General features: G+C 36.4%; 8 protein-coding genes and 1 pseudogene across 13 annotated transcripts; 3 read left to right on the top strand and 6 right to left on the bottom strand.

Annotated features, from left to right (window-relative positions):
• Window positions 1-6,644: 6,644 nt before the first annotated feature.
• Window positions 6,645-9,247, bottom strand: LOC125185140 (rop guanine nucleotide exchange factor 5-like). The gene is made up of 7 exons (XM_048081632.1): window positions 8,787-9,247; window positions 8,590-8,706; window positions 8,313-8,467; window positions 8,156-8,230; window positions 7,771-8,064; window positions 7,338-7,697; window positions 6,645-7,270 (listed from the first exon to the last, which is right to left on the bottom strand). Exons 1-7 carry the CDS (start codon window positions 9,022-9,024, stop codon window positions 6,788-6,790), a joined length of 1,722 nt encoding a protein of 573 aa, XP_047937589.1. The 5' UTR covers window positions 9,025-9,247; the 3' UTR covers window positions 6,645-6,787.
• A 12,682-nt stretch (window positions 9,248-21,929) lies between these two features.
• LOC125219030 (UDP-glycosyltransferase 76B1) lies at window positions 21,930-23,656 on the top strand. The gene is made up of 2 exons (XM_048120871.1): window positions 21,930-22,417; window positions 22,703-23,656. The coding sequence occupies exons 1-2, from the start codon at window positions 21,943-21,945 to the stop codon at window positions 23,575-23,577; spliced, it is 1,350 nt and encodes a 449-aa protein (XP_047976828.1). The 5' UTR covers window positions 21,930-21,942; the 3' UTR covers window positions 23,578-23,656.
• Window positions 23,657-23,714: 58 nt separating this feature from the next.
• LOC125219029 (7-deoxyloganetic acid glucosyl transferase-like) lies at window positions 23,715-25,700 on the bottom strand. Its single transcript, XM_048120870.1, has 2 exons — window positions 25,151-25,700; window positions 23,715-24,701 (listed from the first exon to the last, which is right to left on the bottom strand). The coding sequence occupies exons 1-2, from the start codon at window positions 25,617-25,619 to the stop codon at window positions 23,743-23,745; spliced, it is 1,428 nt and encodes a 475-aa protein (XP_047976827.1). The 5' UTR covers window positions 25,620-25,700; the 3' UTR covers window positions 23,715-23,742.
• Window positions 25,701-27,939: 2,239 nt separating this feature from the next.
• On the bottom strand, window positions 27,940-29,769 carry LOC125219919 (annotated as a pseudogene).
• Window positions 29,770-32,312: 2,543 nt separating this feature from the next.
• Window positions 32,313-34,569, bottom strand: LOC125219451 (7-deoxyloganetic acid glucosyltransferase-like). 2 transcript variants are annotated; one of them, XM_048121427.1, is made up of 2 exons: window positions 34,105-34,569; window positions 32,313-33,310 (listed from the first exon to the last, which is right to left on the bottom strand). In XM_048121427.1, the coding sequence occupies exons 1-2, from the start codon at window positions 34,502-34,504 to the stop codon at window positions 32,391-32,393; spliced, it is 1,320 nt and encodes a 439-aa protein (XP_047977384.1). In that variant the 5' UTR covers window positions 34,505-34,569; the 3' UTR covers window positions 32,313-32,390. The 2 variants fall into 2 exon arrangements, with proteins under 2 accessions (XP_047977384.1, XP_047977382.1); XM_048121425.1 differs by having other exon boundaries at window positions 33,997-34,568.
• Window positions 34,570-37,314: 2,745 nt separating this feature from the next.
• Window positions 37,315-39,283, bottom strand: LOC125220028. The gene is made up of 3 exons (XM_048122140.1): window positions 38,966-39,283; window positions 38,440-38,751; window positions 37,315-38,066 (listed from the first exon to the last, which is right to left on the bottom strand). Exons 1-3 carry the CDS (start codon window positions 39,233-39,235, stop codon window positions 37,473-37,475), a joined length of 1,176 nt encoding a protein of 391 aa, XP_047978097.1. The 5' UTR covers window positions 39,236-39,283; the 3' UTR covers window positions 37,315-37,472.
• A 3,387-nt stretch (window positions 39,284-42,670) lies between these two features.
• On the bottom strand, window positions 42,671-45,327 carry LOC125224372. The gene is made up of 2 exons (XM_048127764.1): window positions 44,577-45,327; window positions 42,671-43,151 (listed from the first exon to the last, which is right to left on the bottom strand). The coding sequence occupies exons 1-2, from the start codon at window positions 44,933-44,935 to the stop codon at window positions 42,932-42,934; spliced, it is 579 nt and encodes a 192-aa protein (XP_047983721.1). The 5' UTR covers window positions 44,936-45,327; the 3' UTR covers window positions 42,671-42,931.
• Window positions 45,328-50,860: 5,533 nt separating this feature from the next.
• On the top strand, window positions 50,861-51,585 carry LOC125221194 (protein FAR1-RELATED SEQUENCE 5-like). Its single transcript, XM_048123319.1, has 2 exons — window positions 50,861-51,464; window positions 51,560-51,585. Exons 1-2 carry the CDS (start codon window positions 50,861-50,863, stop codon window positions 51,583-51,585), a joined length of 630 nt encoding a protein of 209 aa, XP_047979276.1.
• A 2,010-nt stretch (window positions 51,586-53,595) lies between these two features.
• LOC125218713 (probable disease resistance RPP8-like protein 2) lies at window positions 53,596-56,728 on the top strand. 5 transcript variants are annotated; one of them, XM_048120457.1, is made up of 3 exons: window positions 53,596-53,947; window positions 54,137-54,505; window positions 54,584-56,728. In XM_048120457.1, the coding sequence occupies exons 1-3, from the start codon at window positions 53,746-53,748 to the stop codon at window positions 54,625-54,627; spliced, it is 615 nt and encodes a 204-aa protein (XP_047976414.1). In that variant the 5' UTR covers window positions 53,596-53,745; the 3' UTR covers window positions 54,628-56,728. The 5 variants fall into 5 exon arrangements, 4 of the variants coding, with proteins under 4 accessions (XP_047976414.1, XP_047976413.1, XP_047976412.1 ...); XR_007176007.1 differs by having other exon boundaries at window positions 53,598-53,947; window positions 54,137-54,678; window positions 56,054-56,728; XM_048120456.1 differs by having other exon boundaries at window positions 53,598-53,947; window positions 56,054-56,728.
• The last annotated feature ends 5,022 nt before the right edge of the window (window positions 56,729-61,750 follow it).

Raw genomic sequence — 61,750 nt, 5'->3', positions numbered from 1 at the left:
CCCAAATACCCGACTCGGGTATCCAGTCCCGATAAATCGAGTATCCAATCCCGATTTTGTATTTTATTATTTTATTATTTTTTAAGAAAATTAAAAATTCATAAGTTATAACATCCATTATTCATCCATAATAAACATCACAATTCAAATATTAATCCTAAATTTGACTTAAAAGTGAAGGATTTTGAGAGTATATTTAATTATTTAATTTTTTAAAATAAAAGAATGAATATTTAATTTATTAAATTAATTAAAAATTAAAAAAATCGGGTAATTTGGGTATACCCGATCGGATATCGCGTAACCCGATACCCGATAATCCAAAAATTCTTATACCCGAACCCGATCCCGAAACCCAAAAAATCGGATATCGGATATCCAATTACCCGATATTTCGGGTTTGGATATCGGGTATCCAATATCCGATATCCATTTTGACACCCCTAAGTGAAATATCAAAATAACATAAACGCAATACCAAAATATACTTAATTTTAGTCAGAAGTTACAAAGGTGAAAAAACACATAGGGAATTAAGAAACAAAGTAGATCAATTGAATCCCAATTGTCTTATGACATACTTGGATTTTACATGGTTTTAGAGGGTGGTAATGTATGAATTTAATCATATTTCGTCCATTACTGGGCATGTTTATATCTACTTCTCTATTATGTTGGTATGTTGACCATTTTGTTAAGAATGTGTAGAAAAAGGTACAAAATATGTGGATGTACAACAGCCCTAATACATATCAATCTCTTCATCTTTGAAAGAGCTTCGCGTGAGTATTTTACACATCTCAATTGGAGTCCCGTAGAAGAAGTTATGGCCGTTTTACGAACACTGCGCTGTCCAGAAAATTTCACGCGGCCGGATGAATTAAGCACCCGGCCGGGTACGGTGTTTCTGCGCTGAAACAGTCAGGAACTGGTCGAAAATGACCACCCGGCCGGGTGAATTTTACTCTTTATAATTCCACCAAAGAATAGCGTATTCTTTTGCCAAAAACGCGATTTTTTATGGGAGATTAAAGGGTAAAACGCCTAGGGTTCACTTTATTCTACACTTACCGCTTCCAACACTCACACACACCTCCAAGAACACCTTTGGAAGAGGGAATTGAAGATTGAAGTTGTCATTCCATAGAGTCATTCTCACAGGAGTATCTCTACATTTTCTCCATGTATTTCATAGAATCTTTTGTTTCAAGCATAGTTTTTATGAAGAACATGAGTAGATAAACCCTTTTTGTAGAATTCTTGGTGATGATGCACTAATTTCGTAGTTTTTATCCAATTAATTTTGTTCTTATCTTGTTCTTGTAGTTATTTGATTATTCTTGGGTTTATTCCTTTCAATTGCTTGATCACCACTTGATTGTGTAGAATTAATTAGATTAATCAGAAGATAAAATAATTAATCTGGAAAGAAGAATAATTCACACCTTAATACAATAAAACTCGGGACTAGAGTTGAGGATTTGAGTGAGTTCTTTGACCTAATCGAGCTTTTGAGAGTTAGGGGTTTAGGATTAGAAGGGGACTTCAATCCTAGCTCCTAATCTACAAGTTTCTCACCTCGGAAGGAGGTTTAATCTATAATTGTGGTCGACTTAGTAACTCTAGAGACACCAAAAGGTAAGACAATTTGATTGGATAAGAGCTTGGAATTGTGCATCGGATCTTTGAGTTCTACAATTTTCTCCATATTATCTTCTCACTCTGTGTTTACTTGCTTTTACTTATTTATTCATTTATTATATGTTTTTAGTAGTGTTAGAAAAAAACCAAACCTTTCCCGATTCTCTAGATAGTAGTCAACGTTTGTTCATGGTAGTTAAGTTGATACAAATTTGTCTCTGTGGGATACGATACTATTGCTTGCTAATTGCTACACTAGCCCCCGTACACTTGCGGGTATCACTTGTGTTAAAATAAGTCGAGTCAAGTTTTTGGCGTCGTTGTCGGGGACAATTTTGTGTCGTTATAGCTTAATATCGTGATAATAATTGAGATTACTACTCTAGATTTTATTCGCTTTATTTTTAATTTAATTTTTGTGTTCTCTTATCTTTGAGTTCTAATTGGTGCTATGTCCATGTTTGCGAGGTACACACCTAGAGGCCGACCCCGGAGAAGATAGATCTATTGAAGGAGCAGTTGGTTCGAACTCTGGAAATCATGAGCCAACACAGTGGGATACAAGTTACTGAACCTGAAGATGTTTATGAATATATGAATTATGTGCATCCAAAGGACCAAGGCTAGAGCTACAATGATTACCACCCTAGTCAAGGGGGTTACAATTACTATACCGAAGGCCACTTGATAAGGCTAATTTCATGCATCGGTTATGTGGTGAAAAAACTTTATTTTACTGGGTCTAACGCAGTTTTTAAGCCAGATGTGTGAAGGAATCGCTAGATCCAGGAAGAGCCGGAGGCAATGGACTAGCGAAGGAAAGTGAGCAGAGTTGAAGAGAAAAATGGTTAGACGAAGGGAGTCAAAAGCTGAGGGCAACAAAGACTATTCATACCTCGCTGGACCCACTTCCACGCCTATATATAGAGGAGCATGCAGCACACGCCAGATACATGATTTTGCTCTCAGCTCACACACTTACACACACTTGGGAAAAATGGGAATTTTGGGGTAATTAAGGGTTTCTAGAGGTTTCATCTTCGGAGAGAGTTAGTGGTAACACCGTCCTCACGGAGGGCGAAGATACAATCAGTTTACATTCAGTTTTTTGCACTTTATTTCGTCGAACTTCAACGTTTTGGAAGTCAATTTGGTTGCTGGCTACTTACCGATTATCTATGCATTTAGTTTATGTCATGATGGTGTTTATGTTGTGTTGATTTATGTTGATTCTGAGTTTTTGTTTGAGGTTTTATTTCGGCAGTTGAATGTTATTCTCTATTTTGGATGTTTTTGTGCTTGATTTGGGAAATAGGTTGTGGATCTGTATTGTTGTTGTTGATCGGTGGTTGTTTGGCGAATCTGAAGCTATGGATATACTTTTGGTCGGAGTTTGTCTCGGATGCTTGGATCCGGAGTGGATTTAGCATCCGAAGTTGGATCTGAACAGGGGAATCAAGTTGTGCATGGATTTCGAACTTTCTGCTTTCTTTTAATTTTACTTCGTCTAGTGGCCGTAGATCCGCCGTAGTTTTAATTGTTCTTCGTTTAATTGCTTTAAATTCAGTCTGCTTCATTTCGATCTACGTTCCATCTCTGTTTCTACTGAAATTTTATGCAAATTGTTGGAGAAGATGATGTCGCTGTTAGTTAGTACTTTAGTTAGTTGTTTTCCAGCTTTTCATCCGTACTTTACCTTTTCAGCAAATGGTTCCCACCGTCAGTTTATTTCCCAGGTCTAGGTAATTTAGAGAATAGTTTTCTTAGATCTAGTAATTGTCCCGCTTGTTCCAGTTAAATGCATGATTTCTGTTTCTGCCTAGATCTAGTTGTTAGCGTAGCAGATTTCAACTCCAAGTTTAGTTTAATTTCCTCAACCCAAATTGCGTGGCAGCAGCCAACCCAAAAATAGTCTCGAATCCTTGAACATGTTTAATTGCGCATTCATCTCTGTGGGATCGATCCCTACTTCCCTGTATTAATTTTAGTATACGTGGTTGAGGGTTTTTGAAGAGGTATTCTGTGTGTCCGACGACCGAGATCTTCCAACGATCCGTGAGTTCCTAGACCCTGTGATCTAGTGGATTCGCTGGACCTAGGAAGCTTGTTATTCCTTTCTGTGCACACAGTCTAAACACAAAAGTTCGAGCTTCTCTACTCCCCTTCCATCTTCTTGGACGAGCCGTTAGATGGAAATAAGAAGCCAACCCTAGAAGAGGCTCTCGCCACCTTTATGGAGCAAACTGAAGCATGTATGCGAAAACCTGAAGCATATAAGGATCCATCGCCCCAACTATTCAGAAGTGAACCAATAATGGAACCACAAGGGAAGGTTGAGTATGTTAATTATATTCAGCAAATGGACCAAGACAGAGCTATTGACGGATACTACCTCAATCAAACGGGTAGTGATGATTATAGTCTAACCAAGTCCACTCATAACTCATCTTTGGATATTCAGACCATGCTCAGCAACCCTCACATGATTTCATTGATGAGCCTAAGAAGAATTCTTCGGAGGAGTTGTTGATTGCCTTCATGGAAAAAACTGAAGCTCACATAGAGAGCGAGAGCTCATCCCAAAGATTAGACAAGCTAGAGAAAATCATGGAGGAGTTGAGCTCACATATGAAAAATATGACGACTCATATAAGTCAAATTGCTCATGTTGTTACCATTCAACAACAACTAATTCAATTTTCGGAGGAGGTGATTGTGCACCCGAAAGAGTGCAATGCCATTGGTCTGAAGAGTGGTATCAGTCAAGAAATTCTATCTATACCCGAGAAGCAATCCAAAGTAAATCATGGCGAGGATGACAAAGGCATGGTTGATGAAGAAAAGAAAGAAACTGACTCATGCTAAACTTGCAATCAAAATGTCACCCACAAGTGTATGGGGGTATGTAGCACGTGGCAAGTTAAATTATCGATCCTCAAAGACTAAGTGCCGGTTTGAGTACTACGAAGCAATTTAGAACACTATCTAGAAAATCCGGAGAGTTGGTTTTGATTTTGAGAAACAAATAAACATAAACAAGCTAAGAGCGCGCAACCAAGAAAAGTTCCAAATAAGAGAACACGGTAGAGCCTTGGATCCAACTACAACGAACACGATGCGAACAAATCAACAACTTCGATTACCCAATTAAAGTCTCTAGGATTACTAGGAAAGCCGCTAGTCTAGACTAAGCCCTCTCTCGAGTGCACTTAATCAGTTGATTAATCATTAATATTGAAGTCTCCTTCTAATACTCAACAATTAACTCCTTAAAACAAAAGGCTAAAGCCCTCACTCTAGAATTCCTTCTCTCGAATGCAAATTATCTAGGTGTTGTTCATTCTTTTATCAATCCTAATTAGGTTCGAGCGAACGACGATAACCAAAGACACTATAGAGGAAGTAACCCCTAGTAGGTAACTTCTAGATTGTTTCCGTTTGAGTTTCTCTATCATATAAATATCACTTCTCCACCAACTTTTCAAACTTATTTTATGCATAGCCTTGAATAAGTTTGGGGGGATGATATGGTGGATAGTGAGCCTTATGAGGTACTTTACTTGTTTTTGTTTCAAATTGATTTGTTGTCTTTTGTTGCTTTTATTTATGTTTTAGGGTATATTTGTTTTGCTTTAGACCTCCGTGAGTTGTTTTGGTTTTGGTTGTTGTGGAATTGAATTTGAACTTGTTTGAATTTTGATTTCTTAGGATAAAGACTAGTTGTTAATGATAAAAACATCATCCATCATTTTAGCTATCATGGTCTTTGACTCCATGTCCGAGATCGTACTCATCGGTATTGAAGTTCGGATCAGTGGTGGAACCATGCACTCCTGGGGTACCCAGATCTTGGCTGGTATCCATGACCGGCCAACACACTTCTCACCATAGATGGAATTAATTCCCATAACTTGACAAAAGTCGTAGTAGGCGGCTTGGATAGATGAAGTCTTGGGTCCTCTCAGTTGGGGAATGGCAGGGAACATTAGGGGACCGTCGGGAATTATTGAGAAACCGTCGGCGTACATCAATGTTTCGTCGGGATTTATTGGGGGACCACCGAGATTCATTTTTTTGTTTTCTTGAGAGTGATAAATGAGATGAGAAGAGAATGGAGCGCAGGGGTGATGAAATGGGGTATGAATAGGAGATTTATAGAATAAAAAATAATGAAAAATGAAAAAAATTAATCATGGCTGCAGAATCCTCGGCGGACCACGCTGCATTAGTGTCGTCGGCAGCCTCCCCCTGCAATAGGGCCGGAGAACTCGTCAGGCACGGCGGGAGAGTTTCACGGCCCTATTGCGAATGACCTAAAACTATGTACTTTGGCTAAATTTTGGTATTTCTCACGAACATTAAAATTGGTCTAAAATATTTCCGACTATGTACTTTGGTCCAAATTTTGATTGTTATCTCCCACGGCATGTCAATCACTATATCCGATTAACTTATATACGTTTTTTGTTCTACTTGACACTACCAAATCAACGTGATTTTCTACATGAATTTTTATCCTACTTGTCAATGATATTTTATTTGTACTAGGTTGGAAATAACAAACAGTATGTAAAGTTTGTGATATTTTGACCAATTAAAAATTTATAGTAAATACCAGAATTTGATCAAAATTTATGATTTTAAGAATCAATATTCCTTATTTTTTAGTATTAGTTTCTTTTTATCTATAAACTCCCTCATTTGATACGACGAAAATTCGTTTGATAAGTTTGTGGTATTACGATGAACCAAATACTTACAATGATACGAGATTCATAATACCAAAACTCAAAGAAAAATTCTCTTGAATGAGATAGTATAATAATTTTTCTAAAGGTTAGCGAATTAAGAAAATATTCCAAAATTTCTCCTAAATTCCATATTCAATATGTTAATTTATTGTAGAATCAGATTAGAAGTGTATCCGTTGTTGCTATTCTTTTGTTCTTAACGACTTCAAGGCAGATTGATTGGATAACTTGTGGAATTATAGGCTCTTCAACTACAAAACAATCAAGAGTTATATAACACAACCATGGATTGACAAATAAATCAATGAACAAATATTAGAGAGTGGATACACATCCTATGCTTGCTCTAAAAGAAGCTACACACATCTTCTCTATTCCTGTCTAAGCCAAACATTTCACCGATCCATCGAAGACTCGGTTTCCTTCCCTTCAATGCTCAGACGGGACACCGATGAAGTTGTGCCTTCAGCGATTCTGTTGGATACAGAACCAAGGCCTTGTCGTACATTGCTGCAGTTCTTCACTTTAGACTCTCCCCCAAGATAGTTTGTTAGGACTCGTCTAACACCTAAGCCACGTCGTGGAGGCTTGTTGCAGTTGACCCCGATGAACGGTGTCCTCTCCCCTCTTGCAGGGCTGATCAGCGGAGCTGGGGAGAAGCTAGGCGTGCTATATGCTGACCGGTAGGGAGTGCCTGAGACGGGCACACTGAATGGCATCGACAGCTTCTTCTGAGAAACCACACTCATTGTTGAAAGTTTCTCAGACTGCTTGTTTATGTTGTCAACGTAGAGTAGATCCTCTATCCGCGCTACAATGTTGAATGCGAGGCTCTCCAACACGCGCGAGTAGCTCTCCAAGATGGCCTTCCCGACATCCTACAACAATTCATAAACACATTAATACATCAATCCACATCACAAAAGAGGGTGTGTTTAGTTTTACCTTGTTGCATTGTATCTTGGTGCTATCCAGTGTGGTTTGTGTTAAACCCGGGAATCGCTGCTTCAAGCATTGCAAGAGGGTTTCAGCTCGTTCAGCGAGGAGCTGCTCCCTCTTGTCCCCATCCATCATGAGATCCTTAACGATCTCCCAAGATGACTTGTTGGTCGAACGGTTTGGATGAGTTTGTGGCCTTGGATGCTGCCTTCTCCGCCACACGTAGATTGCTGCCTCCACCCGGTTTGCTATCTCCAGAGCAACAAGCTCCGTTGACAAGTCAAGGCAATCAAGCAAGCACTCGGAGGAGAAGTGACATGATGTTATGTAGCGGTAGATGACATCCCCAAGGCATGCTCTCCCGTTCTACAATTCAAAAAAACACAGAATCAGAAACTTCCGCTTTTTAATTCTAGTATTGAAAATCCTAATAATAAACCTTTGGGAGTGTTTCCAAGTATGACTCAGGAACATCCATCTCAGCCAAAGCAATGCTGTTGATTGCCATAGCAGCCTTGAGTATCTGGCTTGCAAAATCGCGTTTATTGATCAGCTGCTTCTTCGAGGCCTCAGGTAGACCGCCAGGAGGGACACGGGGCACAGGCAGCCACCATTTGCCCTCTTGTCGTTGAGTAGCTTCCCGGAAGGAGGCTGATCCATCATCACTCTCCGGAGCTACCACGCCTTGATCAACGTACCAGAACTCAGTCTCCGTGAACCCTTCTAGTATCTCCTGCCACATTACAAGGACAATCACAGAGATCAATCAATACTCAAAGATGAGATAAAAACAATGTCGAAAGAGAAATCCGTGCAAGTCGCACCAGCAACATGTTGTCGAGTTTCTGAAGAGCCGGGAGATTGATAACAAGATCCAATCTTGGCCGAGACGACATAACCTGCACACAACAAAAACCAATCACAATTCAAGTTCTTCAACTAGTTTCCAACAGGAGATTAGTCCATCACTAGATGCTTCACCTCAAGCCTGGTTCCATCAGGAAAAGTTTGCCAAGAAGGTTTCAACTCCACAATGTAATCACTAACACAGAGAAGCCATTCCATTTCTCTCCTCCACATTGTTTTCTTCTCCAACTGCAATGGCTCCAATCTCCACAGCTGCCCAAACACAGTAGCTATGGACAAACAATTTGTCACATATCATCACCACAACATACAAATAAATATAGAATCTGATTTTCGATGCTAATTCAGGAACAAATACAGACACAATTGAGTTTAAAAACTGAATCTTTACCACACAAATTTGTAATTGCATTCGAAATCGCCAACGCTGGGCACACTCCCTTTCCACCTCCTGACATGTCCTCACCCAGCAATAACTTCCCAAACCGCTCTTTCATCATCTCCATTTCTTTATTAAAAAAAAAGAAAAAAAAAAGAATGAATATCAAATCCTTTCAAGATTATAATCAAGAGAGAGTCTTGACTAACCTGAAAGACTTGAGGTCTCCTTCGTCAGCACATTCTCACTGTCACAACACTCAGCATTCAATTGGGGGTTTTTGATTGACTGATTAGGGGCTTTCTTGATCGGCCAACCCAATTGAGCTGAGCAAGAATTGTCAGAACTCGATCTACTCTCAGAGCTGCTGCTCCCAGTCGGGCCACTCACTGAGTCATCACTCGCCAACTCGGACGGCTCTTTCTGCTTCCCAGTTGCGCTAGCCATTTTAACGGCAAATGGGAATTACCACAAAAGGGATTTGCTTCTATTCAAGAAAAGGGGTTAGCCGTTGCCTCAGGAAAGCCATAAAGATTCAATCTTGGCAACGGACAAAGGTCGAAATCTCGAAAATGAAAAAGGGAAAAAAGCGATCTTTAAACGGTTAGGCGTGGATTATCTGGATTTTATTACTACTACTGCGTGAAAGTGGTGGTTTTCACTGTGTGTGTTGAGTGGAGATTTGATTTCAAAATAGGTTGAAGGTAACTGCCAAGTCACAAGAGGGCCAACGTCTACTTCTTTGGAAGTCCCATTCAAAATAATGATTTACTACTCGATCTACGCAATTTACTATTTTGCCCTTTCTCTATAATAATAGTGATAGAGATGCGAAGCCGTAGGCGTGGGGCTGCTCGATCTACGCAATTTACTATTTTGCCCTTTCTTTACTTAATTATATGGTCATTATAAATTAATCAAGTGCTATACTTATAAACATCATCACCAGTTTTTGTTGATTGCCAACCTGGTTTACTAATTGATTTCTAGTTCTAGATTAACAAGGAATTTTCAACTGCTTTTTTTTTTTTCTTTTTTATCATATACTTATATGTGAAATGCTTAACATTATTTGGGAATCGAAACCAGAGTGATATTACAAGATGTGGAGTAGATCTCATGGCCTAACATGACTAGTCATTAGTCAAGCTTGGATGTTTTTGTATAGTATATACTATATATGATGGCTATATTCTAATGGGCTAATTTTGAAATTGTGACATTAACTAGTAATGAAATAAATGAATATTTGTAATGTTGGTTATCAGTAATGTGATAATTGCATTATCTGAATGAATAAGCAATTTATGCACTTCAGCATTCTCTCAAGTAGTATTATTTTTTATATTTCCCTAGATGCTTTATAATAAAAGATTGATTTAAATCACATACATGTATATAACTTGAATTTGATGAACTTATGTTTTCTAGTAGCTAGTCATGGAATAATTTACATATTGATTTATCTATTTAGCTTATGTTAGAACTAGAGAAGAGACTTAATTTTAGTGAGGTTGAATTCGCATTAAATTAGAGCTGCAATTATAGCATGGGGAGCGTCAAGTTCATTAGTTTTCACCTCTCCAATCGTGATGAAAATGACATAACCATACATTTATAATTCCAGTGCTCTCTGTGTGTTTCTTTTCATTTTCATTCCTCTCTTTTTTTTTCTACTGGTATTTATTATTTTTTTTTTTGGGTTATTCACTTAATCAATTATTAATTGAAAATTTAAATTTCTATTTCTGTTTATAGTAAATTCTGTTGTTTATATTTCCATTCTCCTTAACTTGCGAAACAATATGAAATCTTACAACCAAAAGAATCCAAATTATGGATTTACCTTTTGTTGGAAATGTTCCATATTCATTAATTAAAACAAAAAACGACAATGATGTTCAGCCATAATAGGGCGGCTACTTTATTATTATTACATCGACCTTGATTAATTTATATAAATTGGTTGACAATGAATTAATTGTATTCATCGAGTTTGTAATCGTCCTACTTTTTGTTGCCTGAAAATAAGGTTTACGTGCATTTTTCAAATGCTTATGCATGGTAGTGTTTTCAATATTATTATGCCCTCGTTAATTGATCCACTCTCATTAATTAAATCTTATCATTGGTGGTAATTGTGAATTAGTGCCGCTTTAATAAATATTGACCAAAGTAAGCTACAAATACCGCATGATTACGAGAGTATTATGCATCGAGAAAGGAGAAGCTTTTGAAATTATGAGAGGGAAAACATTCTATTTAAATTTTCAAGAGAAAGAATGATATGTAAATACTACTATAATTATACACATTCTATATGCTTGTAATTATATACGGGATAGAAGTACTATTTTATTTCCATAAATTCAAGAGAGATTCTCTTTTTAATAGTCAAACGCATAAATTGTCAAAGTCATTCCGAAAATCAGTTTGAAAATTATATGTTGTCATCTGTCTCAAAATATCCAGAAAATATAGTCTAATTTTTAAAAATGAAACTTTTTTCCTTTTTATATTTTATCCATTTTTTCTCCTCCCTCATATTTTATCTATTTTTTTCATTTTGTTTCACTTTTTTTATCAATTTTGTGATAAAATTCGTGCCGTTCATAAATCAGACTATTTTTTATTGACACAAAGAGTACAAATAAATACTCTCTGCATTTCATAGAAATAGATCATTTAGGGGGATAAATAATAAAGTAAAAGAAAAGAAGAAAAAATTTGTCATAAATAAATATAGATTATTTCTATAGGATGAGTGGAAAAAAAATATGGCATACTTCTGTGAGATGTGAGAATACTATAAAACTCTAATAAAATATAATTGGAAAATCAGCGTATATACGACGAAAGTACTCCACTGAAATAATGTTTCAAATACTTAGTTTATTCATGACAAATTTTTTTTCCTGTCAATCATTTAATATTAGAGATTTTAAATAGAATTGTGTTGGTATTTTAATCTATCTTACTTTATTTTCTCTACTTAATTAATATCTTATTTTCTTAAATTTTATGTCGAAAAGAAATGTTTTAGACTACCCAATATATAGATTAATTATTAACTAGTATTAATATTAGATTAAAATATTAAACTCAGAAAAATAAATAAAAATCTCAAAATGACGTGACATTGTTTCATTAGCGATGTGAATCATGTCTATTCCAAACTCAGATTTTAGCTGATATCGAAAGTGAAAGGCAACAAAATATTAGAGGGTTTATGGCCATCACCCAATTAATGGCAATCAAAATAATATGACTCCCTTAGGTTTCTTTGATTGTAGTTTATGTAATTTTCCTTCAACATATTATGTGAGTGGTGTATCTCGACAAGCAACTCGACTATTTCATCATGGACTAGATAAGCCACTCTACCGAGTGCGCGGCAATTTAATCCAGAATACACCACTAGTGAGAGTTGTGTCATGACAATCCATTCGGTAGAATGGCTTGTAGAAGTTACGCAAAATAAAATAAAATAGAGCCAAACAGTCTACTTAATGCAATACACAAAAATTCTGATATAGAGAATTTAGTAGAGTTGGCAATGTTTTACGTGGTATTATAATTCGACATAAATCCACACAAAATTATTTAATCTGTTTGGGTAGGACCTTATTAGGTTTGGGTCCTTATCGGGTCGACCCAATAAGAACCCGATGATTTCAGGTTGGGTTCATATTTAATTATGATATAACATGTTTTAACTGTATGAGTATCATATTTTATAGTGTTTTATCAAGTTTTTACTGTATAATATCATATTGGGGTCTTTATCGTGTTGAGTCAAACTAATTTGTATAGTAACTTAGTAACATTCACAATCGTCCTGACAATTTTGGATATGAACGATAATCCGCACGAACATATATGAAGTTAATGGATTGAGACCTGATAAGAACCCGACATTTTTGGTTGGATGTGGTCATATTGGATTGGATCAACACCGGGTTTACTTTATAACGATACAATCCACAAGATTTGTCATCCCTATAAACATACTCTACCTTAAACGAGATTTCAAAATATAAGTCTCAATTCGTTAATCTTTCGAGATTTGAGATTAAATTTGTCGACCTTTCAGAATATGAGACCGAGTCGTAACATTTTTTCAGAATAAGCTTTTTATATGTTTTTTTAAAATCTTTTTTATCTTCTTTTTTCTAATAATTTCTCTTTTAACACTGATTAATTAACCAAATTATCCACTCAAATTCGAACCCAAATTCTGAAAATTCAATCCAATTTCTGCCGCTCCACTCCACTCCACTCCTGACACGCCTCTTTCCCACCTCCTTTCACAGTTTCAGCCACTTCTCGTAATTGTTGAAAGAAATTACAAAGCGGCAGAATATATAAAGTGAAAATTAGTTAACACAAAGCTACCGCTTTTATAATTCTGAAATTAGTTAACGCAAAACTGTGAACCTCTTGTCGTGTTCCTTAATTGTGTTTCTATAATTTTTTCCCCTTTCCATTACGATTACTTTGCAATTTCTGCTCTTTTAAACTCCTATAAAAACTTTTCGACAAAGGTTTATTTACTTTTGGTTGAATTCTATTTTTGTATGTAAAGTGATAAAGAAATTGGCGAAGCGACAGAAATTGTTGAAAGAACCATAATAAGGGGAAAAAAAGGGCCGGTGGGAAAGAGGTTGATCTGGAGTGGAGCAACAGAAATGTAATTGAATATTTTTCAGATTTTAGTTTCAAATTTAAATGGGTAGTTTTAGTAAATTGATAAATTTTGGGAAGGGAAATTATGTGGAAAAAGAAGAAGAATTTTTTTTTTTTTTTTTTTAATTCTGATAAGTTTGCGTGTCTCGCTTTCATATTCTTAAAGGTTAATAATCTGAAATTTTGAAATATCAGCAAATTGAGATCCATAATTGAAATCTTTGACTTTAAACATAGTTTCAAAATCTCAATTTTTATTAGATTAAATATTTTTCGCGTCCCATGGAATCGATTGAAAAGTACCATAAATAAAGTTGTACACTTGTCGTAATAAGTTTATGAACATTAATTAAAACTGTCGTGTAGCATCAATAATTCGGGTAATATTAGTATACGAGGTTATACTGCAAAATAATCAATCCTAACTTCCTAAGTGACTTGTAGTATTATATTGTGCAAAGAATTGTTGGATATGACAAAGTTCGAATTCGAACGTATCTACAGCAAATCCGTACATAGTGATCAAATATTCAAATTCCACTTCAAAAATAGTCAAACGGCTATTAAAGAATTTCATAATCCAATTACTATTATCGAAGTCATAATCCCAAAGCAAAAAGGTGAAACTTTTTTTGTATGCCGTTGTTAATAAAAGCAAAATTACTGTTGATTAAATTCTTAACCAATATTTTCACCTAAATTCAACCTAAAGAAGAATATATGTTAGTAAATTGAGAATGTATGCTGCAAAATAATTACGCTGCAATTTTGATTAACTACTTACAAATCGCGAATTCTTATAGTTTTATAAATCGTTTCATTAGCTACACTCCTATATACTGTATAGATTTTTGTGATAAACCACCCTTTCACAAAATTAAATGTTTCGTCACATTTATACTTGATCGAAGTCCTTTGACCGAGCACGATTCCAACAATATGTACCAAAATACATATGTTTTATGTTAAACAAATATATTGCCATTTAAAATCATCATCCTTATGAAAATCACAAACAAAAATTCTTCATTTTTAAGCTAGGGCTATAAGAAAAATGGAGGAGATCGTGTAAGCATAGGACATAATTTTCTAGCTATATGTTTTTGATGACTATGGCCATCTTTCTTTTGGGGAAGTTTTCTTCATTTTAAAAGGATGGTGACTTGAATCTCGAGTTATTTGTTGAAAATTAATCATGAATGGGGTTTCCTTGCAAGCTCATAAATTATATACATAAAAATGGGCCTTTCATTAATTTAGTGATAATATATTTTGCATTCCTTTAGTGTTTAGTTTGATCAATTGCCTTTTGATAGGGAGCTACCTAGTTTTTGGTTTATTTTGGGTTTGTAGGAAAAGCATTGATGAATGACGTATTTAACCATGACTTGCAATATCCATTCCAAATTTATGTGTAAGTAAAAATAACACTCCATCCAAGTGACGTGTGGAAAATACAATTTTTAAATGAAATTGATAAAATATAAAATAGAAAGAGATAAAATTAGGAGGAAAATAAAAGAAAATATGAATAAAATATGAGAGAATGATTAAAGTGAGTAATAAACTATAAGCCACTTTCCATTGCCACTCTGTTTATAAGCCACTTTCCATTGCCACTCACATAGTCACAATGGTGGCCAATCACGAGGGCCTAGCAATCAGTCACCCCATCGCCTCCAATCGGCTCCCATTGTGGAGAGGGAACCGATGATAAGCCTCAGCCGATCCGCCATTGGCTCTCAGTCGGCCCGAGATAGGCCCCCATTGCGGGGCGCCGGGGGCCGATATTCAATTTTAAAAAAAAAATAATTTGTCATATTTATTCTCCTATTATAAATACCTCACAATCTCATTCATTTCACGCACCCAATATATCTTTATCTTGGTTTTTTTATTTTAATGTATGATGTTTTATTATTTTTAATAAAAAATATTTGTTTTTATTATTTACGTTGTCTTTAATTTACACCAACAATGAAAAGTGAAATATATAAAAATAGTGCCGGTGTGGAAATGTGATGGGCTTTGAGACACACTCTGGGATGGGCTGTATTTGCAGGGTGATAGGCTCTGAGATGGGTTGCTAACGTGGCAGAAGAAAATGTAGATGGGCTCCGAATTTAAGGCTCCCATTGTGAATGCCCTTATGAGTATGTGATTGATTTTGGTGAACGGAAGAGAATTGAACCGTGAGATTATTTTTTATGGTCGGATGGAGCACATTTTTTGGTAATCCTAACATGAAAGCGATCTCTCAATTGTAGCCTTCTACTCATCCCATCACTACTGTAATTGAAATCACTGCAGAGAAGGTAGCAACATCTTTGTTGTGCTCCTCTTGAACTTTCCCCTTCTCGAGCTGCGAATAAACATACTTTACCATAAATTTTACCCAGGGAAAGAAATCATGTGAAGGAAACTCATAATCAACATTAGTCTATATTGGCTTTATATTTTGCCTACGTGAGCTACAGAGACAATACCAACAAATATGCACATGAGAAAATGCATAAGAATTACACTGGAGAATGCACGAGACAAAGACCAGTATTTGTTCAAAGTTGAAACAATGTCACGTTTCGCAAAAATAGTTATCATTATATAAAAATTAGACTCACATTTCATAAAAATCCTCAAGTTCAAAGACAAGAAACAATATATTACCAACACATCGCTGATCACTCAAATGAAAACAAAAACATTGATGCATTTCAAGAAACCATGGATGTATTTCAAAAAACTAGTGTTACCACTTGTACGATGCATGGGTCAAATAATTTTTTTAACATAAAAATAAGACTCACGCTTGTATTCCACCAATTTTTTCAACCCACTTTATTTTACAATTCTTAAAACTCGTCTTGAATCAAAGTTGGGGACAAAGAGAATACTGTAGGTGTTGAATATTATGGTCTACTTCTGTTTGGGCCTTTGTACTCCCTCCGTCCCACTTAAAATGAAATATTTGAAAATTGGCACGAGATTTTATGCAGTGTTATTTTGTGAGTTAATGAAGATAGAGTAAAGTAAGAGAGATGAAAAAGTAGAGATGGAGTTATTTCTATTTTAGGAAACGTTTCATTTTTTAATGGGACAACCAAAAAAGAAAAACGTTTCATTTTTAATGGGACAGAGGGAATATTTAATAAGTTTGGGCTAGCCCCAATTGATTAAATGCACCAGCCTAAATGTTGGTATATGGGAAGCCCATCTGGCTTGACCCGCTACTTATCTAGACCTTGCCGATTGCTGCCACATGGAGCCCTCACTCGGATTCTGAGTAGGGACCGTTGGATCCAGGGTTAGAGTGTTAAGTGAGAATCGCCTCACTTCACTCTATCATTCTAGACGTTTCTCTCTCTCTCTCTCTCGTTTCTAGAAATCTCTCTACCTTCTCTCTTCGTTCTCTCTCTTCTTCTCAGACAGTTTTTTGCCGGTGAACTCCTCAGATCTTTGGTTTCCACCGATTAATCCTTGTTTTAGTAGGATCTATCGTTTTTAGATCTTGAGTTTGGAGACTTTCTCGGTTTCCTTCAGAGTGTTTGATCTATTCTAACCTAGGGTTCGAATCAGACGAAGTTTGGTGTTGAAGAAGTGAGAACTAGCGAAGATCATTTGAGTTCTTGTGAGTTTCTGGTGGTTGTGAGTAGCATAGACGTTTGGTGGCAGTAGGTGTGACTAGGGTTTCTGACTTAGTGTTCGACGGTTTTCCATCTTGTGACTTGTGGGGAGGTCCAGTACTCCCTCCGTCCTACAAAAGATGTCACACTTATGGGAATGACACGAGATTTTAAGAGGTTTTGTTTTGTGTATTAAATGGAGAAAGAAAATATAATTTTTATATTTATGTGAGAGAGAACTTTTCCAAAAAGAGAAATGAGACATCTTTTGTGGAACAAACTAAAAAGGAAAGTGTGACATTTTATACTAGAGAGAAAATCAATAAAAATAGTAGTGTGAGAAAATCAGTAAATAGTATAAATGAATATGATAAAATCATTACTACCGTAAATAATTATCTACCTTTTTTTTAGAAAATCTCAAAAAACACACACTTAATCATTACTACCGTAAACAATTATCTACCTTTTTTTTAGAAAATCTCAAAAAACACACACATCAGTTAAGAGAATGAAAGCAGCAACAGGATTCGATCTTGGGACCACGCAAATGAGAGGCTGGAACCCACGCCAACTCGGCTAACTACTGATATTGCTTATGTCGCATACATATAATATATATAGTAAATGTTCAAACGGCTGGGGGGTCCAAGGGCCCCCCTGGCCCCACCGTGGCTCCGCCACTGTGTGCAGGGTTCTCAATCGGTGCAAGCTTAGATTCCAGATATGTATTTGATCTGTATAGAGCTTAGATTAGAACATCCATTTGTAATAGTTAGTTAGTATCTGAGATTACTTGTAATCGTGTGTTTCTCTTTGTATCTTGGCTTGTACTTCTGAGATTAGCCATCTCAGATCAATTGTAATATAAGAGGCCCCGGTAATTAGTGAATCCCGAATGATCTGATCCCTACAGTAAGGACCTAAACTTTTACTTTATTTTAGAATTTAGTTGATACTAGATATCTAATTTTATCATTTTCACATTTCTCTCATTTTTCTTCAAAAAAGTCACGATGTCTCTCTTTTTTCTTGCTTTCTTCGAATAATATTTTAGATTGATACTCCCTCCATCCTTCATTTTCAGTCCACTTTATACTAGGGATGAATTTTATGAAATATAAAGAAAGTGAGTTGAAAGAGCTAGTAGAACGTGAATCCTACTTTTATATATTATTTGTAGAATAAAATCCACGTAAAATAAGTTAGTGGAATGTGAGGTCTACCTATCATTCATAGTAAAAAGTGAAAATGGACAATAAATAGAGACGACGAAATGGCAAAAGTAGACAAAAAATGAGGGACCTATGGAGTATTAGTTCATACTCTTTCGTCTTCAAAAAATAGATAAACTTATAAATATCACGAGTTTTAATATGCAATTAGTAAAGTAAGAGAGAGATAAAACAGGTACTCCCTCCGTCCTACAAAAGATGCCACAGTTGTGGGACGTCATAGGATTTTAGGAGGTTTTGTTTTGTGTGTTAAATGGAGAGATAAAATATAATTTTTATATTAATGTGATAGTGAGCTTTTTCCAAAAATGAAAATATAACATCTTTTATGGGACAAACTAAAAAGGAAAGTGTGACATCTATTATGGACCAGAGGGAGTACTACTTCAGAAAGAGAGAGGGAAAAGTAGTGGAACTAGTGTTAATGGATTGTGGGTTCCACATTTTAAGTGATGTGTAATTGGTTAAAATATTTTCATATTTAGACTTGGTCTAATTTTGGGGGATGGCCCAAAATGGTAAAATGAGTATTTTTTTAGGACAAAGGGAGGGAGTAATTAATACCTATAAGAGTGCGACACTTTTTTTTGATAAAATAAAAAATCTCAAACCATTCAAAAGTGGCTAGTAGAGTACAACACCATCAAAAGTACACAGACTAATAAAACGGAAGCAAAAATATCAACAAAGCTATCAGCACAACAAGTGCAAAACCAATAGAGATATAAGAGTACGACACTTAAGAGCATCCCATCCATGCTCTTTCCAAGAGCACGGATGTGGGCCCTGACCCACCTTTATTCATTTTTAATTCTCTGCTCTTCTGCAAGAGCACAACACTCACATCTGGGGGTGGCAAATCGTGCGTGTGGTGTCGTTATCGTGTCGACACGATAACGACACGACACGACAACAACAAACACGAACACGACCCGTTAAGAAAACTCCAAACACGAACACGACCCGCTACCCTCAGACACGAACACGACACGAACCCATTAACGACATGAACCACTTCAGGTCAACACGACACGATAACAACACTTATATGACACGACACGATAACGACAGTATAAAAAATGAAAAATCAATTTTTCACGCTAATATTAAGTTGCTCAATTAGACTAAACATAATTAAAATTTTAAAATAAATAAAAAATAATAATATTATAATATATTAATATTATTTCTTAATGTGTAACACGAACACGACACGAACACGACACGATTAACGTGTAACATGAACCCGGCACGAAATTTTTGTGTCGTTATTGTGTCGACACGATAAGGATATGAACCCAATAAGCTTTGACACATATCTATTAATTTCGTGTGGGTTCGTGTCGTGTTATCGTGTCGTGCCAAAAATTGCTAGCCCTACTCACATCCATGTTCTTCCGCAAGAACATGCTCTTACACTATTAAGGGTCTCACATTCTATTATTCAATTTAAATACTTTAATTACTAAAAACATTTCCACAATATTAAAATGCATTCAAAATATCCAAAATAATATTATAAATTACTAAAAAATTAAAAATTACATAATTGATGAATCTTGTTGCTTCCTAATTGAAGACACAAGAACATGCTTATATATATAGGCTACAAAATTGAGAATTGCAACCATAAAGATAAACCTATCTATCTTAAGTAAAAATTGGCAATCGATGAGAAAGATTGACTGATATTACTACTATTTGACGTAAAAAAAAAATTTTAAAAACGGTCAAAAAACGCCTATTTTTTTTGGAATCCGATTTTTTTTAATTATTTTTTGGTTTTTATGAGTTTTTAAAAAATAAATTTAATAAAATAAAAACACGCCAATCGCGCATGGGGTGATTGGGCATCTCTGCCCATTGGAACGCTGCCACATTGCCCTGCTCTTCGGCACGGCGTTGCTCTTGGGCAAGAGGCAGTCCGTGCCGACGGCAAGAGTGCAGCGACGAGCATAGCCGTGCTCTTGCCCAGGGGCGTAGCCACCTTATGGGTACATGGGGCAATTGCCCCTCCTCGTCCACTCATTTTCCTATATATTTATATATAAATTAGACTAAAGGTCCTTTTTGGTCCTTAACATATGACGATTTTTTTATTTTGGTCCATAACATTATCTTTTGAATTATTTGGTCCTTAACAAATAAAAATTGGTTACATTTGGTCCGAATTGGACGGAAAGGGTTAAATTTAACGGTCAACGAATATTAATTGGATTTTGACCGGATTAAGTTAATTATTAACTTAATTAATAATTTCTTATAAGCATAGCTTATGTATGATTTCGAAACACCAATCTCCGCCGCGTCACTTCCGCCTCGGCCCGTTGGAGTAGAGGACAGCGGCACCACCTCCTGCAGCGGCGTCTGGAGTGGCGAACTCTGGCACATGGGGCACGACGCGTTGAGTTTCAGCCACGCATCCACGCACATCACGTGGAAGCAGTGGCGGCAATCCGGCAGCATCCGCAGCATCTCCGATTTCCTGTACTCCGACAAACAAATCGAGCATATGCCGTCGTCCGCAGCGGCGCCGCTCTTATTCGTGAAGACAAATTTCGGATAGGAGTTGATGACGGCCTGAGATGTGTTCAAGATCTTGTGGCGGAGGTGTCGTGAATTAATTATATAATTTCTGATGGAGCAATGAGCTTCGCGATTAGGGCTGGTGCCGAATTGAGGATTCTGGTGTTTCAGTTGTGGACGGCCTTTGCTTGTGGTTCCATGGGGTACCTCTCTTACTGGGAACTCCAGAATCAAGGAATCATCCCCTTCCAAGGTTGCTGCGGATGCTGCTAGATTGCCGCCACTGCTTCCACGTGATGTGCGTGGATGCGTAGCTGAAACTCAACGCGTCGTGCCCCATGTGCCGGAGTTCGCCGCTCCCGACGCCACTGCAGGAGGTGGTGCCGCTGTCCTCTACTCCGACGGGCGGAGGCGGTAGTGACGCGGCGGAGATTGGTGTTTGAAATCATACATAAGCATTTTGTAAGAAATTATTAATTAAGTTAATAATTAACTTAATCCGGTCAAAACCCAATTAATATTCGTTGACCGTTATATTTCGAAAATTTAATATTTAAATATTTAATATTTAATTTATTAATATTTTTAATAATTAAATAAATAATATTATATTAATATTTAAGTAGCACTAGCTTCGTTAATAAAATATAAACATGAATTAGCATGCAAATATATGCAAATTAGTAAAAGTTTAGATTTTATAAAGTATTTAACGGTATTATTTTGATGATAAGAAATAAATATGAATAGATTTTATAAAGTATTTAAATAAATATGAATAGATTTTATAAAGTATTTAAAGGTATTATTTTGATGATAAGAAAGAAATATGAATTGATAAACTAAAAGAGTAAAAAATGAAAAAAAATATGCTCTTGTTGAGGATTGATCCTTAGACCTCTTAGAAAAAAAATCAACACACAAACCATTAGACTACTCCATTTTATATGCCATTTATTGAAAACAAAGTATATTTCTACACTCCGCGGAGGGGGCGGATATACTATTTTCGGCTCGATTCAAGGGAAAGTTTAGGCTCTCCGAGCGACCGGGAAGGGGCGACCGCCCCCTCCTGCCCCCCCCTAAATCCGCCACTGGGTGGACTTGAAAACTCCACTCCATGTAGTTTCTCCATCACGCCTACAATTTTCTGGTAAATCATAAAAGAAATTGACTTGTGACTGCCTATGGTCGAGTCGGCCCCCCACACTCTTAAAATGACAGCTTTAATATATTCCATATATTAGAGAGCACATTAATAGAGCTCAACTTGTCCGAAAAGAAAGAAAAAAAGGATGGATTGTTCAAAGAAAAAGCAATGCAGATTAGTAGTATTCCCTCTTCCATTTCAAGGCCACATAAACCCTATGCTTCAGCTGGCAAGCATCCTCCACTCTCGTGGATTCCTCATCTCCGTCATCCACACCCGCTACAATTCCCCCAATCCATCCAATTACCCCCACTTCTCCTTCCACCCCATCTCCGACTCCTTGTCCGAATCCTCCTATTCCGCCCCCGACCCTGTCCGCATCATCAAACTCATCAACACCAGCTGTGTCCACCCTTTTCGCCATTGCCTCGAGGGCCTCGTCTCCGAGGGCGACGTCAAGTGCTTCATCTCCGATGCTAATTGGTATTTTACGCACTCTGTTGCCACCGCTCTCGGTCTTCCCAGGATTGTCATGAGGACTAGCAGCGTCGGCGCTTTCTTGGCCTTCGCCGCACTCTCTCGTCTTAGAGATGAGGGATATCTCCCCCTCTCCGACGGAGGTACAGTTGCATGCTCCTATTTACATTGATTGTATTTGTGAGAGTTCAGTGCAGACTCGAACTCCACATTAGTGTAATAATATATGCTTACATTGATTGTCTTAGACGTTGGATCCCCTGTTGTGCTTGTGCCTGCAAGCACAACATATATTTTAATACAAATAAATTATAATATTAAAATATTTATTTTTTTTATTTAAAATATGTGCTGTGTGGAATAGCAGTTTTTGCTGTACAGGGGATCGAAACCCGTTACCGGTCTAAGACTAGTATAATTTTTGGCAGATTCGAAAATGGAGGAAGAGGTGGAGGAGGTGCCGCCGCTGAAGGTGAAAGACATGCCGGTGATTGAAATGTACAACGCTGAAGATGCATATAACAACATTGCGAAAATGGTGGAAGAGACGAAGAAGGCTTCCGCCGTAATTTTCAACACGTTCCAAGAGCTCGAGCAACCCGAGATCGGGCGGCTCAACCAACAGCTTGAGTCCCCAACTTTCGCCATCCCGTTCCACAAATGCTTCTCGGCGGCATCGAGCAGCTTACTAGCCCAGGACATGAGCTCCATCTCCTGGCTGGATGAGCAGCCGCCGAAGTCCGTACTCTACGTGAGCTTCGGCAGCGTCGCGGCCATGGATGGCGCGAGGCTGCTCGAGGTGGCGTTGGGTTTAGCCAACAGCGGGAGCCGGTTCTTGTGGGCAGTCCGGCCCGGTCTGGTCCATGGCTCTGAGTGGCTCGAGATGCTGCCCAGTGGGTTCTCCGAGGCGACAAGTGGGAGAGGAATCATTATAAAGTGGGCCCCGCAGCAGGAGGTTCTGTCCCATCCCTCTGTCGGGGGATTCTGGACGCACTGTGGGTGGAACTCGACTCTGGAGAGCATATGCGAGGGTGTGCCAATGATATGCTCGCCTTTCTTTGGCGATCAGTTTGTGAATGCGAGGTATGTGAGTGATGTTTGGAGAGTTGGCATCAATTTACACAAGGGTTTGGAGAGGGGAGGGACTGAAAATGCTATTAGGAAATTAATGGTGGAGAGAGATGGGGAGGAGATGAGAAAGAGAGCTATGGTGTTGAAGGAGAAGATAGATGCTGGATTGAAGATGGGAGGTTCCACTAATAGGGCGCTTGATGAATTGATTAATGTCATTTCTTCATTCTAGTCACATTTAGTGATTTGTTATGTAGTGTCTGCAATTTGTGGTTAAGAAAATAAAATTGACAATCCACTGATTCCACTCAGAAAAAATTCATATTTTGCTATGGTGGAATATAATGAAGCTAGAATAGTAGAAAATGAATGACAATTTCCTTGCACATAGTTTTGGTCATAGAATTTCATTTCTAGATGAGTCATCTACCCTGCCACGCTTGCACTTAGTTTTAATGTCTTGAATCAGACGTTCCAAGTGAGTGTAAGACGATCCACCTTCACTCAGAGATCTCTTTGCTAGATTTGCCATGTGCTCAATGCTCTTCGATAACCCATCTTTTCTCGTCTCCATAACATTTCTAATCTTTTCCTCAATCACACTTCTATCACAAATATCTTTCATGTCGAAACCAAGCTTCCATTCCTCCTCGACCAACCTGCTATTGATCTGTTGGTCGACGAAATAAGGCCAGCAAATCATAGGCACCCCTTCATGTATGCTCTCGAGCGTGGAGTTCCACCCACCGTGCGTCAAGAACCCTCCAACAGCGGGATGAGCCAACACCTCTTCTTGAGGTGCCCAACCAACGATATATCCCCTCTCCTTAGTACCTTGTGATAGTTCCACCGGAATCTGACTCTCCCCAGCCTCAGAATCAGGCCTCATCACCCACAGGAATCTTTGACCACTATTCACCAAACCATGCCAAAACTCCATCAGTTGATCCTTGTTTACTATAGCCAGACTCCCGAAGCTCACATAGAGCACAGACTTGAGCGGTTGAGAGTCGAGCCATGTCAAGCAGGATCTATCTTCTTCCCATAAGTTATTGGAGAATGTAGGTAGGGGTGATGAAGCGGCAGCTAATTTGGCCTTGAGATGTGCGTGCAGTGGTCCAATAGTGTAAATATTGGGACAGATATTATGCATCACGGAAAGAATTGGGGCATCGAGTTCATCAAATGTGTTCAGTATGAGACCACAGGCTCGGGGATTTTGTATGGTTTCCGTCTGATAAAATCTAATGCTGGGATTATCCAAGTCACCGGAGCGACAAAAACTTGGAAGGTCTCGGCGCCTGAGATACCTTTCCATGCCGGGCACACCCTTCACCATTACATCCAAATCATCTCCTACCAAAAATGAAAAAGCAAAAAATTGTTGTGTTTATAAAGTAAGTCAGGGACAAAACTCAGTAACAAAGGTCCAATACTCCCTTCGTCCTATAAAAATGACACTTTCTTTTTTTGCCCGTCCCATAAAATTATTTCATTTCAAGTTTCTTCAGCTCATTATCCATATACATCAATTTATTTACAAGTTATACTACTAAGACTCTTCGTTAAACACTAATAGTAATGTGGGTCCACTATCTACTAACACTATTACTTTACCAATTATGCATTAATTCGGCGTCAAATGTCCTTATTTGGGAGTATGCTCTGGTAATAGGTAGAAAGCTCTGTCTTAAATCTAAAGAAATTGCACTAATGATTTAGAGTTATTTAGATGAGAATCAATTTACATATAAGAAAAACACAAAAAAAATCAACAATTGGGAAAAACAAATAGAAAAACATACCTTTGAAAGGAAGGTCTCGAGAATGAATAAGGTTAGGAAGGGAAAAGAAGATCCAAAGGCAAGCAGGGCTGAGAGTCCTGACATCAAAAATAGGGATTCCGATCTCATTAGCGACGTCGAAAGTGAATCCCAGCACCCCATCTGCAATAACGCACGAAATCGGAGTGCCGGTCTGCAGCAATTGCTTGAATAAAGGTGGAGTCTTGGTCCTCAAAGATTCGAACAGCTCCAAGTAATTGTCGGCGCCGCGGGGGTGGTTTTCCGGCAATCCGTCTGAGATGGTACGGATGCGGAAGGCGGGGTAGGATTGGATGTTGGAGTGGCGGAGGAGGCGGGCGTGGATGTGGTGGGTGAGAAGGAAGGTTATGTGGAGGCCACCGAGGCAGAGGAGGTGGGCGAGTTTGAGGGTGGCGTTTAGGGGGCCTTGCATTGGCAGTGGGAACATCAGTACGTGCGGCGGCTGGTCCATCGGAAAATGCTGGATTTTTACTTTTGAGTTGGTGATTGTTGTCTTCAGTCGTTGGAATGGTGGGTTTTTTTAGTTCTTTTTTTTTTTGCTAAAATTATTGGAGCATTAGAAAAAATAGTTCGAAATTGAATAGTAAATAATGAGATCTATATATAATAAAATAAAAAAGAAGAGAAAATATTGTTATAAATAAATATTTCATCGTTTTTATAGTAATAGAGTCATTTTGTTATTTTGGTACAATAGTAATATATTGATTTCCCTTTACAGTAAATAAACACATTTTCCACACTTACTTTGTTCTATCTTACTTTTCTCTCTCTTCATCTTTCTACCTTTTTCATTTTTCACTTTATTCTCTATTTATTTAACTCACCTAACACAATTTTTCTTAATCTCTGTGATAGGAGTAAAGACCGGATTCCAACTCAACCAATAGAACACAATGACTAAGGAAATAAGAACTCAATTTATTGATAAAAGGACAGAAAGAAAGAAGCACAATAGAAGAACAATCCTCACGTAGGAGGCCACGATAATCCTCCGCAGACCCTATTTCTGATCTCTCCAAAAGATGATATTAACTTATTTGTCGTCTACTTTGTATAGCAGATCTAATACAATAAAATAGGGAATACCTAACAACTCTAACAACCCATGAAAGTAGGAACTGACTTAACAAATATAACAACTAAAAGGAGACTGCCGAATTATTCTCTTTTAAACCAGCTAATCATCTGTATCAACTGCTCGAAACAGCCTTGCCCTCAAGGCTCAGTTAAAATTCGAAACACATCAATGTGTCCGGTGGAGGTTCAAACTCATGCTTTCGGGTAGTAGCCAGAGCATCGAACCATAGAAGATTGCCCACTATATATAGGAATCGCAGCATGACCAGATAGGAAAATGGAACGCCCGTTGATGAAAATAGGGAATCCGAATCTGCAGGAATCTGCAGAATATCGGGGCTGGCAGACAGCAGCGGTGCTGTCACCGTGGCTGGTGTAGGCAGTGTGGTAGAAAGGCATGCTGTACTGGAAGGGGCAGGGGCGCGCTATTGTCAGTAGTGGTGCCGAGATCGGGGGGGTTTGTAGACGTTTTAATAGCTGCTATCTCGTGACGGGCTGTTGTAGGTGGACTAGAGGACAACAATGGTGCTGTCACGGTGGGTAGGATAGCTGCAGTACTATTGTTGGATGTGGGTGGAATTTTTAGCTGGTTTTTGGCAACATGGACAGTAACAATATCGTCACTGTTGTACTTGGATGAATTGCTGGTAACGCGGCTTTCTGATGGCATGGTATCACCAAAACGTTTCAAGAGCTCTTGAACAAATCTGTCCCACGATAAAGAGAGGCAGCGATGAACGAGCAATTGCTTCCAAGGCTTGGCTGGTCCGTCTATGGCGGGCATGGCGAAGTCGGCTCGTCTATCCGAAGGTGTTTTGTTGAGGAGGAGATATTGATTTGCCCACGCGAGCCACACGAGAACCTCAGATCCATCAAACTGTGGAAATGTCATCAGTTGTGAAGCAAGAGAAGCTCGAAACTCCCATATGAAGTCATCTAACTTAGTACTCAATGCCCCGAGTTGATCTGCCGTCTTTTGGGACTGCAACGTCATCACTGCTACAGCCTTCTCCAACCGTTGAGAGTGTTCACCATGATTCTCCACGTTCACCGCACCAATTGATAGGAGTAAAGGCCGGATTCCAACTCAACCAATAGAACACAATGACTAAGGAAATAAGACTCAATTTATTGATAAAAGGACAGAAAGAAAGAAGCCTACGATAATCCTCCGCAGAGGCCTACGGCTACTGCCGTCCCTATTTCTGATCTCTCCAAAAGATGATATTAACTTATCTGTCGTCCACTTTATATAGCAGATATAATACAATAAAATAGGGAATACCTAACAACTCTAACAATCCATGAAAGTAGGAACGACTTAACAATTATAACAACTAAAAGGAGACTGCCGAATTATTCTCTTTTAAACCAGCTAATAGTGCTGAAAAGAAACGCTTCTGTTATTATGGTACGAAGGAGTATTAATTATATGTATGGGATAGGTGAAAAAGAAAATGTGTCTTAGTTCTTTGGGACCGTGCAAGTGGATTATTGTACTGGCGCTTATGTATAAATATATCAAGGTTTTCATAAATTCAAAATATGCTGAAAGGTATATTAGCTTTGATGATGTAGTGAATTTGTTAAGAAACTATTAAGACAAAATTAATCTTAAGCGCCGTGTGAAGTAGTACTAATGTTAATTGGCTAAATATAATTAAAGCTAAAGTGGCAATGTAAACAATTCATAAGTGAAAGAATTCCATCACACCCAACCATATAAAACGAAAGAACATGGAGAACCATCTGTCATCTGTGTAGATAACATAAAACAACAACATCCAACTACTCTAATTTATTTTAGCCGTATCCTCCCTCTGCTCTAATACAACAAGTAAAACAATCCAACTCCAATTCCACAATAAAATAAAAAGAAGCACATCACTTGTGCTTGGTGCTTAACCTCATATTCTTGATATCATCAATCAAGCGATCCAAATCCGCCACCGAAGAGCCGCCTTCCCCCACACTCGCCTCCGCCGCCTCCGACATCTCTCTGGCCCTTTCCAAGAACTCATCCTTCCTCACCTCCATAACCTCCCTCACCATCTTCTCCACCACAACTCTGTCGCAACTATCCTTCATATCCAATCCCACCTTCCACACCTCCCCAACAAACCTACTATTCACTTGTTGGTCCACATAATGCGGCCAACATATCATCGGTATCCCCGCCATCAAACTCTCCAGAGTCGAGTTCCATCCACTGTGCGTCAGAAAGCCCCCAACAGAAGGGTGTGCCAGCACCTCCTGCTGCGGGGCCCAGCTAACCGTGCACCCCCTCTCTTCCGTGGCTTGTGACAACTCAATAGGAATCTCCATGGGATCCAAACCCGCGACCGAGCCAGGCCTCCGGACCCACAAGAATCTGGAACCACTATTCACAATTCCATGCAGAATCTCAAAGAAGTTTTCCTTTGTCATGACACAGAGGCTCCCAATGCTGACATACAAGACGGACCGGGCAGGCTGGTTGTCGAGCCACGAAATGCAGCTCCTGTCTTCTTGCCAGATGCTGGTGGAGTTGATGTAGCTTGTGTGATTCTTCAGAAGGAGGGCGTGGAGGGGGCCGATGGCGTAGATGTTAGGGCAGAGTTTGCGTATTTGGGATAAGATTGGGGCGTCGAGGCGTTGAAAGTGTTGAAGATGAGACCCTGGGAAAGAGGCATGTGGTGCACCTGCTTAAGTACTAGATCTACCTGAGGATCTGTGAAATCTATGGCACCGCGACAAAAGCTTGGTAGGTCGCGTCGCCTCATAATGCCTTCTAATCCCGGGGCGTCTCTTATACACTCGTCTAGGTTGTCATCTGTTAGGTACAAAAGCTAATGTTGACAAATGAAACGAACCAATACAAAGAGAACTAAAATATGTATATAAGTCTCATGGGCCCTCCTTATATCAGCAATTGGTTTTAGGATGTAACCCATGGATTTCTATTAGTTTAATTCTCTAAAGACAAGGAAATGGAAATGGTGTTGGACAAACCTTTGAAAGGAAGGTCCCCAGCTTGAATGAGTTTAGGCAAGCACATGTATGTCCAAATAGCAGATGGACTAATAGTATCAAAATACAAGAGGGGGACTCGAGCCTGAGCTGCTATATCGGTAGCAAACGTTAGTAGGCCATCAGCGACGACGCAAGTGGGGGAGTGGTCATCGGTTGAGATGAGCATCTGGTGCAAGACAGGGGGGGCTGTGGCCCCCAGGGAGGTCATGAGCTCGGAGAACTCAAAGACGGTTCTGGGGTGGTCTTTGGGGAGGCCATCAGGGATGGGGTTGAAGCGAAAGGCGTCGCCATACTTGGTTGAGTAAGCTTGAGCATCGGAGGAATGGAAGAGGCGGAGGTGGATGTGTTGAGTGATGATGAAAGTGACCTTGATTTGGCGGAGGCATAAAAGCTCAGCGAGTTTGAGCATGGAGTTGATGGGGCCTTGGAGAGGTAGAGGGAATATCAGCACGTGGGCACCCATTGTTGGATTGGATTGGAGTAATGGGATATTCATATATAAGTGTCTCTTCCAGCAAATCGAAAGTTTTAGAATACAAAAATCGCAAATATCTAAGTCAGAGATGGTATGCTGATTATAATAGTCGTGTATGCAGTTTGTTCTGCAACATTGAATATATACAGATACTTGAATCCAAGATAAATGAAGTGGTGGTCCCCCGGATATTTTATATGTGCGGATAGGCAAGGGAGAACCATTACTCTCCATGGTAGATCATATAAATAGAAAGGTGCAGAGGTGTTTATATAAAAGAAAAACTATTATCGATGTATAGAGATTAAATTCGTGTCCAGCTAAAAATTGAAAATATAACTATTTAGACGGAGATAATTATTTTTTAAAATTCAAAATTTATTTAAAAAATGTTTAAAAAAAAAAAAAATATTTTTCCACTTCCCAAAAAATTATATCCGTTTTCTACCCACTTTTAATTTATTTTTTAATTTTTTTTCCTCCAAAATTCATATTTTCATCTATAAATACCCTCACTTCAACACAAAAAAATCACATTCTCATCTATTCTATCATCTACATTCTCTCATCTTTTTTCTCATATTCTTTCATCTAAATTCCCACCACACTACACAATGTCCGGCTCCGACGATCACCCCTCCGGCAATCACGGTTAGAACCACGATTGGTTCGACTCCGACGAATTCCCTAGTCCGGAAACGCAATTTACGGCCCCTCCTCAAACCCAAGGTTCGCAATTTTCGGGTGGCTACCGTCCTTACCCGGTTCACGACCAAAACGCCTCCGGTTCAGGTGGGCACCCGAACCCAGATCGGGAGGGAGCAGCAGCTCTACTCCTACTCTACTTCTATTCATACTCCTACTCCTCCTGTTCGTGGCACCCGCACCCCGTACACTCCAGGTGAGATGATGGCGATGTTCAAAGCCTACTTGGCAGTCTCCGAAGATCCGGACGTTCGCACGAACCAAACCGGGTATACGTATTGGTGGCGCATCACTCGCCTTTACAATGAAACCCGGTCGGGGGGAACCATCTATCGCAATGAGAGTATGGTGCGCAATTGCGTCTACAGATGCAACTTAGCAATCGGTAAGTTCCAGGGGTACTTCCAACAGGAAGAGCGGGCGGCGGGGAGCGGCACGAGCGAGCTCGACATCATCAGTGCCGCCTTGGCGACCTACCAAAGCTTGAAGATGATACCGTTCAAGTACCTCGATTGTTGGCAGGAGGGGCGCCGACATCCGAAGTATAGGGGCGGCGTAGTAGCATCCTCCTCCAGCTCCTCTAGCAAACGGTCGAGGTCGGTAGCCCTATCCGATGGCGCCTCCAATGATGTGGCTACCCAGCTTGCCGGAACTAACTTGGGTAGCCCCGACGCTGGCCCAAGCAGTTCCCACTTGGCCCCAAGGAAGGAAGAAGGCGACGGCTACCTGCCGTCGCGCCCCGACTCCAGTCGCCCCCGCTCCCGCTCCCTTTGTGTCTCCTCCACCCCCGAACAACTCGTTGTGGACCCTCTTGGGTCAACTCTATTTGAACAATACGTGTAAGATGACTCCGGATCAACTTGCAACACATGAGCAAATGATCCGGGATCTCAAGAGGCAATTGGGGTTAGAGGACTAGTCTTCCATGTGTGTAATTTTTAATTTGTAGGATTTTAATTATGTATTTTTTTTATTTTCTAGGATTTTAATTATGTATTTTTATTTTTTATTATTTTAATTATGTAATTTTTATTTTTTAGGATTTTAATCATGTAATTTTTATTTTTTAATGTATTTGTATAATATAGAAATATTTTTAATAATTGGAGTATTTAAATTGAATAATAGAATGGTGGGACTTTTGAGTTTGTCCTTAGCTAAGAGCACGAGTGTGGGTGTTATACTCTTAGCTAAAGAAAAGGAGTAAAAGTGGATCCGGGTCTACTTCCATGCTATTAGCTAAGAGCACGGATGGGGATGCTCTAAATTTAAAAAAGGCTACATAATTTCGGTATCCACTTCATTTTGTTTGAATAGAGATACAATTTAGTTAGAGAAACCAAATCTCTTCATCCATCCCTGCATAGGAGAATCTGCTATAGTAGATCGTTTTTATCGTATCTAATCTTTGTGCTATCTTGAGTATCAAACATGTCTTCATCAGTATATGATATCTTGTTCGTAATCCAAGTCTTTGGCTAATCTAGTCATCGATATCAAAATAGTTAAATTTACGCTGAACCGCTAGAATTAGACCTCTATTAGATTTTCAACGCCTCTCCCAGTCCATTTCATTACTACTATAATGTGTTGGGAAATCGGAGTCTAACCAAAATGAGTGTAACGAGTTATATGAATGTTGGATCCATTTACTTATAATGAAAAAAGTTAAATGAGACTTTAAATCATGAACCTTAAAATGATAAAATAGTACTTCCTTTGTCCCAATAAATATGCAACATTTATTTTTTGGCACATAATTTTATGTAGTGGTATTTTGTGAGTTAATGAAGAGAGAGTAAAGTAAGAGAGAAGAAAAAGTAGAGAGAGTGTTATTTCCATTTTAGAAAACGTTTCATTTTTATTGAGACAACCTAAAAAGGAAAACGTTTCATTTCTAATGGGACATAGGGAGTATGACATTATTTCACGGATGGAGGGAGTACTCCATTAGTGGTGTTTGGGGAGCAATTTCATATTCTTGATATCATCAATCAAGCGATCCAAATCTTTGGCCGAAGACCCGCCTTCGCCAACACTTGACCTAGCCGCCTCCGACTGTTGTCGAGCCCTTTCCAAGAACTCATTCTTCCTCAACTCCATAACCTCTCTCACCATCTTCTCCACCACAACTCTATCACAACTATCCTTCATGTCCAATCCCACCTTCCAAACCTCTCCCACATACCTACTATTCACTTGTTGGTCAAAATGATGCGGCCAACAAATCATCGGCTTCCCTGCCACCACACTCTCCAGAATCGAGTTCCACCCACAGTGCGTCAAAAACCCCCCAACAGCCCGATGATCCAACACCTCCTGCTGCGGCGCCCAACTCACAACACACCCTCTCCCTCCCGCACCCTCCAACAACTCCTCAGGAATCCCATCATCCAATCCAGCCACCGAACCTGGCCTCTGAACCAATAAAAATCTCGACCCACTATTCACCAAACCATACCAAAACTCAAGAAACTGATCCTTTGTCATGAGAGCAAGGCTCCCAATGCTGACGTACACAACCGATTTCGAGGGCTGTTTGTCGAGCCAAGAAATGCAGCTCCTGTCTTCTGGCAAGATGCTGGAGGAGGTGTTCTGAGATGTTTGTGTTTGAAGGAGAGTGTGGAGGGGGCCGATGGCGTAGATGTTTGGGAAGAGTTTGAACATATGAGATAAAAGTGAAGAATCAAGTTGATGAAAAGTGTTCAAGATGATCCCTTGAGAAAGGGGCATCAAGTGTGCCTGCTTCAGAAGCAGCTTGATCTCAGGATCTTCCAAGTCGATGCCGCGGCAGAGGCTTGGAAGGTCGCGTCGGCGAATGATTCCTTCCATGCCGGGGGCGTTTCTGATAGTTTCGTCCAAGTTGTCATCTGTGTTTAGTTACAGCATGTCAACAATTTTTGTTTCTTAGTTAACGGGCAAAGCCAGAAATATAGAACAAATATAGAGCAGTGATATAGGGTGACCAATTCTTAAATACAGTACATAAGTAGAGAACGTGAATTTGGTTTACTATAAAATCGATTTAGTTCACAATAAAGGCATTTAGTTCATCACACGAATTTGAAAACCATAGTGAACCAAATTGTCATTATAAAGAACGAAATCCTTCACAAAAATAGAACCAAAATGCCATTATAATGAACTTAATCCTTCACAAAGTAAATCTTTCACTAAAAATTATACTCCAGTGAACTGAAATCTATCTTATCATAAACTAAAATTTGTGTTCTCTGGTGTTACGCATTTAAAATTAGTTAACAAATATAACAATAAAAATTACTCGTGCATTCAATTTTTTGGTAAAAGAACAGAGGAATTTCTTGAAATTTAATGATTTGATAGGCGATTAGAAAGCATATTCTTGTCTATGATACCTATTCTTTTTATGGTACATAATATATTGAGCTTAGGTCATTGGAAAGTGGTTGAATTAATATTGTTTACTACTTATAATTATCAAGCTTCATATTAATTTGGTTTTCCATACATTTATTTTATATACGTTGAGAATTGGAAAAACGAAAAATAGGAAGAAAATGTGATAAACAAAAACCTTTGAAGGGAAGTTCCCCAGCCTGAATGAGTTGAGGGAGACACATGTTAGCCCAAAGCGCACAAGCACTATAAGTATCAAAATAGAATAGTGGCACTCCAATCTCACCAGCTATATCACTCGCAAAGGAAAAAATCCCCTCAGCAACAATGCAACTGATCTCCCTCACCGACACCATCTGTTGCAAGATAGGCGGGGCCACCGCAGACAATGATGCCAACAATGCCGAGAACTCGCGAATTGTTCGGGGATGCTCTTCAGACAGGCCGTCGGGGATGGATTCGAAGCGAAAGGCGCCGCCATAGTTCGTTTCCATGTAAGTTTGGATGGCGGAGGAATCGAAGAGGCGGCGTTGGATGTGTTGAGTGATGACGACAGTGACATTGATTTGGCGGAGGCATAAAAGCTCAGCGAGTTTGAGCATGGAATTGATGGGGCCTTGGAGAGGGAGAGGGAAGATCAGGACATGGGCATCCATGACTGGATGGGTATTGTGCTTTTCTTTCATTAATTCTACGTATGGTTTTATATGTGACGGCTAACAAACAGATTTGGAATTCAAAGCTAACAAGTCAGAGTTGGTATACTGCCTATAAAATTAAATACTATTAGCCTAGTTGTGAAACATGGAGTTATAATAAAGTGGGGATTGTCGACCTATAATTAGCGGCCGACAAATGACCAACGAGATTTGCATCCAAATTGAACTTGGGTGTGTTTGTTCACATTAATATACGTGTGACCGGGGACCGGCCGTGGTGTGGCGGTTGCGGTTGCGGTGGCGGTGGAGAAGGATGGCAAATCTAGAGAGATAAGTTTCTTTTTATTTAATGGAGTACTTTTATGTCGCTTATTAATTACTCTCTCCGTCCGTCATTAGAAGTCTCATTTTTAGGCTGCACGAGTGTTAAGAAATGTTAAAAAAAGTGAATAGAAACAAGTTAATAGAGTATGAGTCTCACTTGTATATATTAGTTTTAAATGAAATAGGAGTGAAATGAATTAATGGAAGATGAGACCCTATTACCATTTATAGTAAAAGTGAACCAGGACTTTTATTCGCAGACGGACTAAAATGGAAAAACGAGACTTCTATTCACGGATGGATGGAGTGTTCCAATTCCAATTTATTACTCTGTTAGTGAATAATTAACTTATTTGTGTTTTTTTTTTTTACTATGAACTCTATATTTATTAATGTTATTTCATTAATATTTTATTATATTATTAATACTTCTACTCCCTACGTCTCACAAAAGATGTCATACTTATGAGACGGTACGAGATCTTAGGAGGTTTGTTTTGTGTGTTAAATGGAAAGAGAAAATATAATTTTTATATTCATATGAGAGAGAATTTTTTTCAAAAAGGGAAATATAACATCTTCTATGGGATAAACTAAAACGAAAAGTGTGACATCTTTTGTAGAACAGAGGGAGTGCTATATAAAGATATAATCTACCTATCATTATGTTTTTTTTTCTATCCATTTTTTATTACTACTTGTATACACTAAAAATAAATATAATTGTATATGACACAAATTTTAATATACAATCAATAAAGTAAGAAAAAGTAGTGTTAGTGGATTGTAGGGTTCATAAAATTTTTATATTTAAAAATTGGTCTAATTTTGATGGATGATCCAAAATGATAAAAGTGATATATTTTTTGTGCACGGAGGTAGTATATTATTTTAAATATACGATGGGTCAAACTAATCTATTACTCCATTCGTCGACGATTAAGTGTCTTATTACTTTTACTATTTTTAGTAATAGACCTCATATTCTACTAACTAATAAGACTTATATTTTATAATGACTCACATTCTATTATTTTTTAACTTGTTTTCTATTATACTCTCTCCGTCTCATTAAATATGCAACATTTGCTTTTCGGTACGAGATTTTATGTAGTGTTGTTTTGTGAGTTAATGAAGAGAGAATAAAGTAAGAGAGAAACAAAAGTAGAAAGAGTATTGTTTCCATTTTTAGAAATGTTTCATTTTTAATGGGATAGACCAAAAAGGAAAACGTTTCATTTCTAATGGGATGGGACAGGGGAAGTATTTCTTAAAGTTTTCTGTGAGTTGACTTAGAACACTTATTTGGACAGAGTATTAGTGGAGGAAAAGAGATGGTCCATACTTCTTTCATTTTCCAAAAAAATCCAAAAAAATAAGTACTTTTGATTTGCTCTAGATTCTAATTCATAATTAAAAATTATGCATTAGAGAGTAAATAAATGATAATTAAAATATATTATTATTGGAGAATGAGTTTTACTTCGATAGAAAATTTTTTTTATAAATTTAAAAGTTTAAGAAGTGTATATTTTTTTTGGAAAGATTAAAAAGAGAAAAAAAAAAGGTTTATTTTCGTGGGACAGCGTACTCGCATAGAATAAAAGAAAAGCCATATAAGACACGCAATTGGATTTCAATGCCTACTTGTTCAAATTTTTAAATTGGTATGCTTAAAGAAGTCCAACAAAGAGGCATAATCAGTGTCTTTTAAAACAAGAATCAGAGAGACAGGCATAATTATGATCCGAAAATGAGAGTGTATGTTTTCAAACCAAAATTTAATTTTAAAAACCAAGGGGACCGAACCGGGTCGAGTTTATGGAGTGGATCGAATTTAGGGTTGCTAAGTGGGTTGTGGGCTAGGGTAGTAGGGTTCAAGCAGTGATTGGGCTTGATCACTGGGCCTCATCACAACGAAGCAGACAAAAACAAATTAAATTCCCTTGGAGTTAGTACTGACGCATCATGTTTAGTGTTTACTGATATACCCCATCCGTCCTCGATTAAGAGTCACACTTTTCCATTTTGGTTCGTCCTCAATTAAGAGTCACACTCCATTTCTATCATAAATAGTAAGTAGGTCTCACATTCTACTAACTCAATTCACTCACATTTTATTATAAAACCAATATAAAAAAATGAGTCCCACATTCCACTAACTTTTTCAACAACTTTTTTTACATTTCTTAAAACCCGTGCCCGATCAAAATGTGACTCCTAATCGGGGACGGAGGGAATAGATCATTAATCTACTAAGGTTGAAAATATATAGATATGAGTAAATTAATAATGTATACTCCATTCGTCCACAAACAATAGATCACTTTTGTCATTTTGGTACGTCCACAAAAAATAGATCACTTTTTTAAAATGGAAAGTTTATCTCTCATACTTTCCCACTTTTTCTTCCATCTCTCCTATTTTACTCACTTTTTCTCTCTATCTTTCTGACTTTACCTATTTTTTCTCCTCTTCTCTCTTACTTTATCAATTCTACATTAAAACCCGTGTCATACACAAAGTGATCTATTTTTTTGGACGGAGGGAGTACAAACTAACTATTCACGGACCACAATCTAAAATCAATGCCAAAAAAGCATAATTCTACGATCCAATTGTCATTTGCGAGTTAGTGAACTTATCCTCAATAAGTAAGACAGGGATCGAGTCATCTACGGTGATCATCTAAATCATAGTGTTCATCAATTGCAACCACCTTCTTCCTCCTCCCACTTCTCGAAGCACAACTTCTGCTATACTTATCCAAAGCCTTACACCTCAGCCGATCCTCATCGTCGCCACCATCGCAATCACCCAATTCCGCGGGAGGCAGGAAGCAATCCCTCGACAGCCCCTTGACGTTGAAGTCGATCTCCTCAACGCTCCAAATCTCCTCCATTCTGCTTCTGCTGTGGCTCTCGGGGATATTGTCATCAAAACTCGACAGCCACACCGTTGTCCGGCCCCCGTGAGCAATGTTGACGCCATTGATTGCTCTGTAGTCTTGGATCAACGACTCTGTTTTGGTCTCCCAGTGGATTTCTTTCATTCTCACTGAGTGAGAGTCTTGTAGTTGGATTAATAGCCCACTTTTCTGGCTAAAATACCCCCAAATTGTGTGTTTGATTATTTCTGCGTTGTTGCTGCTTCTTGTGGCCTCTGTTTCAAGCTTTAGCACGAAGCAATCCTCGCCGTTGATTTTTTTCTCGCCGATGCAGATGGAGTTGGAGAATAAGTCTGATGTTCCCTTTGGATCGAGCCCCTAATAGTGCACAACATTGATCACAATTACTCAATTAAACTAAAAAAATATATTACGACTATCTCACTTTGGTGTATAAAACAAAAGTTAAAAAAGTTGGTTTAGTTGTTTAATGATATGCGACATTTTTCCTCCATCTCAAGTCAAAAGGAAAAGATGACTTTTGAGGTTGTGTGTGACAAAATAACAATCACAAAGTGAAGACTAATTAAATATATATATGCGCGTTTTTGGACTATTGATGACTTGGTGATTTCATTCGATGTAAAAAGGTAATCAGTTGGAAAATTGAAGTATTTCTTTAGTCAAAACTAGCAAATCAAATTTGACAATTTAAACAAAAAACGAGTTGACTATTGAATTGAAACCGTACTTGCAAGGAGCGGCGCAGAGGGCGTGGGGGAGCACGGGAGGCGCGCCACGGAGTGTGGCGCCACGCGACCTTTCCATCGCAGCCGGCGCTTAATTTGAAAGCGGAAAGCATGAGCTCCAGACTCCACAGCGCGGGGCTCTGGTGCCACAGCACGAATCCGCCGAATTCCCCCGCGCCTTTATTCATCTTTCTACCATCAGCCGCCATCTTCACCTTCCCGACCGCACACATGTTTTCGATCGAGTCGAGGGCATGTGCGCCGCCACAAGCCGCTACATACTGTTGGACTATGTATGAAGCCATCGATTTTTCCTGCATACCAAAATACAGCACAATTAATTTCCAAAAAAAAAAACTTCATATGGATTTAATCAAATGCAAACTCTAAATATTGTACAAACTTCAAGTTATAATCTGGATCGTTAGAAAATATCAATAGATGATAAAATAGTAGCAACAAAAAATGTAACACAGTATGAACGGAGCTCCAAGGACAATATATATATGTGATAACATCAAGACTTACGATGGAGTGGGATTTGATGTCGTGATCAGAGGAGATCGGGAGGGGTAGCAACGGGGCTCCAACGACGCTGAGCAAGGACTGAATCTCCAAGGCGCGCGCCTCGTAGTCCGGGGAAGGGCGGGGGGCGCGGCCGCTCTTGAGCCAGGACTTGACAGCCCGCCACGGTTTGCTGGAGTTGGAGGCGGCTGCGAACATCTCGTCGGGGACGGGGACCTCCAGGACTGTCTCGAGGCCGTCATCCCCGTCGAGGTTGGGCCACAAGGTTCTCATCGAAAGGGGTTTGAGTTTGGGGTGTGTATGTAATAAAAGATGTGGACAACGCAAAAGAGTTTTTGTTTGAAATGGTAAATGGCAATGTTTATATAGTCCAATGTCCAAACCATATGAAAAGACAATGTCTTGTTATTTTATGCTTGGGGTATAATAGTCCAATTAGCTTTATCGGACATAGGGAATAATATCATTTCCCACCTAATTTTCTCATATATGTGTCGTCAGTATAGAATTACTATAATTTATACAGGTTCTCACATTCCTTTTACAAAAAATTAATTACAACTTTCGAGTTATGTGAGTGAATGAGTTGTAACTATGCTTGTAATTAAGAAAATGTATTTGTCATTTATTTTATTGCAGAATAAATACTTTATATTAGTGACTTTTGTTTATCTTTTCAATAGACTTGCTCCTTTGACGACTCACTAAGCCAATTAGCAAGACTGGAAGAAAGACTTAGATGGCAAATCAAATTACTAGTAGTATAATTTTGATTGAATTATAAAGAATTGATAACTATGAGGAAATTTGATCGATATACCACGTTGCAAAGGCGACCAAAAGCATCTTTCATAGACTCATAAATCTAAATGGAAGACCAATGGGACAAAAAATTAAATCTTAAAAATAATCAGCATATCAGATATGTGTCCGCAATTCCGTCAAATAAATAATTATGCATATACTTCTACATTTATTCCCAAATAATAGGTGTGACGCACTTCAGATTCAAGATTTAAAATAGGTTTAAACTTTAAATTATAATATAAATCTAAGTAAAAGATCCAGCCACATGTATCAGGAAAAATTTGATTATAGGTTGATTCAAAGAAAAAAGTTTCCTAAATGAGATTTTTTTAATAATCCGTTAAAGAGAACCACGTCTTACCTTACTTTAAAATATCCAAGTAAATATAACAAATACTTTTACGTAAATGAGAAAATCGAAATTACTATATAAATTTTAGAAAAAAAGATAAATGTACATAAATTGTACATGTTCATAATATCCTTAAAATTTTAAATTTAATTGAATTTAATTAAAAATTATTTTTGTTATTTGTTGGATTATTATGTAGCAATAAGAAAGAAGTGATACATATATTTAATATCAAATTTTAACATGATTTCAAGTTTGATTCGAATTAATTATACAATATTTAGTTAAAAAAATATATTTTTCCTTAACTATACAAATATGCTCTAAATTAAAATTAAAATTAAAATTTTAATTTTTTTGAAGTGTTGCAAAATGATTAGTATGATATTTATTTTTAACCAGTTAATGTTTGTGAATCCATTTTTAAGGTAAAATTTTAAAAGGGTTCGAATATGTTCGCACAATTATATACATTACACAATATAACAAATCTATGATTATTAATTGAAATTTAACTAACTCTATTAATATCTACATTAAAATAGATTGATCCAACAATATATCTGAATTAAATTTTTCCAATTAACTGAGGATTGGTGTAATCTGATCGGGGAAAAAAAATCTACCACTCCAAAATTAATCATGAAGTGTATTTGACGCAATTTTATCTGAATCTAGCTTGTTTGTTTACACACATGGTGGGGAATATTAAATCTTCACAATATAACAAAAAGAAAACAGAAAATCTCATGATATATTCTAGCTATTTAGCATCAATAGGAGAAATATACTGTGAAACCAAGATCTAAATTATGAGGAATTATAGTATGCTTGTAAGAATAAAATCACAATCTTTTACATAATTCAGTTTGTTTTCTTCGCGAATGATGATTGAGCATTACACAAGAAAGCCTGAATTAGAATTTAGAATTAAGGCTAGGATGACTGTATCTCTAACTACAAGTTACTTATTGTTATGTTGTACTAACATGCATCTTAACTTGACATTATTAATTTAATTCTGAAAACCTTTAATCGACATACAATTTGTCGGCTGGAGCCACCACATGTGACCCACATCTTAAGCCCACAATAACAAAGTTGGTTAATAATGACAACGCTCACACATGCATTTTGTTTTCTTAAACTCAAATAAGGCAATTTCCTCAACAGTCAACCCCATAGCCCAGCACCACAGTCCGACACGAGATTTTATTCAACTTTTTTTTATTAGGCGGTAAGATTAAAGTTAATAGAAAAATAAATATGTTTCTATTTTTAATAGTAGGTCATATAGACAATAAAAAAAATGAATCATATATTTGATGGGACAGAAGGAATAGTAAATATTAGTCTAGACATTTTTAAATTTCAAGTGAAGATCGCATTTAATTTAGACGAGGGAAGTTTAATTGAATATTGTTCTAAAGGTTATTCAATTTAGATGAGGGAAGTTTAATAGCATCCCCATCCGTGCTCTTAGCTAAGAGCACGGAAGTAGGCCCGGACCCACTTTTACTCCTTGTCCTTAGCTAAGAGCACAACACCCACATCCGTGCTCTTGGCTAAGGACAAGCTCAAGGGTCCCGTCATTCTATTATTCAATTTAAGTACTCCAATTATTATAAACATTTCTACATTATAAAAATACATTCAAAAGTAAAAATTACATAATTAAAATCTTAAAAAATAAAAATACATAATTAAAATCCTAGAAAATAAAAAAATCCTACAAAGATGAGAATATGAGAAAAAAGATGAGAGAATGTAGATGATAGAAAAAAGATGAGAGAATGTGATTTTTTTTGTGTTGAAGTGGGGGTATTTATAGATGAAAATGTGAATTTTGGGGGGAAAAAATTGAAAAATAAATTAAAAGTGGGTAGAAAACGGATATAATTTTTTGGGAAGTGGGAAAATATTTTTTTTTATTTAAAAACATTTTTTTAAATAAATTTCGAATTAAAAAAAAATAATAAAAAATCGAATTTGCCCACGCCTATGCCGTTGGCCAATCAGACGCTGCCACGTAAGGGTGCTCAGCGGCACGGACGGACGAGCTGCAGCGGCGGACGGACGACGGGTGCTCAGCGGCAAGGACGGACGGATGGCGGTAAGAGCACCGCTGCGGATGCTCTAATTGAATATTGTTCTAGAGGTTATTCATAGATGTTATGGGTGTTTTTTTTAAAGATTTGTTAGACAATCATAATTTAATGTAAAGGGTTGTGAGCCTCTTTAGCAACAAAGAAAGAGCTACTAATTCATAAGAGACTTTGTTCTAACATTTAGAAAAACTCAATTAATAAAAATTAAATATCTAACAAAGTTTAATGGTCTACACAGCACTCACTTGATCATGTATGATTGTCATGCAAGGGATAAGGATTCATCTTGTTCCCAACTTATTATATACTTAGTTCGTTTTTTTTGTCAAATGAATGATAACTAATGTTAATAGCTTGTCATCTAAGAAATTTGGACTTGCTTAGTTCGGTATCTAATTTTTTCCTTTTTAAACTCTTGTTTTACTATTAAGATACAATGAGTGGTAGCACAAAGTGAGGAACAGAGAATTAAGACAATTAAGTTTGTTTGTACATAACTGAAGCATGATTGGTATAATTAAATGAGATGGTCTCTTGTGCACGCGTGCACGAAGAGATCGTGCATTTTGCAGAAGAAGGCAGGGGAGGAGGCGCTAATGTACACAACGGTGTGGATAGGCGCTACGGAAAGGGAAAAGGGATACACCTCCAAAGAGTGGATATTTATCGGGTACTTACTGGTTCACGCAGTCTCCATGAGTTTCAAGATGGCACGTTGAAATGGAAAAGCCACGATATGACAAACGCAAACACCATGCAAGCTAACAAGAAGTTGAGAAAGCGCCGGCCTTGCCAGAAGTTCCGCGACTGGGATGCTGCACTTGCAGCAGCAGTATCACCGGTCTCGTTCCATGACTCTGTCAGCTCGGTCTCAGTTACCCCGACCACATTTTTTGCAAGGGATCCACATATCTCACAGGTTCTGTATATCACAACATACAGAAAAATCATGTCATTTTGCGTGCTCTTCACTTTTTCTTGACCGGAAATTAATACTCAGAACTCATTTCCAATCAGCAGGCTCTACGTTTCGAAGTAATTTACAGTGAATTGACCATAAGAAAAAGAACGAGAACATCCATACAGAGCTCTAGACTCCTATTCGTATTTAAGGACTACGCTCATTGTAACATCAACCAAAGCAATGAGTAACTAATACAAAGTGTATATGATCTCTAAGAAAATATGTACCCTCACCAAATCTAAAGACACAAGTATAGCAATACACTAGAATATCTGAAATTTCATTTGATATACTCGAAAGAATATAAAAGACTTTCAATGAAGAACACCTTTTCTTCACTTGAGATTCTCGAAAGAGTATGCATAATGAACCTAAAATCCTTCATAAAATCATGAATTTGTGCTAATGTAAAAAATATTTCCACAATATATCAAGAATAGTTTTAATCGATCACAGTAAGCAGGTAGCTTTAATTCATTGAATAAAATAACGCGGTAGAAGCATAACATCTGAGGCTCCATACATAGAAGTTTCTAAGTAATATTCAGCTAGCAGAGGATGCATAGTGTACAAGCTCTTTTCACTATAGCTTATATGCTTCTCGTTGGGTAACATCTTCATCTCCGATAACAAAAGTCTCAAGTCCTTAGTTAAATTTCAACTTTCTCATAATTTAAAACAGCTTTAAGATTTCTCTGACAAAGGACCAGAAAATGACTCCACTTGCAAAGTAATATTCTTAGAAAAAATTCTATGATAGGGATAAGAGATGCTGGATCGAACGAGTCATATTCTGTGACGAAAATAGATAGTCAACAAGGTTTAACATAGATTAGGATGAAAGGCAAATAGATCTATGTTTAAGGTTTTCATTGCCAAAATGATTCAGCAAACCATGTACTAAATGACTTGAAATTACTAAACAACCACAACAAGTAACCCAACTTTCCCTAACTGATTTAATTTCAATAGATCCAATTAATAACAATACCAAAACCGCCCATTGTAACAAGGCCAAGATTGAAAGAGAAGATTAGATTCTCACAATGTGAAACAAAAGTATTTCACTATCAAACCATTCCTAGTGCTCACATCTTTTTGTCCAATTACCATACTAGCATTCTTTTTTTCTCTTTATTATAAAGCTAAAGTTCATAAGATCCAAAGGAGAACATTCCAATTTATCTTCCTTATGGTGAACCTAATAGAAACACAAAACAATCAAGAACACAACACTTCATCATTCCCCAATTCAGCAACTTTAACAGCTAGCAATCAACTAAACAAACAGTTCACCACAAATCACATCAAGATTTGTTTTTTAATGTAGTAAAATGGAGATGAATGGTTTTGCAAGATGAAATTATTTGTGAATTTACTTACTTGTCTCCTTTAATCTTGAACCATGCCTCAGCACATTGGTTGTGGGCAGCAGCCAAATCCTCCTTACAAGAGCATCCCAGCTCAATGGCAAACCCTGAGTCCTGATCAGTTGCATCCATGCTGAGGTGGCATATCCTACAATCCCTCTCAATTTTAGCCAAATGCAGCTGAGCTCCACCTTCCAGATCCACAATCTCTACAGAGCACTCGGATACACTGGATTCTCTCCTCTCCTCCCCACCATTGCCGTTTTCTGCCACAACCACAATCTCGATTGCAACTTTCCTTAAACCACCGACATTATCAGAATCAGCTGCAGATTCCAAATCCGCATTACTGGGTTCTTGTAAAGTTTGCATCTTTGGATAAACCCAGGTGAAAAATCTTCATGTAAATGCTAAATACAATCAATATCATCAATAACCTCTCTCTCTCTCTCTTGGGGGTATATTATTGGATTGAGGTAGCTAATGTAGTGGCAGCATTTAGGTGTCAGGTGATGGGACAGAGAGAGACAGAGGCAAGGAACAAGACAGCCCCCAAAAGAAATCAGTGGAGCGAAAATCAGGTGTCTGTATAGAGAAACAGAGAAAAACACACAGTAGACGCTGTGAAACAGAAGCGTCGGTAGGGAGAAATACGGTCGTCATAAAAGGGGGGAGTTCGTTTTTGGACCATTCTTCTTCGCCGGAATTTAAAATAGGAGTAGTATCTAATTCTAAACCTATGATTTTCATTCGTTTTAGTCACATCCAAGTGATCAAAAAAACAAACACATACACGTACAAGTGTTGGCTTCTGATAAATAAACAGATTTATAGTTGCCCCACACGAAAAATACAACCTGGTGTTATTGCTCCTTTTTTTTGAATCGTGGGATACTTGCTCCTTCCTGAAAAGTACGTATAATACTCCCTCCAACCTCTAAATATTGTCCCACTTTGACTAGATACAAATTTTAAAAAATATAATAAAAAATAAGTTGAAAAAATTAGTGGAATGTGAGTCATACTTTTATAGTTTTATTTTGTGTGTTAAATGGAGAGAGAATATATTACTTTTATATTCATGTGAGAAAAAACTTTTTCCAAAAATAGAAATGTGACATCTTTTTGGGACAAACTAAAAAGGAAAGTGTGACATCTTTTGTGAGACGAATGGAGTATATTAGTTTTATAATAAAATATGAATAGGAATGAGTTAGTAAAATATGAAGTCCACTATCAAAAATAATAAAAAATAAAATGAGACAAATTTTGTGCGACGGACAGAAATAGAAAAATAAGACAAACTTTCAGGGATAGAGCGAATATCTATTTACATCTGTCCCATGAAATATGATCATTTCTCCTTATACTACTTGAGCCACTTTAGTGGAAACCAGAAGGACTGGAGCTGTTGGATGTTGCTCAGTGCTGCTATAACTTAACAACCAAAAAGCTCTGCGTCGAACTTCAGCCCCTTCGAGTTGGCCACGGGGACCTCTGACGCCCCACACCATTGCGATACTCATTTTCAAATATCAGTAGAGTTTAGCAAATTAAACAAATTCAACACTTAAATAATTTGTAAATAAATATTAACATACACATTAATGCATAAATACATGAACTTTGGACTTATTTTAAATTTGCACATAGTTGTGAAGAAATACACAAACTTAAATAAAAAATGCTAGTGCAATTTCTTAACAAATGAAATAGGAATTAAAGAGGTGAGTGGAGATTTTACCTTCTTATGGAAGCGATGTGGATGGTTGGAGGCGACAGACTTGAGCACGGGCTGCACGGCTGGAGGGCGGAGGCGGCAGGATGGGTAGAGATAGGTGATGGGTTAGAGGCTTGCTGGCTTGGAGAGAACGAGAATGGAGGCAGGTAGAAATCTTCTAGGGTTAGAGAGTGAAGAACGAGATAAAAAGAGGCTTGGGAGAAAAAGAGTGAAGAACGGCGGCTTGGAGAGTGAAGAAATCTTTTAGGGTTACAAATTTTGGAGTATATGTATTCAAATCCTTTTCATATCTTTTGTCATTTTTCCTTCTTAATCCTAGCCCCACGATTTTGTCATCTGACGGTTAGATTAATGCCACGTGTCATTTAATAATGCACATTTTCATTCTAATAATGCACAACGGCTAATAATGCAACATTATAGACTAATAATGCACATTTTCATTCTAATAATGCACAACGGCCAATAATGCAACATTATAGACTAATAATGCATTGATCACAACCATCCAATTCAAGGATTCAAAGGTTGAGATTAAGAAGGAAATAGGACACTTAGGGTGCAAAGGAGCCTAATGCACCCTATATATATATATATATATATATATATATATATATATATATATATATATATATATATATAGGAAGATGATCAAAACAAGTATGTGTTTAAATCCAGAAATGCAGCCCAAATCTTGGCCCTAGGATTAGATGATCTAATGGTCAATAATTAACCCAAAACACGGAAGGTCATAATTAAGTAGTTTTAGGTCATATTATAAGATTTGGGTTTATGTCATGTTAAGATCATTTTAGGTCATGCTTTGTTAGCATGACCTAAAAATAAACTAACTATGACCTAAAAATGCCTTACGTATGACCGTGTTCTGCATTTCTGTATTTAAATCTGGTCTTCATAGATCAAAACCCTATATATATATATATATATATATATATATAGTTGTAATCAATGTCGAACCCTTCTTAAATACCGAACTAGAGACTAAATCTGGGCCATTAGATCTAGTTTTCTGATGAGATATGCTGTTGTGTAAGTTTTTTTCGCGCTTCATTACAAGCCAATTTTACTTCATTGTATAAATTTATTACTTCATTTCATACGTAATACTTTGAAACTACAATATGTTTTTACTTGCTTCAAGTAGGTTTTGAAATGATTCATCATATGCTTCATTGGAATTCATTGACCTGGGTTTTTACTTTATTCACATTTAAAAATGCAATTTATTCAAGTGGGTTTATTACTTCATTCAGAAACGTTATTACTTCATTGAATAAGGTTTTTACTTCATTCCTGTAGGACTTCAAATGCTTCTACACATAATTCATTCAAAAAATTTATTATATTATTCCATGTGTTTATTACACCATATCAGCTCCGTAACGGTGGTGATAGATATTGTAGAGAGAAAAAACGGCACGCGATGGAGAAACTGCATTTACGTATTGGAATGAAGTAATAATCCTATTGGAATGAAGTAAAAACCTACTAGAATGAAGCAATATATTCTGGAATGAAGTTAAATCTTCGTAACGTGTTAGTATGACTTATTTACCTTCGGATGAATTAAAATAGACTGGTGATGAAGGCGAAAATAATTTATAAATTTGTGCATCTCATCCATAAAAAACTAGATCTAAAAGCCTTAATTTGGTATGGTTCGGTGGTTCGGTCTTTAAGAGTGGATTTGTGGATAATGGAACTATATATATATATATATAGAGAGAGAGAGAGAGAGAGAGAGAGAGTTGTGATCAATGTCGAACCAATTTTAAAGACCGAACTAGAGACCAAATCTGGGCCATTAGATCTAGTTTTTTTGATGAGATGTGCTGCTGTGAAAAAATTTTCGGCTTCATTACAAGCCCATTTTACTTCATTATATAGGTTTATTACTTCATTCTGTACTTCAAATGCTTCTATACATACTTCATTCTAACAATTTATTACATTATTCCATGTGCTTATTAAACCATATTAGCGCCATGGCGTTGGTGATAGATATTGTAGAGAGAAAGAACGACACGCGACGGCGAAACCACATTTACGTACTGGAATGAAGTAAAAACCTACTAGAATGAAGTAAAAACCTACTAGAATGAAGTAATATATTCTGGAACGAAGTTAAATCTTCGTAACATGTTAGTATGACTTATTTACCTTCAGATGAATTAAAATAGGCTCGTGATGAAGGCGAAAATAATTTATAAATTTATGTATCTTATCCATAAAAAACTAGATCTAAAAGCCCTAATTTGGTAGGGTTCGGTGGTTCGGTCTTTAAGAGTGGATTTGTGGATAATAGGACTATATATATATATATATATATATATATATATATATATATATATATATATAGGGATGTGATCATATCATAACCCCCAAATCACATAATAACTCTATAACCAAATCTGGACCACACATATTTGATAATCTTGTGGTTGAGATTCAAACTTAGATTTACTTCATAAAAAAGGCGCAGAGGGGTAAAAATGTAATTTCCTCATTTAATTTCTGAATTTTACTCCAAACTCGTTTCAAACTTTCATTCTGTTGGAACTCAATTCTCTCACCTTCTAACAGATCGATTCTCTCATCTTCATCTTCCATATTTCTCGCCTATTTTATTTCAACATCTCCAGATTTTCTTCGATTTGGTTCATTATTCCATAGTCTCCAGATTTTGTTTCCATATTTCTCGCATAATTGTGATCGGGAAGATGTTTTCAATTTTGCGTTCTTATTTTCATTGATTACCTCTTCAATTGCTGTCAGAATTTGCTTCGATGGAGTCTGTAGCAAATAACGAAGGTAACAATCATTATCTATGTACATTCCTGTTTGTGATGATGCTTTGAAGCCAATGATTGGTATGAAATTCAATACATTAGTAGAAGCAGTTGATTTCTATGAACATTATGCTCGTTCAGTTGGTTTTTGGCATTCCTCATGTATTGAATTTGATTTTAGATTAATATTAGTTGTCGATTGGTTTATGTTTCTGATGTACTGAAATTCTTATTTGATTATATTATGTATTGTCGATTATGTGTTAAGATGATACTTTTGGCTTATAAATGTTAGGTTTACTGCATAACATGATAGTTTTGTCGGATAAAATGATACTCTGATAAAATGATACTATGATAAAATGATACTCTGATAAAATGATACTATGATAAAATGATACTCTGATAAAATGATACTTTTACTGATTTGTAGGTATGTACATTCCTGTTTGTGATGATGCTTTGAAGCCAATGATTGGTATGAAATTCAATACATTAGTAGAAGCAGTTGATTTCTATGAACATTATGCTCGTTCAGTTGGTTTTGGCATTCGTAAAATGGGCAACAAATCAGTTCAAGGTATTACTAAGTGGCAGTATTTGGCTTGCAGCAGACAAGGCTCTAAGAATTTTATACCTGGTCATGCATCCCAATCAACTGAAGTGTCTGTTAAGAAGCGTAGGTGTCGGTCATTTAGGTGTGAATGTCTTGCTAAACTCAACTTGAGATATTTTTCAGATGGCATGAGGAGAGGATATGAGGTTTATCAGTTTGTTGAGTATCATAATCACTTAATGGTTGCGGATGAGCATAGGCATTTTATGATGGCCAATCGCAATCTGGATCCTATTCATCGGAGGTTTATGGAGGATTGTGGCAGGTGTAATATTGGTCCCACTCTCACATTCAAACTTTTGAAGGAGATAATGGGTGGACCTGAAAATGTTGGATGTGATATTATTGATATTAGAAATGGTTATCGTGATATTATGTCCAATATTGATGGTTCAGATGCTCAAATGATTTTTGATTATATGCGTTCTCAAAAGGAATCATCTTATGCCTTCTATTATGAAATTGAGATAGGATCTCATGGAAAGTTAACTAGACTCTTCTGGGCTGATGCTATTTCAAGATGAAATTATCATATGTTTGGAGATGTAATTTCATTTGACTCAACATACAACACTAACAGGTATATTACTTTTGTTGCTAATAGACATAAAATGATACTTTTTGCTGATTAAATTATATTTCAGTTGATAAAATGATACTTTTGGCTGATAAAATGATACTTTTCTATATGCATGAAAATATAATTCATTTTTATGTTATATTATGAAGGTATTGCATGATTTTTGCTCCATTCACTGGAAAAGATAACCATTCTTACATTTGGAGCTGGCTTGTTATCAAGTGAAGGTAGAGACTCCTATTCTTGGTTGTTTGGCTGTTTTGTTCGATGCATGGGGGTAGCACCCAAATTGATTATCACTGATCAAGATTGGGGGATCAAACTTGCTGTTCAACAAGTACTTTTACAAACAAGGCACCGATGGTGTATGTGGCATATCATGGTTAAGGTGTCAGATAAGTTGCCCAAATCTTTACTTGGTAATGAAGATTTCAAAAAAGAGTTGAATGCATGTGTTTGGTCTGATTTGTTAGAGCCTGATGAGTTTGATATAATATGGAATGATATAATGGAACGGTATGGATTAGAAGACGTGCACTAGTTTGGATCAATGTTTGAAGATAGAGAATTCTGGGTTCCTGCTTATTTTCGAGATTTTCCCATGGGGTCGCTTCTTAGGACTACATCGATGTCTGAATCGGAGAATAGCTTTTTTAAAAACTACACAAAGCCACGTGCAAATCTTGTACAGTTCATCAATTTCTTTAATTATGCTGTGGGAGATCAAAGGAATGCCAATTCACGATTGAACTACTTGGATTACTCAACTATTCCTGATTTGTCAACCCAATTGCCTATTGAGAAGCATGCATCTACAATCTACACTGATTCTATTTTCAAACATGTACAACAGGAAATAAGTACGGTATGTGAGATTGTTTCTATAACTGTTGAGGATAACATCAAGATGCATCAGGTCAAGGACCAATATGGTAGAACATGGGATGTTAAGTATGATTGTAAGCAAGACACATTCGACTGTAGTTGCAAGAAGTTTTCCAGAATTGGTTTGTTATGTTGTCATATATTTTGTTTGTTGAAGAATAAGTCTGCTAATCTCATTCCTGAGAAATATTTTGGTCGAAGGTGGTTGAAGAGCTCTTTACTAAAGGCAGCCCATGGTCTACCATCTGAGGAACAACAACCATTTGAACGTGTGCTCCATTTTTAACCTTATTTGTAAAAATTCTATTTTTTAGTCAGAGAAATGATAGTATTTATTGTAATAATGTTATCTTTTATCTTGCAGATTTGGATGAAAAGCAGGAAGTCTGACTGATAAAATTATAAAATGATATTCGCAGCAGATAAAATGATACTTCTGAATTATATAATCGTTTTATAATGAAATGAGTTAATGCAATAAAAGGTCAGTATATCATTATCATTTGTTGTAAAAATTAATGGAAACTTCTAATCATAGACATATCATAGACAGACTAAAATGACAAATTATGACTCTTAATAATAAATGGTAAGACACAAAATATTTATTAGGGACGAAGGTATAAAATATGTACTTTCCCAGCATGTACGCTACAAATAATCTCACAATCGTTTCATTGAATTTTACTTCTAATTCATAAAATCATTGCACCTTCGAACAAAAATAAAAAATCATTGCACACCTATTTAATCCTCTCTCCCTAGGTCTAGGCCCATAGCTTTAATCGGTTGTTGTGGTGTGAGTTTGTGGTGTCAAAGGCCCATTGCATTTACTAGAGCCCGTATTATAATACTTCCTCATTTATCTCTGTTGAGGTAAGACTCACTCTTTCTAACAATACTTTAATTACCTTTTTTATATTTATCTCTTCTTACTTTGTCAATTATGCACTAAAAACCATGCCCAACCCAAATTATATATTATTGTGGGACGGAGGGTGTAGTATTTACTATTTAGTACTCCCTATGTCCCCCATTATGTATTCTAATTTTTCATTTTGATCCATCCCATATTAATTGTTCAACTTCATTTTATCACTTTTTGTAGTGGACCACACATTCCAATAACTTATTTTTCCTCACATTTTATTATAAAACTAAGTATATAAAAGTAGAACTCATATTAACTTTTTCAACCACTTTCTATTATGTTTCTTAAAATTCGTGTCGTGTCAAAGTGGAAAACATACTAGGGGACGCCAGGAGTAATTTATAATACTCCCTCAATCTCAGTCTATATCCATTTATGACAACTTTTTACTTTTTCCATTTATGAAAAGTTAAACATTTTTTCTCATTTACATTATTTTCTATTACTTTATTTTTTGTCTTCATCTCTATACCTTTTTTTTCCCTTTATTATTTTTTACTTAACTCATTTAACACAACTTTTTAAAAACCGTGTGCTAAAAATAAATGTCTCCACAACCGCGAAACAGAGGAAGTACTTTATCATTTATGGGTGTCACCATCATTATAGAATTTCAATTACTTTTTCTCATTCTCTCTTACTTTACTAATTACTCCCCCTGTCCAATAATAAGAGTCACATTTTATCATTTCGGTTTGACACACAATAAGAGTCACATTTCACTTTTATCATAAATAATAAATAGGTCTCATATTCCACTAACTCACTTCACTCTCACTCTATTATAAAATTAATATTAAAAATTAGACCTCATATTTCTCTCACTTTTACAATACACTATTCTTTATATTTCTTAAAATCCGTGCTCATAACAAATGTGACTAATATTGTAAAACGGATGGAGTATTAATATACTCCCTCCGTTTTATAAAAATAGCAACTCTTTCCATTTAAAAATTGCAACTTTCAAACTTTCTATTTTAGGAAATTTTTATACCCTTATACATCAATTTATTTACCACTTATACTGAAGTGTGCACATAATCCACTAATATTAATTCCATTACTTTTTTCTCTACCTCTCTTTTATTTTACCAATTTTTCTCTCTCTCTTTCTTACTCTACCAACTTTCCTCTTCTTCTCTCTTACTTTACTAAATTGTACATTAAAACTCGTGTCGTTTGAAATGTTTCTATTTTTAAAAACGGAGGAAGTATTAACATCCTTGATAATCCTAAATGACTTTTATAGGAAAGAGTGAGTAAAAAATTTGATGACAACGTACTTTATTTTGTTTACTTAATTGTTATGCTATTGTTCACACTTAGTGGATTTGCAGAAGGCCCAACAACCAAATGAAAGTTGACGAATACAACAGTAATAAATTCGTGGTTCTAATAAAGTAGCTAGGCTACAGGATAATGATTGTAGTGCTCATAAAAATATCTTGCAGAAATCACATTCTACTTCATAATTGCCTTCCTTCCTTCATTTCTTTCTTTCTTTCTTTGTATTTCAAAAAAAGCTTCAAGTCTCAATCGTGGTGTCAAAATACCATATTCATCTGATCATTTCAATTCACATTGTGTTTAATTTGTGCATTATTCATAGAATTAAGATGGCTGCTTATGCAGCTCTAGTTTCTCTTATGCGTATCATAGTTGATATTGAAACTCATCCTTCCCCTCCGATTTCTTTCGACAAAAAACAAGTAGAATCTCTCAAACAAATAGTTACCTTCTTGCAGGAATTTCTCGAAAGCTACAAGTCACCCTACGAGTATAGCGACGAAGCAGATCCATTGGAGATTCGCAGTATGGGTGAGTAGATTTTTGCATAAATATTGCAAATTATTTATCTATTGCCATTGAATTAATATGTTATACGTATTTTACTAGGATTTTGTTAATTTTTGATTTAGATGAAATCAAATTTGATACATGTTGTATTTTTTTAATAAAATCTGATTAATTGCCATCTCTATAACATATCCCTAATTCACATTGCAGATGCAAGTGATACAGCTGCAGATGTGATTGAATCCTATATAATTGACACCATTCAGCTTTCTGCATCAGTAACTGATGATGGTGTTGATGAACAAATCCGTTGCATCCACTTCTATCAAGATCTACAAAATGTGATAGAAGAAATTGATTTGATCAAGAAAGAGGTGGCTGGGATTATGAGGGAGAAGGTAGTTCACCTTAGAAACTCAGGTTCTGATGATGCTGGTTTAAGATCCAGTTTCACTGAGAAGAACAATCTCATGGTAGGGTTTCTTGAGCTCTTGAATAGGCTTACTGATGGACGTTCCTCTCGCCAAATCATCCCTATTGTAGGGATGGGTGGCATTGGCAAAACCACTCTTGGAAAAGGTACGTTGGTACTCGATCTTATTAAGGAGCATTTTGATATCTGTGTGTGGGCTACCATTTCTCAACATTATATTATAGGACAACTCTTAGGCAATTACTCAATCAAGCTAGAGGGTACTTGAGCAATGAAAGTGAAAAAGACTTGGGAGAAATACTTTCCAAATATTTATCAGGTATGAGGTATCTCGTTGTAATGGATGATATTTGGAGCATAGAGGTCTGGGACAAGATGATGTTTCTCTTTCCTGAATACAATAATGAGAGTCGAATAATAGTGACAACTAGAATGTCAAACTTATTTTCCCACTTGACTGATAGCCACATTAAGATTGGATTTCTAGACGAGGTTAGTAGTTGGACTTTGTTCTCCAAAATTGTATTTGGGGAACAAAGCTTTCCTACTCAACTGGAGACTATTGGAAAGAAAATCGTAGAAAAGTGTGATGGACATCCTTTGTCTATTGCTATGATAGGGGGGTCTAATGGCTAAATCCGAACTTACACTAGAATATTGGGAGCGCATTGAGGAAAACGTAAGCTCTATAGTGAATTTGGAGGATGATGGTTATTGCTTGAGAATATTGAAATTGAGCTATAACCACTTGCCTATCTATCTAAAGCCATGTTTTCTATATATGGGAGTGTTTGAGGAAGACATGGAAATTCTTGCTTCAAGAGTCGTCCAACTATGGGTTTGTGAAGGATTTCTTAAACCAATAGACAATAAAAGCTTGAAAACAATCGCCGAACAGTATTTGAAAGAACTAGTGGATAGGAATCTAGAGTTCATAGGTTGGGGATACTTGGGAATGTAATATCCTACAAAATTCATGATTTACTAAGAGATCTATGTATGAAAGAAGCTCAAAAACAGAGGTTTTTTTATGTCTTGAGGAAGAAAGTCTTCAAGGAGTAATTAGCCAACAGTGTATTGTTATTCCTAAAAGCACTTCAAAAGAAAAAATCAAGGATGCCTTAGAATATATGACCCATGCTCGTTCTTATCTAGTACTATGTGGTCTTAAAGAACTTTGTCAATTCCCAAATTCTAGATTTTTGAGGATATCGCATACGTATGATATACTAAGTGAAGAGGAGTATTCACAAATGTTTGAGTTGATGAACTCACGATACCATGCTTTTGCAATTTATGAGAAGTTTGTAATTCCCTCTTCCATCAATCTGCTTTGAAATCTCGATACCCTAATTATACGTTGTTGGGAAGATTTGATTGCACCAATTGAAATCTGGAAAATGTATAAACTTCGGCATCTCGAGTATGAATTTTGGAGAATGCATCTCCCGGATCCTATTAGAGTGGACGACGATGATATTATCATCATGGAGAATCTAGAAGTGCTCATAGGAGTGAATAATTTTAATGTAAGTGAAGATGTTGTTAAAAGAATTCCCAATATCAAGACACTGAGTGTGAAATACGATGGGCAGCTAATTGATATAGTACAATATCTGAGCTGTCGACGTTGTCTTAGTAAACTGGAATCCTTGTCGTTGATTGTCTACTCCACTGATATTGGAATGCTGCAGATCAACTTCCCACCCTCCCTTATAAAGTTGATTATTCAACTACCACGTCGTTTTGAGTGGGAAGAACACATACTGCCAAGTATAGGTTCCTTACCACTTCTTGAGGAGCTCAGATTACGTAGAGATCGCTTCAGAACACGTGAGTGGGAAACAGTTGAAGACCAATTCCAGAGTCTCAAGTCACTAATATTGTTTGAATGTGATGATCTAGAAAAGTTGACAATGTCAGAGAGTTCCCACTTTCCACGTCTTATAAAGCTCCATCTTTTTTGTTTAAATGAATTGAAGGAGATTCCATCAGAAATCGGAGATATACCAACACTCAGGTCAATTGTATTGACATATTGCAAAGAATTAGTGGTGTTGTTAGCTAAAGAGATATTAGAGAAACAAGAGGATTTACATGGAGATCAACTAGACCTTCTTGTTCACGCTACAGTCCGGAAGGAAGATGAAGCACTGGAGAAGTTGGCAACTTCCAATTTTAAAGTTACAGAGATGCGTTGATGCATACTTTGATTTCACCCCTCTTCTTTTCTCTCTGTTTTTCCAGTCAAGTTTGCTCACTCTTTCGCTTCAAGTTGATATTTGCTTGTAATATGTTAAGCTCAATTTTGGGCTTAGTAAATGTGTAGAAGCCCTATTAATAGATTTTGAATGGAAGCTTATTACTTTCTTCCGTCCTTAAAAATAGAATATTTCTATTTTAGTTCATTTCTTAAAATTATCTATTTTCTCAGTCCCCAAAAAATATGCATTTTAGATTTAACACGAGTTTTAATGTAAAATTGGTAAAGTAAGAGAGGTATAGAGAAAAAACAATTAAAATATTGTTAGTGAGGAATGAAGTCCCACCTCATAAGAGACAAAAAAAGTTTCCAAAATTGGAAGTACATATTCTTGTGTGACGGACTAAAAAGGAAAGAATACGTATTCTTGTGAGACGGAGAGAGTGTTTTCTAATCTAGTAAGTACTCCCTCTGTCCCATTAGAAATGAAACATTTTCCTTTTTGGTTTGTCCCATTAAAAATGAAACGTTTTTCCTAAAATGGAAACATCTTTATCTCTGCTTTTTCATCTCTCTTACTTTACTATCTCTTAATTCACTCACAAAACAACACTACATAAAAACTTATGCCGATTCCCAAATGTTGCATATTTAATGGGACGGAGGGAGTATTTTACACTACTAATAATGTGGCTATCAATAGATCTCTCCGTCACCTTTAAATGTCTTATTTTTCATTTTTCGTCTGTCCACTAATAAATGTTCCATTTCACTTTTACAATATTTGGTAAGTGGACTCTACATTCTACTAACTCATTCCACTCACATTTTATTATAATATATAAAAGTAGGTCTCACATTCCACTAACTTTTTATCCATTTTACTTTATAAAGTCAAATAATTTCTTAAAATTCGTGTCAAGTTAAATATGAGATATTTAATTATGGACGCATGGAGTAACATTATTTCCACTTCTTTTTCTTTATTTCACTTACTTTACAAATTTATAATAAACACTTATGTGCATTCAAAAAGTTCTTATTTTAAAGGAATAGAGGGAGCACTATTGTGTGCATACTAAGGTTATGAGGTGATCTATGGGACAAATAAATACTTGATGTATATTGGACTAATATGAGCTTATTGACTTTTGTTATTATTATTTGTCTAATATAAATATTTATAATAATAGAATATATGTAGCTTATTGTTAATAACCAATAAATAAATTACTTTTTAATTTTATATAATATTACTCTCTCCGCCCGCCATTAAATATCACATTTTTTCTTTTCCGTCCGTCCGTTAATAAATATCTCATTTCACTTTACTATATTTGGTAAGTGGACTCTTATTAGTATGTTTTCCTTATTATCTATTTATATGCAAATTGTATTTTTATACAAATTAAAACTAAAAGAAATAACACATAATATTATATTTGAATTCATCAATAAAATTAGAAGAAGTATGTCCTCAAAGAGTCCAGAGGCAAAATGAAAAAAAAATACATGGAGAATGATATAAAATATGATTAATGAATTTTTAGGGTGATATTTTTTTAGTTTAAAGACTTAAAACGTGCAAACTCTATTTTCCGAAGACCAGAAGTTTCCTTTTTAAAAAAAATAGTGAAATATAATACCCTCTTTATCCCATAAAAATATATATTTTTGGTTGAATACAAGTTTTAATGCACAATTAAAAAGGTAAAAGAGATGTCAAAAGAAAAAGTAATTATAGTATTGTTACTGAAAAATAGATCCCACCTCATTAGATAGAAAAAAGTTTGCAAAATTAGAAAGTGTACATAGTCTAGTGGGACGAACTAAAAATGAAAGAGCGCATACTCTTATGGGACAAAGTGATACGGTCATATTATTATTATTATTATTATTATTATTATTATTATTATTATTATTATTATTACTATTATTATTATTATTATTATTATTATTATTATTATTATTATATCTCTATTATTTAGTCTTCTAATGATTTACCATATCTTCTATTTAGGTTATTATTAATTTATCATATCTCTATTTTATTTTCACGATTTTATTTCAATTTCGTATTGTTCTTGGTTTGATCGACGGGCAAAGCTCCTGTGACTACCTTTTATCCCTCCAACGATCGCAATCGCGATGCCGGAATCTTGTTAAGAGAAATAATCTCTTAACACAAAGAGAGTACTAATGTTAATGTGTACTATATGGTGTAATACAAGTAGGGATGTCAATTGGGCTAACCGGCTCGGGTTCGGGCCAATCTACTCGGGTTGTCGGCCTATTTGGGTGCGGGTTATTCGGGCTGCGAATTTTTCAGGTTATTAATTTTCGGCCCTAACCCTAAATCTCCGGGTTTCAAACTAATCCACGGGCTATTCGGGTCAATAGTAATCTTAATGTTATTTTCTATCCAATCCAATATTCTAAATTATAAAAATACAGATTATCGCAAATAGTAAAGTATTATCAAAGTGATCAGCAGAAAGAAAATAATAGAAAATGAAAATTGAAACAAAATAGATAAACATATCGTTTAATTAATATCAATGTTGTACTAATATTGGTATTACCAAATATTAGTATTACCATACGAATCTGACTACTGAAATCAAGTATTTCATATAACTCTAACTTTTAATTTGGGAGAGAAGACATAATTACTATATATTCTTCATATCAATGTTGTACTAATATTGGTATTACCAAATATACTTCATATAAGTATATAATCCAAAATATTAATTATTATTTTATATCAAATGCTCAACCCGTGGGCTAACCCGTAACCCACCTGGGCCAATCCGCATAACCCGCCGATCCGAACGGGTTAGTCCGTGTAGCCAGCTTCTGAATATAGGTTGGGATTTTTCGGCCCTAACCTATGATTTTACCGGGTAATTCGGGTCGACCCATAGGTTTCGGGCTATATTGACATCCAATGGCGGATCCAGAACATGAAATCTGTGGGGTCGAATATAATAAAAAAAATAATAAATATAATACTAAATAAATAATTATTTTAAATTAAATATTACTCCCGCCGTCCCACACTCTTTCTTTTTTAATTCGTCCCATAAGAATATGCACTTTCTAATTAGGAAAGTCTCTTCTCTCTAATTAGGTGAGACTCATTCTCCACTAACAATACTTTACTTACTTTTTTCTTTCTACATCTCCCTTATTTTACCAATTTTATATAAAAACTCGTATCGTTCCCAAAATGTATATTCTTTAGGGACGGAGGAATTATATTTTAAGCAGTCATTAAATATTTGTATATACCATAGCAATTCAAAATTCTTTAACACCAAATATTTAATACGTAATAGTTTTAAAAAATGATTAAGTAAAAATGACTTGTAGTTGATGAAACGAAAATTATAAAAATAATTAGGCTTAGTTAATTCACAAAATGACCAACCTATTTAATTAATTGCTACTAGTAATATTTTAGGTGGCCCAACAAATAAGTAAAATAGGCCCAAAAATTTCAATCATTTAACCTAACTAATAAGGGAATCATTATCGTCTTTTTCATCTACCGACTGCCACCATCAGATTCCCTTCTGCAACCTCTCCTTTGTATCTCTCCTCTGTGTTTATCCAGTACTCCCTCCATTTCTTCATAGTTGAGTCATTTTACTATTTCGAGAAGTTTCTTCATAATTGAGTCGTTTTCCTTATATGATAACTTTTTCCTCTCTTTTACTTTACCCTCTCTTACTTTATTCTCTCTACTTTATTCACTTTATACTTTATTCTCTCTACCTTTTCCTCTCTCTTACTTTTTTATCTATTTATTTAACACATCCAACATTCATTTCTAAAACTCCGTGTCGAAAAGTTCTGCCTCAACTATGAAAAAACGGAGGGAGTATTGTTCCTCTGTACTCTTATTATTTGGAAAAAGTAGAAGACTTATAGAGTTGAAGCTGCCGTGGAGTCGGAGGCAGAACTATGCTGTGTCAGAGGTCGAAGATGATGTTTTCCGGCAGCACTCAGGTGGACCGCCGGTGGGGTCGGCCAACCCCACGCAACCCCATTTGGATCCACCGCTGTTGACATCCCTAAATACAAGAGAAGTTTCAAATAAAGAAATTTAACCCAAATTTTAATTTGTAAAAACTGAACAATTCAATTATCTATATTAGTTTACTTATTCTCTATATATTATCTCTTACTTTACTTATTCTCCATTTTGATTTTTTATTAGTATTATTTTTCTAATCACGAAATATTTTATTTTTAATAGAATAAAAAGAGTATAATAATTTAGGAAAATAGTTTAAATAAACTGGTCTTATCATATTTAAAATTTAAATATATTACGTATGGGGTGCGTTAAAATGACAACACTCTTAAAATGACATTGTGACACCACGCTAGACTGCAATATTATACTCCCTCTGTCCCATTAGAAATGAAACGTTTTCCTTTTTGGTCTGTCCCATTAAAAATGAAACGTTTCTAAAAATGGAAACAATACTCTCTCTACTTTTTCTTCTCTCTTACTTTACTCTCTCTTCATTAACTCACAAAACAACACTACATAAAATCATGTGCCGAAAAGCAAATGTTGACATATTTAATGGGACGGAGTCTAGCGTATTGGATATTGCATGCCGCGTCAACTTACGTTAAACTCTTTATTTATGGAGTACAATTTATTTGTTTTTTACTCTTTTTGCCTCGAAGTGGATATCATGTCTGGATGATGATGTGAAATATTTAGAAGATATTATTTTTATAGCTAAGTGTAGAGTAAAAATATATTTTTATATTAATATACTAGAGTATAATAATTTTGTTTAGATATCATTTAGAAATATTTATAAATTTATAATTTCAGCCCAATACCAACCCTTGATTTATTTGGGCTGAAAACCGTACTTTAAGCTAGGCTAAAATTTTAGTCAGACGCTGGTCTTGACACTTGAGTCTTCCTAACTTTGTATTATTAAACCTCACCATTTTTTTATTGGTATCGGGCTATCGAAATAATTGTATCCAAGGTTTTTAATCTTTTCTTAAAAGCATTATAATTTAGTAATTGTATCTTTAAAGACATTGATATTTTCTCGTGGGGTAGTACTTACTGGAGGGATAAAATTAAAGAAGAAGAAGAATTACTGTCCTCTCATTATAACCGCTCAAAGTGCACATACTAAAGTTTCTT

The sequence above is a fragment of the Salvia hispanica genome, chromosome 4 (assembly GCF_023119035.1).
Source record: "Salvia hispanica cultivar TCC Black 2014 chromosome 4, UniMelb_Shisp_WGS_1.0, whole genome shotgun sequence".
NCBI lineage: Eukaryota > Viridiplantae > Streptophyta > Magnoliopsida > Lamiales > Lamiaceae > Salvia > Salvia hispanica.
Note: the sequence above shows the minus strand (reverse complement) of the source record. Positions and strands in the feature narration are given on the sequence as shown.

What these genes read in the sequence shown, in the direction of transcription:
- LOC125185140 (XM_048081632.1), bottom strand. Translation starts at nt 9,024, where the DNA reads ATGGCTAGCGCAACTGGGAAGCAGAAAGAGCCGTCCGAGTTGGCGAGT. An exon ending in AACTCGACAACATGTTGCTG is followed by an intron (nt 8,065 to 8,155) that starts GTGCGACTTGCA and finishes GTAATGTGGCAG; the next exon opens with GAGATACTAGAAGGGTTCAC. An exon ending in CCAAGATACAATGCAACAAG is followed by an intron (nt 7,271 to 7,337) that starts GTAAAACTAAAC and finishes GAATTGTTGTAG; the next exon opens with GATGTCGGGAAGGCCATCTT.
- LOC125219030 (XM_048120871.1), top strand. Translation starts at nt 21,943, where the DNA reads ATGGATTGTTCAAAGAAAAAGCAATGCAGATTAGTAGTATTCCCTCTT. An exon ending in TCTCCCCCTCTCCGACGGAG is followed by an intron (nt 22,418 to 22,702) that starts GTACAGTTGCAT and finishes AATTTTTGGCAG; the next exon opens with ATTCGAAAATGGAGGAAGAG.
- LOC125219029 (XM_048120870.1), bottom strand. Translation starts at nt 25,619, where the DNA reads ATGGACCAGCCGCCGCACGTACTGATGTTCCCACTGCCAATGCAAGGC. An exon ending in TCGAGACCTTCCTTTCAAAG is followed by an intron (nt 24,702 to 25,150) that starts GTATGTTTTTCT and finishes CATTTTTGGTAG; the next exon opens with GAGATGATTTGGATGTAATG.
- LOC125219451 (XM_048121425.1), bottom strand. Translation starts at nt 34,504, where the DNA reads ATGAAAGAAAAGCACAATACCCATCCAGTCATGGATGCCCATGTCCTG. An exon ending in TGGGGAACTTCCCTTCAAAG is followed by an intron (nt 33,311 to 33,996) that starts GTTTTTGTTTAT and finishes AACTAAACACAG; the next exon opens with ATGACAACTTGGACGAAACT.
- LOC125220028 (XM_048122140.1), bottom strand. Translation starts at nt 39,235, where the DNA reads ATGAGAACCTTGTGGCCCAACCTCGACGGGGATGACGGCCTCGAGACA. An exon ending in ACATCAAATCCCACTCCATC is followed by an intron (nt 38,752 to 38,965) that starts GTAAGTCTTGAT and finishes TTTGGTATGCAG; the next exon opens with GAAAAATCGATGGCTTCATA. An exon ending in CTCTGCGCCGCTCCTTGCAA is followed by an intron (nt 38,067 to 38,439) that starts GTACGGTTTCAA and finishes GTGCACTATTAG; the next exon opens with GGGCTCGATCCAAAGGGAAC.
- LOC125224372 (XM_048127764.1), bottom strand. Translation starts at nt 44,935, where the DNA reads ATGCAAACTTTACAAGAACCCAGTAATGCGGATTTGGAATCTGCAGCT. An exon ending in TTCAAGATTAAAGGAGACAA is followed by an intron (nt 43,152 to 44,576) that starts GTAAGTAAATTC and finishes TGTGATATACAG; the next exon opens with AACCTGTGAGATATGTGGAT.
- LOC125221194 (XM_048123319.1), top strand. Translation starts at nt 50,861, where the DNA reads ATGTTTGAAGATAGAGAATTCTGGGTTCCTGCTTATTTTCGAGATTTT. An exon ending in GGAACAACAACCATTTGAAC is followed by an intron (nt 51,465 to 51,559) that starts GTGTGCTCCATT and finishes TTTATCTTGCAG; the next exon opens with ATTTGGATGAAAAGCAGGAA.
- LOC125218713 (XM_048120454.1), top strand. Translation starts at nt 55,760, where the DNA reads ATGTATAAACTTCGGCATCTCGAGTATGAATTTTGGAGAATGCATCTC.